The sequence below is a fragment of the Loxodonta africana genome, chromosome 21 (genome assembly GCF_030014295.1).
Source record: "Loxodonta africana isolate mLoxAfr1 chromosome 21, mLoxAfr1.hap2, whole genome shotgun sequence".
NCBI classification, from domain to species: Eukaryota; Metazoa; Chordata; class Mammalia; order Proboscidea; family Elephantidae; genus Loxodonta; species Loxodonta africana.
In genome coordinates this window covers 74,392,892-74,464,659 of record NC_087362.1, presented here as the reverse complement: position 1 = coordinate 74,464,659, position 71,768 = coordinate 74,392,892, and the positions used below count along the sequence as shown (strand labels likewise).

The 71,768-nt window shown below is 41.3% G+C and overlaps 1 protein-coding gene across 1 annotated transcript; it reads left to right on the top strand.

Annotated features, from left to right (window-relative positions):
* Positions 1-13,694: 13,694 nt before the first annotated feature.
* Positions 13,695-54,642, top strand: SHCBP1 (SHC binding and spindle associated 1). Its single transcript, XM_003416339.4, has 14 exons — positions 13,695-14,666; positions 21,629-21,792; positions 26,079-26,246; positions 26,427-26,542; positions 27,851-28,059; positions 31,806-31,898; positions 42,043-42,276; positions 42,382-42,550; positions 42,857-42,977; positions 45,385-45,516; positions 46,154-46,272; positions 51,204-51,290; positions 51,655-51,796; positions 53,528-54,642. The coding sequence occupies exons 2-14, from the start codon at positions 21,684-21,686 to the stop codon at positions 53,851-53,853; spliced, it is 2,025 nt and encodes a 674-aa protein (XP_003416387.1). The 5' UTR covers positions 13,695-14,666; positions 21,629-21,683; the 3' UTR covers positions 53,854-54,642.
* Positions 54,643-71,768: the final 17,126 nt, after the last annotated feature.

The following is a 71,768-nucleotide window of genomic DNA, read 5'->3' as shown; positions in this document are numbered from 1 at the left end:
GGCGCTCACATCTGCCACAGACAGGACCCTTTGGCGGTCGGATTATACACAGGGCCCTTCCAGGAAGTACTTCCCAGGGGTGGGCGGGAGGAAGCAAGGGGAAGAGCGTCTTCTGCATCAGCCTGGTCAGTCCAAGCCTGGGCAGCAGGACGCTGTAACCGGGAGGCCCTCTGGGAGGCCTCGCTTAGTTGGGCTGATAGGTGGGCCAAGCAGGACTGTTTAGGGCGGAGACGGTTTACCTCCTCTGTGCCATGGGCCCTTAGGGGCAAAGCCTATGGGCTGATTCTCAGAATAATGTTTTTAGGGACAGAAAATAAAATACATAGGATTACAAGGAAACCAATTATATTGAAAAGCAGTAATCAAAATGTTGAAAAATGTTTGCGATATAATAATATATGTGTGTATATTTTATATATGTTTTCTTGTGAGAAAGTTATAGGTAATGCAATCAGCCATTTCCACAACCTTCATATGGACAATTGAGGGACATTAATTATGTCCATTATGTTGTCTAACCATCACCCATCATAGAAGCTCAGTGTCCCCTAAGCAGTGTGTCTTCTTTTCCGCTCCCTCCTGCCCACCCCTGGTAACCACTAGTAAGCTTTGATCTGTATACACTTACCTATTCCAGATATTTCATATAAGTGGGATCATAAAATATTTGTCCTTTTGTGACTGGCTCATTTCACTCACTATATATGCTATATTCTCAACTCATCAAATAACAACATCTAGAGGTAGGTTTAATGACTACAAAAAGTTCAGAGGTGAGCATACAAGGAAGGCTCCCTGGAGGAGGTGGTTTTGTCCTGAGCCTTAAAGGGTGGGTAAGATTTGCAAAGACAAAGAGAAAGGCTCATAAACACTGAGTAGGAGCCCGTGTCAGAGAGGTGGCTCTCAGCTCAGCAGGAGACAGACACCTGGGGCATGTTAGTCATTTTAATTGGGGCCACAGGTAAATTCCAATCTTGTAATCACTTGCTTTAATTTACTATCCGGGTTCATCCGTTCCAAGCACCTAACGTGACGAAGTGACATTCCATTACAAAGACACTTGTCTCCAAATCATTTGCTTCATAAGAGTCTGCTCTTCCTTGCAGTTACCGCATTGCACATGATGCCTACAGCTTCTCTGGTTGGGCCGGTGCAGTGGGATTTCCTGGGACTAACTTAAAGGCAGGTGAATTAAAGACAGGTGAGTTAAAGGCAGATGAGCTACAGGCAGGTGAGCTAAAGGCAGGTGATCTAAAGACAGGCGAGTTAAAGGCAGGTGAGCTACAGACAGGTGAGTTAACGGCAGGTGAGCTAAAGGCAGGTGACTTAAAGGCAGATGAGTTAAAGGCAGGGGACTTTAAGGCAGGTGAGCCAAAGGCAGGTGAGTTAAAGGCAGGTGAGCTAAAGTCAGGTGAACTAAAGGCAAATGAGCTGAAGGCAGTTGAGTTAAATACAGGTGAGCTAAAGGCAGATGAGTTAAAGAGAGGTGAGTTAAAGAGAGGTGAGCTAAAGGCAGGTGAGTTAAGGAGAGGTGAGTTAAAGAGAGGTGAGCTAAAGGCAGATGAGTTAAGGACTGACTCCACAGCATCTAATAATAATAATTCTTGTGTTGCATTCTATGATTCTCCTTTCTGTGACAAGCCCATAAAAGGGGACCACAATCTTTTGTGGAACCACTATTGGTGTTAGGTGCTGACGAGTCGGTTCTGACTCATAGTGACCCTATGCATAACAGAAAGAAACACTGCCCAGTCCTGTGCCGTATTCACAAGACTTGTTATGCTTGAGCCCACTGTTGCAGCCACTGTGTATGGAATGATTAAAACCTACCCACTGCCGCTGAGTCTATTCCGGCTCATAGCGACCCCATAGGGCAGAGTAGAACTGCCCCACAGAGTTTCCAAGAAACGCCTGGTGGGTTCAAATTGCCGACGTTTTGGTTTGCAGCTGTAGCACTTAACCACTACACCACCAGGATTTCCTGGTAAAGTAGAAGGTCAGTGAAAAAGAGGAAGACACTCAGCGAGATGGATTGGCACAGTGGCTGCAACAATGGGCTCAAGCATAACAACGACTGTGAGGATGGCGCGGGACCGAGCAGTGTTTCGTTCTGTCGTACACGGGGTTGCTATGAGTCGGAGCCGACTTGACGGCACCTAACAACACCAACAACATCTTGAGGATGCTTCCTCCTCTTCCCTGCCCACTCCCCCATCACTGGTAACCTCAATGAGCATTGGTCTCTGTATCCATACATCTGTTCTTGTTTTCTTACAAAAGTACAATCATACAATATTTGTCCTTTTGTGACTGAGTTATTTCACTCAGCTTAGTGTCTTCCAGATTCATCCTCATTATGTTTCGAGGACTCATCATTATTCTTTATGGCTTCATAGGATGCCATTGTGTGCATGTACCACACTTTGTTTATCCATTCATCCACTGATGGACACTGAGGCTGTTTCCATTTTTTTGCTATTGTGAATAATGCTGCAATGAACATAGGTGTGCATATCGTCGCCTAGAGTGAAATTGCTGAATCATAAGGTATTCCTATTTTTAGCTTTTTGAGGAAGCACCGTCCTGTTTTTTTGTAGTGGTTGTACTGTTTTACAATCTCAGCAGCAGTGGGTAGGTGTTAAAATCTCCTTACGTTCTCACCAGTATTTGTTGTTTTCTGTTTTTTTTTTTATTATCAGTGCCATTTTTGCAGGAGTGAGATGGTACCTCATTGTAGCTTTGATTTGCATCTCTCTAATGGCTAAAGAAAGGGTCCTGGTGGCGCAGTGGTTAAGCGCTCAGCTGCTAACCAAAAGGGCTGCGGTTCGAACCCACCAGGAAAAAGATGTGCCAGTCTGCTTCTGTGAAGATCCCAGCCTTGGAAACTCTATGGGGCAGTTCTACCCTGTCCCACAGGGTCACTCTGAGTTGAAATCAACTCTATGGATATGGCTTTGGATTTATTTATCTTGGTTTTGGAATGACTAATGATCATGAGCTTCTTTTCATGTGTTTGTTGGCTGCTTGACGGCCCTTTTTGGTGAAGTGTCTGTTCATGTCCTTTGCTCATTTTTTAATTGGATTGTTTGTCTTTTGGTTGTTGAGTTGTTAAAATTTTCTATATTTTAGAGATTAGACCCTTATTGAATATATCATTCCCAAATAATTTTTTTCCAGTCTGTAGGCTGTCTTTTTACCCTTTTGATAAAGTCTTTTGATGAACCTAAGTATTTAATTTTCAGGAGGTCCCACTTATCTAATTTGTCTTCTGTTGTTTGCGCATTTGTGGTTGTGTTTGATAATCTTTTTTTTTTTTTAATTAGTTCACACAGTTTGGTTCCTGTATTATCTCCCAGGAGCTGTATAGTTTTAGCTTTAACGTTTAGGTCTTTGATCCATTTTGAGTTAGTTTTTGTGTATGGGAGATTGCTACATTCTAGGTTGATAATCCAGTCTGGGCTATCCCTTAAAACCAGAGGGGGAAGGTCTGATTGAGAGTGTGGTGGGGTGTGGGTTGGTGGGACAGGCCCCTTTGCAGCATGAGCCAGCCGGCCCCTCTGTGTTGTGTGAGAATTACTGCTGGCATAGCCAAAATTCTTGACAGACATTCCAAGAAACCAGCACATTTCTGGGCAGCTTAGTGAGAACTGGAGCACAAAAATCACATTTCTTCCAATTTCTGAGAAAGTTCCTAGGCTTTGGAAATGGTTCCTTACTGAGGTCGAGGTACTCAAAGGGAAGAATCTGAATACAGAACCTCTTCCCGTACATCTTTTCATTCACTCCAGAAATATCTATGGGCTTGCAACCAGGTTCCAGGCACTGCACGAGGCACTACAGAGATACGTGAATAAGACATAGTCCTTGCCTCCTGGGGGAGACAGAGAACAGAGAAGTAAACAAGGAAATGTGTGAATACAAACTGTGAAAATGCTCTGAAGGAAACAAATGGGGTGTAATGATGGAGAATGGTAGGGTGGAGTCTAGCTCAGACTAGGTGATCAGCAAAGGCCTTTTTGAGAGGGAGCATTGCGATGGTTACCACCAAGTGTCAACTAGGCTGGGCCATGACTCTCAGTGGTTTGGCAGTTATGTAACGAGGTAATTGCTCCGTAAAGAGACCTGATAAAACGTGATCACCTCGATAATGAAACCTGTTATGAGCAGCTAATCAGTTGAAAGTGAGCTTCCTTGGGGGTGTGACCTCCAATATAAGTGGACTTTCTGGCAAGGCCAACGGGCTTTTACTCACTCTTGGTCCTCACCTGACCTCCAGTTCTTGGGACTTGAGCTAGCAGCTTACAGGCCAATTTTGGGTTCACTAGCCCCTGCAGCTATGTGAGTTAGGAGAAGCCTCTGGCCTGACCACAGACTTGGAACTTTGTAGCCTCTACAACCACATGAGCCATTTCCTTGATATAAATCTGTCTCTGTATATATATATATATATATATATATATATCTGTATATGTATATGTATATGTATATATGTGTAAATATATATATATGTGTATGTGTGTGTGTGTATATATATAAAAAAAATTTATATATATATATATATGAAGAAGTACAACCAGAATGTTCCTTGGAAGCAAGGATAGCAAGACCGTGTCTTACATACTTTGGACATGTTATCAGGAGGGATCAGTCCCTGCAGAAGGACATCATGCTTGGTAGAGTACAGGGTCAGCAAAAAAGAGGAAGCTCTCAACGAGATGGATTGACATTGTGGCTGCAACAAAGGACTTAAGCATAACAATGATTGTGAGCATGATGAAGGACGGGACAGTGTTTCGCTCTGTGGTACATAGTGTCTCTATGAGTCGGTACCAACTCAACAGCACCTAACAATAACAATGACAACATTTATATATATACATATATGTATGTGTGTGTAAATATATAAATATGAATATATATGCGTGTGCATATATATGTATATGTATACATACACATATATGCTTCACTGACTTTCCTTCTCTAGAGAACCCAGCCAGCTTAAGACAGGCATTAATCGAGGGCTAACTAGGACTCAGCTGTACTTGGAGCCATATCTGTGACTCTGAGAAAAGGATGTTGGTAAACTAAACATGTATAAATTAAAGAACATGGAAAATATAAGACTGCGAGGCCCCTGTTTAAAGGAACCTGCTGCAAAGGCACAGTTAAGGGAACCGTCCTTGGTGGTCTTTACTGATGAATGCCACAAGCATTTGCTGATCACTGGCTGTGTGTCAGGCACTGTGCTAGGCATGGGGACATAGTGACAAGAATGCAGACACACTCTTGCCCTCATGGAGTTCTCTGTTTAGAGAGGAGGCAAGAGTAACGAAGTATAAATTGTGATAAGTGCTATCTCAGAAAATGCAGGTTGCTATGATGCTGAACAAGTTTCGGTGGAACTTCCAAACTAGGACCAGGAAGAAAGGTCTTGGCAATCTACTTCTGAAAATCAGCCAATGAAAACCCTATGGATCACAAGGTGCAATCCACAATTGTTCTAGTTTGGGTTCTCTAGAAGAGCAAAACCAGTGAGATTACATATATATATATATATATATATATATATATATACACACAAACACATATACATACATACATAGAGAGATATTTACTTCAAAGTCTTGGCTCATGGCAGATCCAAAGTCTATAGTTCAGGTATCAGGCCAGAGACTTCTGCAGGCTTATGTCCCAAGATCTGTAGGTCAGGCCATGAGAAGAGTGCAAGGTCAAAAGAGAGACAGTGAGCTCTGCCAGAATATCCATTTCCGTTCTGGAGACGGGCCACACGTGTTACAGGACAGACAAAAGAGGTGCCTGAGTTTTTAAAAGTTCCTGGGGCGGGGGGCAGGAAAGATTCATGTTTATTCATAGGCACAGGCGGGGATATGTTAACTGCGGTGTGCACACAGCAGCTTTCCAAGATGGCTCCTGTCCCGGAGGCCTCTGGGGTTCGTAGCAGGACTTATTATGGGGTGTTGCGCCTGCACAGTCTCCCGCTTTGTAGCCCCTCACTGCCCCTGGTGGAAGGTCACACAGTGGCCATAGGTGGATGTTCTGCCCATGTCCCGGCCTGGTTTTCTCCAGCTGCTTCTGAAAGGCAACTTTAAAGCAGTTTGTGGGCTATTTTTAGATACCCTGCCCCACTATTCTGGGGAATGGCTTTGTTTCTGTGCTCTGGCCCATTTCTTGATATTTTGTTTGCAGATTTGGGGGCCTCTCTGTTCCTTGTCTTACTAAGTCTCTAGGTTCCACACTCAACCCCCTATTACCTCCCTGACAGTATAATCTATGTCTCTTTTACTTTCTTTTCCTCTAACCACAGCCGCCTGTTTCCTATTTCTCAAACGGGCACCCTCCGATTTCAGGGCCTTTGTTCCCTGTCTTACACCCACGAGGAAACTCCCTTTTCAGCTGATTAGTTGATTACATCAGACCACATTGCAGTAGGTGATTATACTGCACGATATTAGATTATATTACATCAACCAGTCCAGTATCTGGCCCAACCACTGAGAATCATAGCATATCCAAGCTGACACGTAAAATTAACCGTCACAGCAACTGATCACGGGGATGGTGCAGTGCAGAACTGGGCGATGTTTTGTGCCACTGTATATGGGGTCGCCATGAGTTGGGGGTAATTCGATGACAGCTAACAACAACGACAACATGAGATAAGAATAGCAGACCACCAACTTTAGACTGGGGAGGCTTCACTGTGAGCTGAAGGAGGTGAGACTGCTCAGAAAAGTTTGCTGGAAAGGGCATATTAGGCCCAGAGAACAGCATGTGTGAAGATCCTGAGGGTTGGGAATTTTGCACAACAGAGGGACAGAGAAAGGCCAGTGTGGCTTGAGAGAAATGAGCAAGGGGTAATGAAGGGTCTGGGACAGTGGAGGTCAGCTGAGGCCAGATGGAGTCCAGGATCGCACCTAAATGCACTGCACATTCTTGGAAAGTGATTGTTTCAAAAGAATGAATTGGCGAGGGGGACAGAAGTAGAAGTGATTACAGTTGCCTAGGTGAGAGATGATGGTGGCTTGGGTAGGGTGATGGCTGTGGGAGAGGGTGAGAGGTGGCTGGATTTGGTATATACTTTGGAGGGCGGGTTTATAAAACTTTCTGATAATTTGGGTGTGGAGAGATGACTTCCATGTTTTTCTGGATAGATAGTTGTACCACTTATTCAAATGGAGAACCCTGGATAAAGGTCAAGTTTAGGAGGATGGATAAAGATTTCAGATTTGGACCCCCACATGTTGAGATATGGAGTAGGCAGGGCTAGTGCTCAGAATAATAGTCCATTCATTCTGGAGTTGTAGTGAGGGTGGATGAAATTGTCCAGGAAAAAACAGAGACAAAAAGAAGTGGGACCAGGTAAGAGCCCCCAAGAACTCCAACATTTAGAGGTCTGGTAGGCCCTGATCTTTCTTTTAAGTTTTAATCAATGTTATTATGATATAATTGACAGACAATAAAATGTACCCATTTAAAGTGCAGTGAGTTCTGACAATGTAAACACCCCTGAGACCACTGCCACAGCCAAGATGTAGAACTTTTTCAACATCCCGAAAGATCCCTCATGCACATTTGTGGCCCTTGCAATAAAAAGGAACAAATTACTGATACATGGGACAGCATGACATACCACGATTTGTTTATCCATTCCTCTGTTGATGGGCATTTGAGTTCATTCCAGTTTTCGATTATCGTGAATAAAGCTGGTGTGAAAATTCGTGTCCATGTCTTTGTATGGACATGTGTTTTTATCTCTCTTGGGTACACACCTAGGAGTGGAATTTCAGGGTTCTAGGGAAGGTGTCACCTCGACATAAAGAAAGCAAAAATCCTCACAACTGGGTCAATAAGCAGCATCATGATAAATGGAGGAAATATTGTAGTTGTCAAGGATTTAATTTTACTTGGATCCATAATCAACGCCCATGGAAATAGCAGTCAAAAAATCAAACGTATTGCACTAGGAAAATCTGCAAAGACCTCTTTAAAGTGTTAAAATGCAAAGATATCACTTTGAGGACTAAGGTGGGCCTGACCCAACCCATGGTGTTTCCAGTCACCTCATACGCATGTGAAAGCTGGACAATGAGTAAGGAAGACTGAAGAAGAATTGAAGCCTTTGAATTACGGTGCCAGCAAAGAATATTGAATACACCATGGGCTACAAGAAGAACAAACAAATCTGTCTTGGAATAAGTACAGCCAGGATGCTCCTTGGAAGTGAGGATGGTGAGACTTCATCTCATGTACTTAGGACATGTTATTAGGAGGGACCAGTCCTTGGAGAAGGACATCACGCTTGGTAAAGCAAAGGGCCAGTGAAAAAGAAGAAGACCCTCAATGAGATGGATTAACACAGTGGTTAAAACAGTGGGCTCTAACATAACAAGGATTGTGAGGGTGGCACAGGACCTGGTGGTGTTTCATTCTGTTGTATGTAAGGTTGCTATGAGCCAGAAGCAAATCAATGGCGTCTAACAACAACAACAGGGAAGGTGTGTTTTTAACACTATAAGAAACTACCAAACTCTTTTCCAAAGTGGCTGTACCATCCGAATTCCCACCAGCACTGTATGAGAGTTCAGGTGTCCCCTCTGTACTGCCTAAAAATACACTTTTGTCTCTACACATATGCCTATTCTAGATATTTCATATAAGTGGAATTGTACATTATTTGTCCTTTTGTGCCTGACTTATTTCACTTAGCATGATGTTTTCATGGTTAATCCATGTTGTAGTATGCATCAGAACTTTATTTCTCTTTATGGTTGAACTCTATGTCATTGTATGGACATGCCACATTTTGTTTATCCATATCTCTGTTGATGGACACTTGTGTTGTTTCCACCTTTTGGCTGTTGTGAGTAATGTAGAAATGAACACTAGAGGACAAATATCTGTGTGAATGCCTGTTTTTGAGTGTCTTGGTATATAACTAGGAGTGGAATTGCTGGGTCATATGGTAATTCTATATTTAACTTTTTGAGGAATCACTAAACCATTTTCCCCAGCGGCTGCACCATTTTACAATCCCATCAGCAATACACAAGGGTTCCAGTTTGTCTACATCCTTGCCGATGCTTTTTATCTTCTGATAAATAGCCATCCTAGTGGTGTGACAATGTTCTATTGTTATCTATAACATTTAAACTAAAACTTCATCTTGCTTACTTTGGACATGTCATCAGGAAAGACCAATCAATCACTAGAAAAGGACATCATGTTTGATAAAGTAGAGGGTCAGTGAAAATGAGGGAAAGCCTCAATGAGATTGATTGACACAATAGCCATAAAATGGGCTCACACATACCAAAGATCATAAAGATGGCACAGGACCAGGCAATGTTTCATTCTGTTATACACGGGGTCACCATGAGCCTGAGCCAACTGGGCTGGCAACTAATGACTAGAATAACAACAAGCATGTATGAAGTGATATCTTATCAGGTATATGATTTACAAATATTTTCTTCCATTCTGCAGGATGTTTTTTCACTTTCTTGATAATGTCCTTTGATACACAAAAGGTTTTAATTTTGATGACGTTCAATTTGCCTATTTTTTTCTTTTGTTGCTTGTGCTTTTGAGTTCATTGACTTCATTGCCAAATACAAGGTCATGATTTACCCATATGTTTTCTTCGAAGAGTTTTATGGTTTTCAGCTGTTGATCCATGCATATATTTTTAAAGTGTTTAATTTGGAGAGTTTTGGAACATGCATATATTCTTGAAGCCATTGCTACAATCAGGAAAATGAACATAGCCATCACCCTCAAAATTTTCCTCATGCATTTTGTAATTCCTTTCTATCATCCCTTCCTGTCTACCCTAACCCTGTCCTTGGTCAACCACTGATCTGTTTTATGGAACCACACTGTATGTACTCATTTTTTCTGGCTTCTTTGACTCAGTGTGATTACTATCAGATTCTGTTGCCTGTATCAATAGTTAATTTCTCTTTACTGTTCAGTAGTATTTCATCGTATGGATACACCAGTTTTCTTTTTTATCCGTTGACAACCTGACTAAACTAGGCCCAAAATGAAGTCACTTGTGCTGAGCCCCACCTCAGCAAACTGAGACCAAAGTTTCTATTTCATGTTAATACCTCACTTTCCCAGGATCCGAAATCTAGGTCAATCAATTGACTCTTCCAGAAACAGAAACCTGAGCTAGCCAATTGGGACTTGACTGATCAGTTTAAGCTGGTTCAAAATTTCCCCTCGATTCCAAATAAGGAGAGAAAATGCCCACCAGCTTATCTTAAAATCGCCCTGTCTATCTTCCTTGTTTCCTATTTGTCTGCCATTACAAAAGTCTTTCTGCCTGTACCACATTTTGAAATACTTATCAGACGCTCCCCTGTTCAAGAACTGAAAAATAAAGTAAATGAGGTCATACCCAAATCTAATATTGTGAAAATTTTATTTTTAACATCATTCACCTGTTGATGGACATTTAGGTTGCTTCCAGTTTGGGGCTATTCTGAATAAGGGCGCAACGAACATTCGTGTTCAAGTCTTTGTGTGAACATATGCTTCATTTCTGTTTGGGTAAAGGCCTAGGAGTGGAGTTCACATTCATTTTCCAGGGATATATAAAGGATGTTTTCATTGGTTATAGAATTCGAGGTCGACAAGTTTTCTTTCAGCACTTTACAAATGTTGTTCTGTTACCTTCAAGCTTTCATGGTTTCTGACAAGAAGCCTGAGGACCTTCTTTGTTTCTCTGTACATATGTGTCTTTTTCTTGACCGGTGTTCCACCGTTGGATTATGATGTATGTTGGTGTAGTTTTATTTGCATTTATCTTGCTTGGGGGTTTACTAAAATTCTCTCTCTATTTTTTTTTTATTAACTTTTATTGAGCTTCAAGTGAACGTTTACAAATCAAGTAAGTCTGTCACATATAAGTTTATATACATCTTACTCCTTACTCCCACTTGCTCTCCCCCTAATGAGTCAGCCCTTCAGTCTCTCCTTTCGTGACAATTTTGCCAGCTTCCAACTCTCTCTATCCTCCCATCCCCCCTCCAGACAGGAGATGCCAACACAGTCTCAAGTGTCCACCTGATATAATTAGCTCACTCTTCTTCAGCATCTCTCTCCTACCCACTGTCCAGTCCCTTTCATGTCTGATGAGTTGTCTTCGGGAATGGTTCCTGTCCTGTGCCAACAGAAGGTTTGGGGACCATGCCCACCGGGATTCCTCTAGTCACAGTCAGACCATTAAGTATGGTATTTTTATGAGAATTTGGGGTCTGCATCCCACTGTAAAATTCTATATTCTATAAAAAAAAAATTCTATAAGTTTATAGTTTTTTTTAAATCAAATTTGGAAATTCTTTCTTCAAGTATTTTCAAAAATGATAAAACTACACGTATTAGCTTCCTAGAGCTGCCATATCAAAAAACCACAAACTGGGTGTTACCTAACTGTAGGCTAATAATATGAATTGAGGTGTCGGCAGGGCCCTGTTCTTTCCAATGCCTGTATGAGAAGACCCCTTCATGTTTCTTATGATGTCAAAGGATGTCCCCAGACATCCTTTGCAATGCAGAACCACCTTCATATGGCTGTCTTTCTTCTGTATGGGCATTGGTTAAACCCAAAACCCAATGCCGTTGAGTCGATTTAGAGATCCCTAAAAAGAAGTAACAGGCTTCCTAGCCCTGGAATCAAGGCTGCTCTCAGCTCATCCTAGCAAAGCTTCTCTTTTATAGGACACCACTCAGATTGGATTAGGACCTACCCTACTCCTAGGACTTCATGTGAACCTAACTGATAGCAACTTCAAAGACCTTATTTCCAAAGAAGGTCATGTTCACAGATACCAAAGTTTAGAACTTCAACCTATCTTTTTGGGGGGGACAAAATTCAATCCATAGCACTACAGAAGGTAGAATCTCAGCAAACCCCAACTACGCCAAGGCATGGTCAAGTCAGGAGTACCTTCTGGGACTCCACTTTCATGTGTGTTAGACCTCTTTGATATTGTATCACATGTCACTGAGGTCTTAACTTTTTTTTTCAACCTTTTTTTCCCCTCTATAGGCTTCAGTTTGGATAATTTATACTGCTATATCTTGAAGTTCACTGATCTTTTCTCCTGGAATGTCTAATCTACCAATGAGCCAATTTCATCCAGTGAATTCTTCATTTCAGATATTGTGTTTTTTATCTCTAGAAGTACATTTTTTAAAAATACCTTTCATGTCTCTCCTCATTTTGTTCATAAATACCTGAACATATTTATAATGGTTGCTTTAATGCTCTTGTCTGCTAATTCCATCAACTGTTATTTCTGAGTCTGCTTCTATGGACTAGTTTTTTTAACTGGTTATGGGCCACATTTTCCTGTCTTTTGGAATGTCTAGTAATTTTTGAATGATGCTGGGCATAGGGAATTTTATGTAAGTGAGTGCTATATTGTCTTCCTTTAAAGCATGTTGAACTGTGTTCTTGAAAGTAAAGTCAGTATACAGATGAGTTTGCACCTTCAGAAGCTTTGCTTGGGTGGGTGAGCTGAGCGCAGCCTTGATTTCAGGGCCAGGAAGTCTATTACTAGACCTTCTGGGGATCTCTAACCAATGCCCATGTGTTCACTGAGGAGTCTGGTTGGAACTCAAACGTTTCCCAGCCATGTGTGAGCTGGGTTCATTGTTTAACTCCCAGCTTCTTTGCCCAGCCTTGTGGAGTTTCTCCATGCATGTGTGTATCAGTATTCAGGAAGAGACTAACAGGTAACCCTGTGCAGATGTCTGGAGCTCTTTTAGTCATCAGCTCTTTGTCCTGGTATTCCTCCATGAAAATTCCAGCCACCTCTGTCTCTCCAAGCTCTGACCTCCGTTTCCCCAACTCAGTGACATGCCGTGCTCTGCTTGAATTCCTCTTCCCTGTACCACGGTCTGGTGTCTCCAGACAGAAAGCCAGGATACTCAGAGGACTCACATCATGTGTTTCCCTCGTTTAAGGGATCAACCACAGTCCTGCAATGTCTACTGTCCATTGTTTGAAAACTGTTGGTTCATTTATTTTATCCAGTTTTCTAGTTGTTTATGTTGGGAATGTAAATAAATTCAGTCCCAGTTACTCGTCATAGAAAGAAGCAGAAGTATTGACCTGTAGTCTTACAATAACCAAAAAAAAAAAAAAAACCTGCTGTAATCGAGGCAATTCCAACTCATAGTGATCCTATAGGACAGAGTAGAACTGCCCTGTAGGGTGTCTTACAATAGGTCTTATATAAGCCATAGATGCTGGGCTTGTAGGTCTGGGAGTGTCCAAGGATTGGAGTGAGAAGGCGGATCAGCAGGCATTGACTCCTTTCTCCTTTTCTTAACATTTTTAAGAATTTTTATCTCCATCCTAGACTATTCTCTAGGCTGCACATGTCCGTACACCCCTACATATGGACTTATGTGTCCAACCTGCTCTCTGCAAGGGTTGGGAGTCCATAGTGCATGCAAACAGATACACAGGCAGTCCCCCAGTTATCAATGTCCGACTTAGGTACAGCCCGTAGTTACGAACCAACCCTTATAAAGCCTGTTACATTAAAAATTCGAGGTACATGCAGTGGTGTGTAATAACAAAAGGTATTTCTTTGCGACGGTCATCAAAACATTATCATTACTGTATTATTATGTTAAAGATGTTCTAGTGTATCTGGAAGGGTTTCTTTAATGTTTTTTATGCATAGAAATGTACACTATATAATATATACTAAGACAAACATTTGACTAACTGATATTAGATACGGGCTGTACCTAACTGTTCCTACTTACCTACAGATTTGACTTGAAGACAGACTTAGGAATGGAACTCGTTCGTAATCCAGAGACTGGCTGTATATGTGTGGGTCATATGGCTGAAGTCAAAGTTAAAAGATCCCTGAAGAGGAAATCAGCAGACCTTGATTCAAACCTAGATTCCAGCACTTACTGACCACTCTGACTCTGGGCAACTCGTGAGACCTGGTGGACAAATCTCCTCTAGTATAAAATAGCATTAAAAGCATCTCACAATAACGCTGGGGACAGGGAAGAAGGGGGGGTGGAGGGCTGGGGAGCAAATGAAATCACTGCTGTCAACTAGAAAGCATCGTGCAAATGTAGGGTGTTTTTTAATCTACAAGGCCAGAGGTAGGTGTACCAAATGCCCCAGTCCCTGTGCCCCGCATTCTCCACACAGCAGCCAGCACACTCGTTCCTTCAACTTGTCGTCTGTCGGTGGCACCCCAGTACACACAGAATACAATCTGAACGTTTTACAATGGCCCTCAGGACCTTGTTACCCCAGCAACCTCAACTCCAGACAACCCCCCTCCCCCCATGTTCATGCCTCAAGGCCTCTTTCCTGTTTCTGGAACAACCCAAATTCTTTCCTGCCTCTGGGTTTCTAGACTTATGGCTCCCCTCTTCCTGAATCCACACCTCCCACTGCTGACATCTCCTTCCGACGGCTCCCTCCATCTCACTGGGAACTGAACTGTTAGCCCAATGTCCTCTGTCAGAGAGGTCTTCCCAAGGCCTACAGTCCAAACAGGCTGTTGGTGTTAATTGCTGTCAAGTTGTCTCTGACTCACAGGCGACCCCATGTGCAGCAGAAGGAAACACTGCCCAGCCCTGCACCATCTTCACAGGTATTGGCACGCTCAGGTCCACTGTTGCAGCCACTGTGTATTCTGAGTGCCTTCCAACCTGGGGGGCTCATTGTCCAGCACTATATCAGACCATATTCTGTTGTGATCCATAGGGTATGTGTGTGTGTGTGTGTGTGTGTGTGTGTGTGTGTGCATTAGGTGAAAGTTTTCAGAGCAACTTAGTTTCTCATTTGATAGTTTGTACAAAAAGTATTTCATGACCGTGGTTTCATTCCTCACAATGAGTCAGCACTCTTCCTGTTTCCACCCTGGGTTCCCCATTTCCTTTAGTCCTGATTTCCTACCCATTCCTGCCTTCTCATCTTTGCTTTTGATCTCCTATAATTAATTGTCCTAAGCAGTAGTCTCCTGTAGAGTGTTACTGTCTTATGAGCTTGTCTATTGCTTGGCTGGGAGGTGGTTTATGGGGATGGCTTCAGCTCCAGATCAGAAGGTTGTCTGAGGGCCATAGTCTTGGAGAGACTCATAGGGTTTTCACTGGCTAGTTTTCAGGAGTAGGTCACCAGCCCCTTCTTCCTAGTCTGTCTCAGTCTGGAAGCTCCACTGATACCTGTCCACCATGGGTGACCCTGCTGGTATTTGAAATACTGGTGGCATAGCTTCAGCATCATAGAAACACACAAGCCCCACTATACAACAAACCAACGGATGGGGGATCCAAAGAGGACCCTGCTGGTATTCTCCCTCCTGACAGCCAGCTCTGTCTGTGATGGTGGCTATCCCAGGCTCTGGTTACGTAGTCCTTGGGCGTTCTGTTGTGTAATATGCAGCTCCTGCACCCAGCTCTATGAGGCGGTTAGCTTTGTTCCCTTCTCACCTTCAGGGCCTTGCAGAGGGCCAGGAGGCTCAAACAGAAGCTGGTTGAGAGGCTCCTCAGTGCGTCACGAAAGTTGCAGATTTGTTTTCTTTGGAAGGTTTAAGCTGCCCTCTCGTGGGTGATATAAGCCAAAACTCTGACCTGGTCTTTGTTTTTTGTTTTTGTCCCTGAGAGCTCCAGACTCTCAAATCAGAGCAGCAGGAACCTAGTGTTTCTTCTCTCCCTGCCGCTGGCTGGACATGGTGGGCTACCTTCCCTCCCCTCAGAAGATGCTCAGGCCCACCCTGGGCCCACGTGGCGCTCCACAACTGAACGCGGAGGGACCAGCCTCACCCCAACAGGAAGGCCTTCCTTACCCTGCTCTGCTGCCCAGATCCCCTCACAGAGTCACTCACACAAATGTCTAGTAAGAGCCTGTTTTGGCCTTGTTGCCCCTGGGATCAAAGTCCCTAGCTGTACAGTCAATCACACCCTAGAGGATGTATCTGTCCTTGGGGAAGCTAGTGGGCTGGTTTGGTGGCTAAAAAAGCCTACTGCCGACGAGTTGATTCCAACTCATAGCGACCCGATAGGACACAGTAGAACTGCCCATAGGGTTTCCAAGCAGCAGCTGGTGGATTTGAACTGCTGACGTATTGGTTAGCAGCTGAGGTCTTAACCACTGTGCCATCAGGGCTCCAAAACCAAACCCAAACCAAACCCACTGCCGTCGAGTCGATTCCAACTCATAGCGACCCTATAGGACAGAGTAGAACTGCCCCGTAGAGGTTCCAAGGAGCGCCTGGTGAATTCGAACTGCCAACATTTTGGTGAGCAGCTGTAGCACTTAACTACTACACCACCAGGGTAGGAGACCAAATACAGGCAGCCATTACTGCCTGACTCGGATTATGACACCAGTGACTAATCTGTGGCTCCTGGAGGCTTCTGGACAGCAGCAGCAGAAATGGCCCAGGCTCCCAGCTGCGTGACGCCAAGCCTGAGGCATTAGCCTAATGACATTGTAATATTCCATCACATAGAAAGGGAACAGTATTAATTTAGTTTATCCCTTTAGTAAGCCAAATTTATTGTTTGGAGTAAAGTCCCTGGGTGGCAAAAATGACTGACATTCTTGGCTGCTAACCGGAAGGCTGGAGGTTCAAATTCATCCAGAGACACCTTGGAAGAAAGGCCTGGTGACCTACTTCCAAAAAATCAGCTATTGAAAACTCCATGCTGTGCAGTTCTACTCTGACACACACAGGGTTGCCATGAGTTGGAATCGACTCCATGGCGACTGATTTGGGTTTTAATTAATTAATTTATTTTTTGGTTATTTGTAGGTGCCAACAATACAAAGAGGGTAGACATGGTGCTTGCCTTCAAACAATGCACAGCCTCCGGCACAATGCACAGGCCAGCTAGGTCTCAGGAGTCTCAAGCTGGTGGGCTGTAAGTAGGTGTCATTTGGCTAAAAACAGTGTTTAATTTTTTAAAATTAGTTGCAAACATTTTAAAATAGAGATTACTCACAAAAATCTGGATTTCTGGCTTCTCTTGAAAAACCAACATGGCGACATGGTGCCCACATCCCCAACACCCCCGCCAGGCTGACACCAGTGCCCACCTGATCCTTTCTGTTCCTGCCTGCCCTTCCTGGGCACTGAAGCTTGAGGCGCCTGTACGAGAAGCAAGAGGGGAGCAGTAATTATGGAGGCAGGTGTTGGGGTGGGCACAGGCTTTGCAGAGAAGGTGGCTGCCCAGATGCTGTCTTGTCTGCCTGAGAGAGAGCTGAGGGTGGTGCCAGCGGGGCTGTGGTGGGAGAGCGGGATGAAATGAGTGCCATAAAAGCTGGAGAATGGGGTGGGCTGAGGTATGGCTTTGTAGCATAGTGAGTTTGAATCATAGGCAAGAATTCCATGCCTGGCTTGCCAGCAGGTAGATAAAAACTGAAATGGCCTCAGGAGAGAGGTCAGGTTGAAAGGCCTTCGGCCTTCTTATCGAGCCTGAGTGAAGTCACCCTGGGGGTGTTGTGAAAATGCAGCTTCTGATCCAGCAGGTGTGGAGGGGCACTATGCATTTCTGACAAGCTCTGCACTCCGAGTAGTCAGGGCTCAGAGATGAGGCTGAAATCTGGGGGGCCGTGGGCCACACTTGGCCTGAGAAATGAGGTTCGTCTGGCTTGTGTGGTGTTTAAGATTTCTTTTTAAAATAGATGCTAACATTTTTTAAATCAGGATTTTTTCACACAAAAATCTGAATTTGTTTTGTGTTGAAGAGCAAAGATGTCACCTTGAACACTAGAGTGCGCCTGACCCAAGCCATGGTATTTTCAATCGTATCATATGCATGCTGGACAATGAACAAGGAAGGCCGAAGAAGAATTGACGCCTTTGAATTGTGGTGTTGGTGAAGAATATTGAATATACCATGGACTGCCAAAAGAATGAACAAATCTGTCTTAGGAGAAGTACAACCAGAATGCTCCTTAGAAGCAAGGATGGCGAGACTGTGTCTTACATACTTTGGACACATTGTCAGGAGAAATCAGTCCCTGGAGAAGGACATCATGCTTGGCAAAGTACAAGGTCAGAGGAAAAGAGGAAGATCCTCAACGAGGTGGATTGACACAGTGGCTGCAAAAATGAGTTCAAGCAAACGATGATTGTGGGGATGGCACAGGACAGGGCAGTGTTTTGTTCTGGTGTGCATAGGGTCACTATGAATTGGAACTGACTCGACGGCACCTAACAAAAACAACAAACCCGTCATTCTGTCTCACATTGCTGTATTTTCTTTTCCTTTTAGTATTTTCATCATCTGAAATGAGCTTGTTCATTTTTTTACTTGCTTACTGTGTATCCCTGCTAGGCTGAGGACTCTGACAGCAGCGACCTCACCTGTCCTGCTCGCTTCTGCCTCCCTTGAACAGTGTCCGGCACACAGTCTACACTCAATAATATCATTCGTCAAGTGAATCAGCAAATCCTCGGTCCTGCACAGTCAGTGACGGCCGAAATCTCACCTGGCCTCTCTCACGCTCTGGCGTTACTACGGGAGGCGGGCTTTGGATAGGACCCGGGCAACCACCTAGGTTTAGGGAATCTGAGGGGGAAGCAGAGGAGTCATCAGAGAAGTAGAAGAAGCAGGAGCGTGGGGACGGGGGGGCGGGGGGCGGGGGGGTGGGGGGGCAGAAAGACTTTGCAGAGCTGGGGTGGGCATGAATGTTGTCACGGGATGAGATGGTGAAGACAGAAGAAGGCCTCTGGAGGGTGCTGCTAGCCTCAAGAAAGCAGGAGTGGGAAGGCCCTGCTCCCCAGAAGTTTGGTGCTACAGAGAGAGGACGAGCCAGGAAGTGTCTCAAGGTCGCTCTTGGATTTTGGGAAGTTTTCTGGGGAGAGCAGTTTTGATACACTTGTAGATAGAGTGTAAGGACCCGATGGTGAGAGAGTAAAGATTAAAAAAAAAAAAAAAATCAACCCATAAAATAGTGGATAACACCCCACCTTAGGGCAGGCAGAAGGTTGCCATGGTGGAGGGATGGGAACAGAGGAAGGAGAAACCCTTTCCTTAGGATGGGAACAGGGGGCAGTGGGAGCAAGTCTGTAAGAGATGTGTGCTCCTGAAACATGTCCACTTAGGGGAAAACTCTGAAAACCCTTGATAACATCTGAGCAAATAATGAACACACGCTGACATAGGTTTGGAAACGAGGGGGGTGGTGATAGCAAATATATCCAGTTTAATAGTTTGTCCTTAATGTGGTTTGCAACAGCATAGGTATTTTGTCTCTGCCCTTGTGGCTTCCTGCACCTTTTCCAGACTTCTCCAGAACCAATGGCTTGAGTTATATCTCGAAAGTTGATGAAATAATTAGTAATTGAACAAGAAGAGGGCTACATGGTCTCCAGTGCTGAGGGAAAGAAAAAGATAACAAAATCCATTGCCGTTGAGTTGATTCCGACTCATAGCGACCATATAGGACAGAGTAGAACTGCCCCATAGGGTTTCCAAGGAGCGGCTGGTGGATTCAGACTGCCGACATTTTGCTGAGGAAAATAAAAAATTTGCTGAGGAAAATAGGGGAGGAGAAATCCTGCCACTGTGGGGTTTGTAAGGAGGTCTGGCAGTGCCGTGGTTAAGCGCTTGTGTGCTAACCAAAAGTCAGCAGTTCAAATTCACCAGCTGCTCTTTGGGAGAAAGATGTGGCAGTCTGTCCCAGTAAACCCTATGGGGCAGTTCTACTCTGTCCTACAGGGTCGCTGTGAGTCGGAATCAACTCTATGGCAGTGGGTTTGGATTGGCTCTGGAGTCTGACTGGTCTCAAATCCCAGCTTTGCTGTGTTAAGTTAAAGGCAAGTTACTTGACTTTTTAGTGACTCCATTTCCTTATCTGTAAACGGGGAATAATAATATTTCGTGACTCACAGGATGGTTTGTGAAAATTAAATAAGATAATGCAGGTAGAGCCTGCAGCAGGTCGTCTTGCATATGGTAAAACTGGCGGAGGAGGGGAAGGAGAGAGGCATCATATCTCCTTCAACATCACCAGGGGGAAGGAGAATCAAGATCAACAGCCCAAGGCTGATGAGGTGGAGGTCACACATACCTCCTCCCTCCTGTCTTTACCAATTCTGATACCAGCTGTCCCTCCCACAGCACTCTCTACTTCCCTTCTGGGTTTGATAATTCATTGCAATGGCCACACAGAACTCACAGACCATACTTACAGTTATGGGGTTTATTAGGGAAGTAACAGGTTACAACTTAGGTTCAGGAATGCTCAGGATACAGCTCTTCCATCAGGACAGCCCCTTTTCAGGCATGCCAGCAGGCACGCCTCTTTCTGGCCCTCAGCCTCTGCCCCCTCTGGCAAGTGTTACAAAGCTCTTTTAGTTCTGCTGATAAGTACCCCCCAGGCACCCCACTCTGCTAGTAAGCTTCAGCCCAAAGGCACTCAGCTTTCTCACTCCATCTCCTGGTTCTGCTGCCTCCGTTTCTTGCTGTCTTTGGTGTCACGGCTCTCTCTCTCTCTCCCCCCAGCTCTCTCTCTCTCCCTGTCTCTCTCTCTCTGTCTTTGGACTCCTAGTTCCAGGAGCTTCTCAGCGCAAGGATGGCAAGTCCAAAGAAGTGCTCCGCTCCTGGCCCTTCTTTCTTGGTAGTGGTGAGATCCTCTCCTCCTGCCTCTGAAATGGCTCGTTTTAAGCCTAGTGGGATGGCAAAACTGACCAGTACCCTTGTTAGGGTTACATACACCTTATTAGCATGGTCCCACCCAATCATTTGGTGGAAGTTACAAAGACTATGGCTCGAAGGGCTGAATTAATAAGTAATTCATTGCACCACAACATAATACGTTTTAGTTATTGAGGAGTCCCCGGGTAGTGCAAATGTTTAATGAGCTTGGCTGCTAACTGACAGGTTGGAGGTTCAAGTCCACCCAGAGGCACCTCAGAACGAATGCCTGGCGATCTACTTCCAAACAATCAGCCATTGCAAACCTACGGAGCACAGCTCTACTCTGACACACATGGGGTTGCCATGAGTTGGACTCGACTCAACGGCAAATGGTTATTATTATTGGAGGTTACAGTTGCTCTTGATGAATAAAAATGAGAAAATATACTTTCACTTAATAAATTTAATTTGACATTGTTTGAAAAGGTCGGGCCCATTTTGTGTGTGTCTGTGTGTCTGTGTTTGTGCGTGCGTGTGTGTGTGTGTGTGTGTGTGTGTGTTAGTGAACGAGAGAGGAGAGAGACTGATTCTTAGTGGTGAAAGGATTAGGCCCACCCAGACCAAGGTCCTATTACAGAACCAAGTCTAAACAGTATGTTTTTAACACTCAATCCAGTGCCTTTTCCGCTCTGTCCTACTGTCAGGCATGGCATTGTCAGTTTTTCGGAAATCATCCCAAATTATGCCCCAATTCAACGTTTCCAAATTTTTCCCAGTTATTTTTTAAGAGGACCAGGTGGCTGGACGAGCAGAGTGGTCCGCCGGTCGGTAGATGGCGCAAAAGCGTTGTTGCCAGGGTTAGTGGAGCCGGGAGGTGGTGAAGGGGGGCGCACAGAGTGCGGAAACCAGGGACAAAAAACCTTCTTTTGATTGGTCCAAGCGCTTCTCCCTCGTACCCAATCAGAAGTGGCAGCGTCATCACGTTACGGGACTGAAGCGGCAGCCCGCGGAAATTTGAAATGGCGAACGGCTTGGTGACTGGTGGTGGTCTGGAGCCGGAGGCGATGGCGCCAGCGCCGGAGCGCACGGGCTGGACGGCCGAGGAGGAGACGGCCAGCCTGGAAAAAGGTGAGCACCGCCTTGCCCGGTCTGCGGAGCCTCCTGCTAGCGGTGGCCCGGGCGTGGGGACCTGGTGCCCGCAGCCCGGGGTGCGGTGGCGGGTGTGCGAGGCCGGGAGGCTCTCAGGACATCGGGTCGGGGGTTCCCGGGCTGCTGCCCATGTCTCGTCCTCTCCTGCCTCAGCTTCCCTCGGACTGGAAGGAGCGCCACTGAGTCGGGAAGCCCCAGCCCCCCATGCCGGGTGGGCGCAGGGACCTCTGCGCGCATTCATCTGTGTCAACAGGCTCTTCACTTTACTCCACATCTCAAAGATGGGAGCCACGCTTCTTTCCGCAAAAAGGAGGAAGCTTGAACCCTGGACACCGAGGGCCGTTAATATTCCCAGCGTTTGGGGAGCTAGTTTGGAAAAGTCTAGAGCCAGAAGCCAGGTTTCCTAATTCCCAGACATTTCTACCTCAAGTGCTCGGAGCCCTGATGGCACAGTGGTTAAGAGCTTGGCTGCTAACCAAAAGGTTGGCAGTTCAAATTCACCAGCCACTCCTTGGAGTGGGGCAGTTCTACTCTGTCCTGTAGGGTTGCTATGAGTCGGGACTGACTTGACAGCACCTAACAACAACAACAGCTGTAAGTGCTCAATAAATATTAGCTATTATGGAAACACTTGGTTATGGAAACACTTGGTGGTGTAGTGGTTAAGTGCTAAGGCTGCTAACCATAGCGTCGGCAGTTCGAATCTGCCGGGCGCTCCTTGGAAACTATGGGGCAGTTCTACTCTGTCCTATAGCGTGGCTATGAGTCGGAATCGACTTGATGGCAGTGGGTTTGGTTTGGCTTTGGTGCAGAGGTCACTGTTTCTTTTTTCCTGACATTTTGTCTTAGCTATCTAATGCTGCTCTAACAGAAATATCACAAGTAGGTGGCTTTAACAAACAAAAATTTGTTTTCTCACAGCCTAGGAGGCTAGAAGTCCTAATTCAGGGTGCCGGCTCTAGGGGAAGGCTTGCTTTCTCTGTTAGCTCTCGAGGAAAGTCCTTGTCTCTTCAGCTTCTACTTCCTGGTTCCTTGGAGATCTCCAAGTGTTTTGGCATCGGTTTTGCCCCATCTCTGCTTCTTTCACTTGCTTGTTTAATCTCCTTTATGTTTCAAAAGAGATTGATTCAAGACACCAACCCTGTCTTATTAACCTAACAGTGACAACCCATTCCCAAAGGGGATTGTAACCACAGGCATAGAGGTTAGGATTTACAACCCATTTTTAGGAGACGCGGTTCAATCCATAACACCTTTTTAAGCTGGTGCAGGTTTTTATTCTAGCATTTTAAGTAGTGTTGTGTAGTGGGAGGAATCCTGGCAAAGTAAGAAAGCTCAGTGCGACTTAATTCCACCACTGACTAAACTCATGAATGGGCAGAAGTCACTTGGCTTCAGTTTTCCCACTAGGAAATCAGAGGCAGTGGTCTTCCAGAATCGAAGATGAAATAATGTGTCAATAGTAATTACTTTCAAAATGGCCATAAGGATTTCTGCTGATGTACAACTGTTATTTATCTAACATACATTTATATGTACTAAGTGATGTTTTTTCTTAAGCGATGTTAGTTGCCCTGAAGTCACTTCTGACTCCTGGTGGCCCCATGATTTACAGAGTAGAGCTGCTCCATAGGGTTTTCTTGGTTCTAAATCTTAAGGGAAATACATTGTTGTTGTTGTGTGCTGTTGAGTTGATTCTGACTCATAGCCATCCTGTAGGACAGACTAGAACTGCCCCATAGCGTTTCCAAGGGTGTGATTGTTATCGAAGCAGACTACCACATCTTTCTCTCCTGGAGCAGCTGGTGGGTTTGAACTGCCAGGCTTTTGGTTAGAAGCCTTGTTTTTAACCACTGCGCCACCAGGGAAGCAGACAGCCAGGCCTTTTCTTCCATGGAGCCACTGAAGTTTCCAACTGCCAACCTTTAGGTTAGCAGTCAAACGCAAACCATTTGCACCACATAGGGACCTTACCAAGTAATGGGGACAGTTATTTAATCCTCTTAATTTAATTGACGTGGGGAGCAGTTCTACTCTGTCCTATAGGGTTGTTATGAGTTGGAGTCAACTCACTGGCAGTGGTTTTGTATAGCCAAGGAAACTGAGGCAATGAGATTTTCACACAGTGATAAAGTATTGAGGCTCTGTACGGCTCCAGTGCCTCAGCATTTATCTGTCAGCTGTAGACACTTGAGTTCACTTGGGTCGTCTGTGTTGTTGTTGCTGTTAGGTGCTGTTAAGTCTGTTCTGACTCATACTGACCCTGTGTACCACAGAACTAAACACTGCCTGGTCCTGCACCATCCTTACAGTCATTGTTATGCTTGAGCCCATTGTTGCAGCCACTGTGCCAGTCTATCTCGTTGAGGGTCTTCCTCTTTTCTGCTGACCCTGTACTTTGCCAAGCATGATATCCTTCTCCAGGGACTGATCCCTCCTGACAACATGTCCAAAGTGTGTAAGACGCAGTCTTGCCATCCTTGCTTCTAAGGAGCACTCTGGTTGTACTTCCTCCAAGACAGATTTGTTCATTCTTTTAGCAGTCCATTGTATATTCAATATTCTTCCCCAACACCACAATTCAAAGGTGTCAATTCTTCAGTCTTCCTTATTCATTGTCCAGCTTTCACATGCATATGATGCAACTGAAAACACCGTGGCTTGGGTCAGGTGCACCATAGTCTTCAAGGTGACATCTTTGCTTTTCAGTACCTTAAAGAGGTCCTTTCCGGCAGATTTGCCCAATGCAACGTGTCTTTTGATTTCTCAACTGCTGCTTCCATGGCTGTTGATTGTGGATCCAAGTAAAATCTGTGAGGTCAAGTAATTCTGGTGGCCTGAACAGGGGCAAAGAAATTGGAGGAAAGAGAAAATAAAAGTGGGGTGTGTGTGTGTGCGTGTATGACAAAGCAGTGCTCCTAACAGTCTCAGATACTCTCTTCAGAAACCACCACTGGAAACTACTTTGCAAGTCTAAATGCTACCCTCAGCATTTGTTTATTTAGTAATCAGTTCATCTATTTAAAACATCTTCTTACACAGAATTAGAAATGCCACTGACTGAAGCATGCCTTATGAAACATAATTACGTACAGTCCAGACCTAATGTGTTTAGCATTTTCTAATCTTTTCCTCAGACATGGCCACTGAATTCACAAGGAGGAACCTAGCAGCCTTCGCAAAGGAAACAGTATGCATTATTAAGACTCATCTCTGTTTACCGAGGGGCCGTTGACAGGCCGATACTGCAGAAAGTGAAGGCAGGCTTCAGCTCGTCTGAGAGGGATTATCGAAAATCAGCTATGTTCCCTATTTCTAATGCGGTTTTATAGAATTGTTTTGGAAGAAACAAAGTGACTACGAGATCCTTGGCCATTATAAGCTGCTAACCATAGTAAAGATCATGTTGTTGTTGTTAGCTGCCATTGGGAACTGGGATGGCTGTCCCCACGACTGGTTGGGGATCAGATCATTGTGAACTACAGTTTTCATTGGCTGATTTTCCAAAGTATGTCTCCAGGCCTTTCTTCCTAGTCCAAGCCTTTCTTCCTAGTTTGTGTTAGTCTGAAAGCTCCTCTGAAACCTGTTCACTGTCATAGCAGCACGCAGGCCTCCACTGACAGGTGGGTGGTGGCTGTGCATGACGGACCCGGGTCTCCGGCAAGGAAGATGAGAATTCTACCCTTCAAACCAACACTGCACCCTAGTAAAGATCATGTTGTGTGCCATCGAGTCAATTCTAACTCAGTGGCCCTACAGGACAGAGTAGAACTGTCAGTAGGGTTTCCTATCCTGTAATCTTTACAGGAACAGATCACCAGGTCTTTTCTTCCGCGGAGCTGCTGATGGGTTCAAACCACAGACCATTCTGTTAGCAGCCAAGCTCTTAATGATTGCATCACCAGGGCTCCTTAATAAAGATCATAGCTGTATCCGTTTAAGGAGATCTTGGGTGGTTGCCACTGAATTAAAAAACAGATAAACCAACCGTTTCCTTTGCCTTTCCCCAAACCTCACAGAACAACAAAACCTAACCTGTGAAGGGTCTTAAGCTCTTACTGTTTTGAAGTAGAACTTGGATTTTGAGATGTTTTTAAGTTTCGAACTAGTTTTTTCTGACAATGATAGAAGTAAGTAAAGCAGCATCCTCAAATCCTAGCTTGTACTTTGCTTGGAATTTCTAAGCAAGGAAGTGAACATAGCAGCACTCTGTAAACACTGGAAGTGTCTGGGACAGTGAGACTGCTTATTTTTTGTTCTTTTAGGTTTGTTCCAAGATGAAGACTCCTGCAGTGATTGTAGCGATCATGAGAAGGCAGGTACTAGTTTACGGAGTTTTGTGCTAGAAGGTAAAACACTTTTCCCAGAAATTTTCCAAACAAGTCAACTTTTGTTCTATGAGCGATTCAGAGCCTATCAAGATTACATTTTAGGTGAGTAAGTTCTCTTTTTTGTTGCTTAGTATTATTATTACCTCTTTGTTTAAAGTAGATGTCTGTTTCAGTGCCCCAGACTGCCAGTTGTTGGTACTGATGGAGGTGGGCTTGGTGGATTTAGTCACTTCTCTCTGCCTCATGTGGTTGCAATTCTTACTGTGTCTCATTTGTTTGTAGCTGACTGCAAGGCTTCTGAGGTAAGAGAATTCACAGCTGAGTTCTTGGAGAAGGTTCTGGAACCATCTGGATGGCGGGCAGTCTGGCACACCAACGTGTTCGAGGTGCTGGTAGAGGTAAATTTAATTCTGTTGTTCAGACATTTGTCTCTAGCTAAAAGCACTTTATTTCAGACTGTTATAGCCAAAGTGCTTATTTTTAATTAAAGTTTATGAGCTGATTGAAAATAGCCTGTTTTTCACATCTGATTGCCACGGTGTGTAAAGTCTTCTGCAAATCCTAAAAACAGCCGAGGAGGAGCTGCCAGGGAACCGAAGTGTCTGAAGTTTCAGCAGCCTTTGACAAGGAGAAATGGCTTATAAACCTATGAAGTGGAGGAGAGACCTAATTATGGAGTTAGCAGCGTTGCCATTAATTTTTTTACCTTTTTAGTTGTAGCCCATTAAGTCGCTCAAACCAAATAGGCAGTTTAAAACTAGCCCATTTATTGCCTAGCAGATCTGCAGACGGGTGGTTAATCTCTGGGTAATACGTCCCACTGCAGAAAGTAAGAAACAATCTTATTTTTCAACTGGCTGAACCTTTTACATTAAATCCGCAGTCTAATTACAGCTGTGAGTTTTTTTCAGCGTCTGCTAACTGGACCACAAAAAGCCCTGTTAAACTAAAATGTTAAACCAAGGAGTGTGACTACAAGTTGTTGCTGCCGCTCCTGCAGGAGATGACACCGCACTCGCAGTGATTGTGCTCCAGGCACTGGGTTCAGCTGTTCCTTGGGAATTTGGAAATTCTGGATTGTGCTGATACCTTCGATTGTTCAGACCTATTAGTTTGGTTACAACAGCGTGCACCGCCCCCCCCCCATCATTTTCTGTAAAGCAGAGTCATTGTTTTCAAAGAAAAACGTGCTAAAAACACTTCATTCATTTGTTTACCAAGGGCCCAGCATTGGCCTTACAGCTTCTCATTCCATGAGCGAACGTGTAAGATCCCCACCCTTGAGAGGCCTTCACCTCCTGGTCTCTTTGTCTCTATCCTGCCTCATCCCTGCTGCTCCCTCCCAGCTGCCTATTCCCGCTCCTCTTCTGCCAAGCTTGCCTCTGCCACAGGGCCTTTGCACCTTCCCTGGCTCTTCAGGTGGCTACATGCTTTTCATCCTTCTCATCTCAGCTAACAAGTGACTTCCCTGACCATCTGAGCAAACAAGGCACTCTGCTGGTTATTCTCTGCCACATACTCATCATCTTGTTTACAGTGTAAGCTCTGTGAGAGGAAGAGCCAGGCCTGCCTTGTCTGTCCTTTACATTACAGAAGAAGGTTCCCATTCCTGCTTTTTAAAAAGTCAGGCTGTTACTAGTGTTTTATATGTGTCTTAGTTTCGATTTTCCATGCGTTAAGTCAGGCCACATTGTTTTAAATCCCAGGTCACGGACGTGGACTTCTCAGGGTTGAAGGCTGTGGTGAGGCTTACCAAGCCGTACCTCTGTGAGTCTCGCGTGAGCTCTTTCACCTGGGAGTGCATGAGTGAGCTCCTGGAGCTGAAGGAGCACCGGCTGCCCCTGCAGGAGCTCTGGGTGGTGTTTGATGACTCTGGAGCGTTTGACCAGACGGCCCTCGCCATGGAGCATGTCAGGTGGGAAGAGAAGTTGACAAAAATTACCTGCATCCAGAAACACTGGACAAACAGAAGAAAATCTGGTCCGTATCAGGCCCAGATTTAAAATTCAAACTGTGAGCTTGGTCATTCCATCTTAGCCACGTTTTAAAATATTCAAAAATAGGGGAATCTCTTAAATTAAAATTTTTCATATGTTTAAAATTTTCTTTTTGGAATAATTCCAGACTTATAAAATTTTGAAAAAATAGTACAAAGAATTCTGAATACCCTTTACCGAGTTACTCCAAATGTTAACAAAAGGTAGGGGATTTTTATTTGGATTTATATATGTTTAGAAGTGGGCTTCAGAGTTCTAGGATCTAAGGCTTATGGTCGGCATATCTGAATACATGAGGAAAGAAAGATAAAGTGAAGAAGGTGGTATATCGTGGCCTATGCACTGGTTAGACTGAACCAAACCAAACCCACTGCCATTGAGTTGCTTCCGACTCATAGTGTCCCTGTAGGACAGAGTAGAACTAACTGCCCCACAGGGTTTCCAAGACTGTAAATCTTTATGGAAGCAGACTGCCATATCTTTTTCCTTTGGAGTGGCTGGTGGGTCTGAACCACTGATCTTTCGGTTAGCAACCAAGTTCTTTAAACTGATGAGACTGATACACATTATCTGGTCAAAGAAAGTGTCTTCTCAGACCACTTCCAGGACACTTGAGGGACATACTTGCATCTTTCAACTTTTTCGGCATGGTTGGTTTCCACTCACAGGAGTGTGCCCCAGGCCCCTTAGGGAAGGAAGGTGCATACCTGGATTAATAGGTACGTTTTTCAGGTATGTATTTTATCAGATAATTTTGATTTTTTGGCTCTTCCATATATATTTAGTAAAGAAGGCTAAATTTTAGCTATTTAGAAATGGACTTGTATTCCTCCAGGAGGTGGAAGACTGGATAATATAATGATTGTGATGTTAATAACTGTGCTTTGTGTTTTGAAATTTAACAAGTATTTACTGGTTTCTCTGTAATGAGCCTGGTTCTGCCGGGCCCAGTTTGAATAACTTATAAAAAAGCAGTGTCTCAGGCCCAGCTTCTGACATCACGTGGAAAATTTCTAATTGTATGCAGGGACGTTTAGGCCTAGATGTTCAGTTTTAAGCCAAGCAGTATAAATCCAAAGAACTGGTTTCTGTACAGAACCAAACTAACTCCCTTATGTTTTGATCATTTTTTGTAAAATCCAGCAATTAAAGCATGTGAAGGTAAAGCAGCAATTGATGATTTTGGGAAGTTAAGAATGAAGGAGTTAATCTCTCTCGCTGGGTGCAGACGCAATGGAAAGACAAGTATCTGGGGCTGGTGATGGGGTTATTGGAAGCCCAGCTGGGCCAGATGCAGTCTTCATTTTGAGGGGTCAGAATCTGGTCAGTGCCATGAGAAGGTCAAATTGTGAGAGTTTCCGTCTGTTTTTATTCAGTAAATACTTGAGTGCAGGTCCTGAGTTGAGGGTAGGGGGCGCCTGTTGCAGAAAACAGATAATCTCACCATCAGGGAGCTGTCAGTAACGGTGGCGGAATAACCCTGACGCAGTAATCACACAAAGACGTATATGTGATTGTGAACTGGAGTTAGTGCTGTGATGAATTACAGCATCTGAGGACTAAGTTAAAAAAAAAAAAAAAAAAGGCCAAACCAATGGCTATCCAGTGGATACCAACTCATGGCGACCCCATGTGTGTCAGAGTAGAACTGTGCTCCATAGGGTTTTCAATGGCTCATTTTTCATAAGTAATTGCCAGGCCTTTCTTTTGAGGTGCCTCTGGGTGGACTCAAACCTCTAACCTTTTTCCGTTAGCAGCTGTGTTACCCATTGCACCACCCAGGGACTCCAAGACTAGGTCAGGCCACTGTTATATAGTTAAGGGGTCAAGAAAGGTCTCCTGAGGAAATGACATTTGGGTCTCAAGGACTAGCTAGGTGAAAGGGGTTGTGGCGGAGTGAGTAGGCGGAGCTTGGTGAGCTTAAGGAACTGAAAGGCCAGTGTGGCTGGAGCACAGGCAGAACTGGAGAAGCCTGGGAAATGAGCTTGGAGTCTGAAGCAGGGGTCAAAAGGTATAAGGCTTTGTAAGCCAGTTAGTTGTTCTTATCTTCCAAGAGCAATGGGAAGCCATTCAAGGGCTTTTTCTCAAGGGTGAATATGATAGCTTTGTTTTAAAAGACTGCTATGTCTAATGCCAATGAGTTGTACATGTAAAATAGTGGAAATGTTTTGTAAAGTGTATTTCACCACAATGAAAAAAAAAGCTGCTGCGTAGAGAACAAATGGAGGGAGGGACGCTAGGGAGGCCGGTTAAAAGACACGTGTGAACTAGCGTGGGACGTGGAGAAATGGAGTAGACTAGGGAGACCAGTTAAAAGGCATGCGTGGACTAGCGTGGGCAGTGGGGAAATGGAGTAGACTAGGGAGACCAGTTAAAAGGCACATGTGGACTAGCGTGGGCTGTGGGGAAATGGAGGGAGGCTAGGGAGACCAGTTAAAAGGCACACATGGACTAGCGTGGGAGGTGGAGAAGACTGTTGAGGCTTGTTGAGCAAGTAGAATGTCTGGGACATGGTGGTGGAATGGATCCTGGCTGATGAGGGTGATGGAGTTGGCACCCAGGTTTCTGGCTTGAAGGAATTTGAATACTGACTGGATATTTGGTAATATTAAGAGATTAAATTTTTTGGGGGGGGTAAAAATTTTTTTTTTAGAGACACATTCCAAAATTTTGTGAATGATATATATGTCTAAGGTTTGCTTCAAAAGTGTCAGGGTAGTAGGGGAGGGGGCAGCCGCGGGTGGGATAGAGATGGAACCAAATTGACCCGAGTTGATAATTGTTGAAGCTGGGTGATGGATACATGGCGTACTGTTTTCTCTCTGCCTTTGTATATGTTTGAAATTTTCCATAATAAAAATATGATTAAAAAATCACTTGAGGAGCTTTAAAAAAACACTGATGCTTTTACAGCTTCCCAAGGATTCCAATGCGCAGCCCAGGCTGAGAACTGCAGCTCTGTGTTGTGTCCCTAGGTGGTATCGCTGCTTCAATGCCATCGATGTGCTGACAACTCCCAGATTTATCTCCCTAGCCCTGGCCTTTCCCTTGAGTTCTGGACTTGCATATTCGTCTGCCTGCTTGACATCATCTTTGTGGAGTTCAAGTAGACATCTCAGCCTGTTTTCATGGGGAAACAAAACTCTATTTTCCACCCCAAACTTGTTTTCCTCCTGGTCTTCTTATCTCAGTAAATGGCACTCCCGTGGAGCCCTGGTGGTGCGGTGCTTAAGAGCTACGGCTGCTAACCAGAAGGTCGGCAGTTGGATGTACAATAATTGAAAAAACCAAACAAAAGACTGGCAGTTCGAATCCACCAGCTGCTCCTTGGAAACCCTATGGGGCAGTTCTACCCTGTCCTATAAGGTCACTTTGAGCTGAAATTGACTTGAGTTACAGATAATTGATAAATAGTTCTTCTGGGGAAAAAAAAAAGTCCTAACAGAACCACTGTTGTGGAGAAAGTTTCTCTAGCTGCTCAGAAGGTCTCTGTCTGATGTGACTCTGAGTTGTTAGTAACGGTAAGACACCGGAATGCTGGGTAATATTTGCTAGAGTCGATAGAATGTCTTAACTGACTCCAAACAATTTCGCTTTTGCCCCTCTGAAACCCTGGCGTTTTGAACCAGGGATTGAGTTTTGACGATACAAATTCCTCCTTCAGGTTTTTCTACCAAAACATTTGGAGGAGTTGGGATGAAGAAGAGGAGGATGAGTATGATTATTTTGTCAGGTGTGTTGAGCCTCGACTGAGATTGTAAGTATTTTTTGCTGACCTTGATACATCTTGGGAAAAACAGATATTCTCAGTTTGATTTTACCTGTGTAGTGCGTGTGCGTACGGCAGGGGCCTAGACAGAAATGGAACCATGTGCAAACAATACAACCCGTTGACAAGTTATTAAGTGAAACTTGTACAAGTGCAGAGACGGCTGCTTTTAGTGTTTATAAACTGAATCTAAAAGCAGAGAGTTCAAGAATCTGTTGCTAGCTCATTGTTTTGTAAAACTAAGTAAAATCCAATTGAGCTAGTACGTTAAAAGCCGTGTTTAATTAAAAGATAATTGTTTGAAAAGCAGTGAGATTGTTTGAATTATAGAATACTTTTGGCTTTACGTTTTTAAAGGATATTTTTAAAGATACAGAACTTGAAGTTCCTACAGCAAAACATGCCAGACTAAACTCACAGACTTACCTAGCATGCTTTGCCAAGCTCATTTTCCTTAAATCTTTATTTGACAAATAGATGAAAATATGAAATAGTTAATACTGGTGATGAATAAAAATTTCCAGAATACCTGAACACCTTCTTCTAACTTATCGTTTTGATGGGGAAACCTTTCCACGCAACAATACCCAAATTATTGTTCTGTCCTGACCTGGTTAACGTGGCTTTAGGCCTTCCACTAGGTGGTGGTCTGAGACCAGGTAATTTCTCCTTGCAGTCATGAGGTAATTCAGTAGGCAGTGCTGCAATAGAATAAAATTAGAACTTGCATTAAAAATAAATAAATAGAATTGCAGAAGAGAATTTTTTTTTCCCTGTGTGAAAGATGATTTGGTTACATAAGAAGGTGGTAACCCTTCATGTTTCTGGGAAACCCGCTTTGATTTAGTAAGCTTTTCTTGTCTTAAACAGTAAATAATAATAAATGAAAATATTTGAGGAGGCTGGTTAATGGTTCACCTGGTTTAGAATCATGTATACCTTAGCTCCTCATAGACTGGCGGTGATTTCTCTTGAAACATTTCCCAGGTTTTCTGTTCTCTATTTCCTATATTCCCATAGCATGTTTAATGAAATGCCAGGCTTTCCACATTAGGTTTGCCTAGGTTTTGTACATTTGCTCTTAAAGTAATGATTGGTTTTGACTGTAGTACAGTGTAATGATGGGTGAATATCACGTACATCTGGCCCTTGGGAAAACTGTATTCCCCTCTGACAGACTTAAACATGTGTTAACAACGAGAAGTGACCCCATGAGCACCTTGTACAACACTGGCAGATGGGGTACAGTAAGGGAAGGGTTGTTTTCTGTTATGGAGAAGAAGCCATGGCATCTGATGGAGAACCTGGAATGTTATCAGATGTAAGCGAACCCAGAAGGACTCTGGGCTAAGATAGGAGCGAGCTGTCGACAGGCAAGGTTCAAAGGGAATTTTTTGTTTTGATTTTGCACTGCGAGGTCAATATTTTTCCTTTCTAATTCAAAACACTCAGCTTCAGAGCTATTGGGTCTGAGACGCACAGCTGTTGCTTCATTGCTTCCAGACTATGAAGTATCAATAGAATGAGAAGAAATGAGCCGATTGGCATGGATATTGGAAAGGCTGAGACACTTACTTTAAAATTTGGGTCTTAATCTTTACAACTTAATTGACCTGATCAAGCCGTCAGTGGTTTGGTCCCCTGTTTCTCGTTTGCAAAGTGGATTTTCAGAATAGCTTTAAATGAGTACGGATTAACCAAAGCAGACAAAATTCTTGCTTTTCTTGCTTTTCAAGCTTCACCTAATTCATTTATTTGAGAATCAGAAAAAACTTTTTTGTTTATTTTATTTTGTTTATTTTTTGTCTATTTGAGTGTTCACCATAATTTGATGTAAAGGATATGGTTCTGTTTTCTTTTCCTCCTGTCTTATTTGGAGCATGACTAAGTTAAAAAAAAAAAAAAATCACCTAAGACAGTACTTTTCAACCTTGATTGTATATTAGAATCCCCAGAGAACTTTAAAAAATACCTCCATACCCCCGGAGGCGGATTTAGTTGTTCGGGGAGGGGCCTGAGCACTTGTGTTTCTTAAAAGCTACCTGGTGGTGTCTAATACGCAGCCAGAGCTGAGATTCCCCTGGCCTGGGGGTAGCTGACAATAATATTGTGCTTTTATTTTTAAATGCATCTATTTCAAATCCATTAGCTTGATTGTCTATAAGTTATTTTATTATTACATCTAGAAGTAATTTCATTCTGAATTTATATTCGAGAAGGTATCTAAATTAATAATAATTTTTTTAAATTAATTTTTATTAAGCTTCAAGTGAACATTTACCATTCCAATCAGTCTGTCACATGTAAGTTTACATACATCTTACTCCCTTCTCCCACTTGCTCTCCCCCTATTGAGTCAGCCCTTTCAGTCTCTCGTTTCGTGCCAATTTTGCCATCTTCCCTCTTTCTCTATCTTCCCATCCCCCCTCCAGTCAAGAGTTGCCAACACACTCTCCAGTGTCCACCTGATTTAATTAGCTAACTCTTCATCAGCATCTCTCTCCCCCTCACGGACCAGTTCTTTTCATGCCTGATGAGTTGTCTTCGGGGATGGTTCCTGTCCTGTGCCATAGGAAGGTCTGGGGAGCATTGTCTCCGGGATTCCTCTAGTCGCAGTCATACCATTAAGTATGGTCTTTTTATGAGAATTTGGGGTCTGTATCCCATTGGTCTCCTGTTCCCTCAGGAGTTGTCTGTTGTGCTCCCTGACAGGGCAGACATCGATTGTGGCCGGGCACCAACTAGTTCTTCTGGTCTCAGGATAATGTAGGTCTCTGGTTCATGTGGCCCTTTCTGTCTCTTGGGTTCTTGGTTGTCGAGTGACCTTGGTGTTCTTCATTCTCCTTTGCTCCAGGTGGGTTGAGACCAATTGATGTATCTTAGATGGCCGCTTGTTGGCATTTAGGACCCCAGGCGCCACATTTCAAAGTGGGATGCAGAATGTTTTCATAATAGAATTATTTTGCCCACTGACTTAGAAGTCCCCTCAAACCATGTTCCCCAGACCCCTGCCCCTGCTCCGCTGACCTTTGAAGCTTTCATTTTATTCTGGAAACCTCTTTGCTTTTATTCCAGTCCAATTAGACTGACCTTCCTTGTATTGAGTGTTGTCTTTCCCTTCACCCAAAGCAGTTCTTATCTACTGATTGATCAATAAAAAACCCTCTCCCTCCCTTCCTCCCTCCCGCCTTTGTAACCACAAAAGTATGTGTTCTTCTCCATTTTTTCTATTTCTCAAGATATTATAATAGAGGTCTTATACGATATTTGTCCTTTTGCCTCTGACTCATTTCGCTCAGCATAATGCCTTCCAGGTTCCTCCATGTTATCAAATGTTTCAGAGATTTGTCACTGTTCTTTATCGATGGGTAGTATTCCATTGTGTGAATATACCACAATTTATTTACCCATTCATCCGTTGACGGACACCTTGGTTGCTTCCAGCTTTTTGCTATTGTAAACAGAGCTGCAATAAACATGGGTGTGCATATATCTGTTTGTGTGAAGGCTCTTGTATCCCTAGGGTATATTCCGAGGAGTGGGATTTCTGGGTTGTATGGTAGTTCTATTTCTAACTGTTTAAGATAACGCCAGATAGATTTCCAAAGTGGTTGTACCATTTTACATTCCCACCAGCAGTGTATAAGAGTTCCAATCTCTCCGCAGCCTCTCCAACATTTATTATTTTGTGTTTTTTGGATTAATGCCAGCCTTGTTGGTGTGAGATGGAATCTCATCGTAGTTTTAATTTGCATTTCTCTAATGGCTAATGATCGAGAGCATTTTCTCATGTATCTGTTGGCTGCCTGAATATCTTCTTTAGTGAAATGTGTGTTCATATCCTTTGCCCACTTCTTGATTGGGTTGTTTGTCTTTTTGTGGTTGAGTTTTGACAGAATCACGTAGATTTTAGAGATCAGGCGCTGGTCTGAGATGTCATAGCTGAAAATTCTTTCCCAGTCTGTAGGTGGTCTTTTTACTCTTTAGATGAGCATAGATGTTTGATTTTTAGGAGCTCCCAGTTATCAGGTTTCTCTTCATCATTTTTGGTAATGTTTTGTATTCTGTTTATGCCTTGTATTAGGGCTCCTAGGGTGGTCCCTATTTTTTCTTCCATGATCTTTATCGTTTTAGTCCTTATGTTTAGGTCTTTGATCCACTTGGAGTTAGTTTTTGTGCATGGTGTGAGGTATGGGTCCTGTTTCATTCTTTTGCAAATGGATATCCAGTTATGCCAGCACCATTTGTTAAAAAGACTATCATTTCCCCAATTGACTGACACTGGTCCTTTGTCAAATATCAGCTGCTCATATGTGGATGGATTTATATCTGGGTTCTCAATTCTGTTCCATTGGTCTATGTGCCTGTTGTTGTACCAGTACCAGGCTGTTTTGACTACTGTAGCTGTATAATAGGTTCTGAAATCAGGTAGAGTGAGGCCTCCCACTTTCTTCTTCTTTTTCAGTAATGCTTTACTTATCCGGGGGTTCTTTCCCTTCCATATGAAATTGGTGATTTGTTTCTCTATCCCCTTAAAATATGACATTGGTATTTGGATTGGAAGTGCATTATATGTATAGATGGCTTTTGGTAGAATAGACATTTTTACTATGTTAAGTCTTCCTATCCATGAGCAGGGTATGTTTTTCCACTTAAGTATGTCCTTTTGAATTTCTTGTAGCAGAGTTTTATAGTTTTCTTTGTATAGGTCTTTTACATCCTTGGTAAGATTTATTCCTAAGTATTTTATCTTCTTGGGGGCTACTATGAATGGTATTGATTTGGTTATTTCCTCTTCGGTGTTCTTTTTGTTGATGTAGAGGAATCCAAGTGATTTTTGTATGTTTATTTTATAACCAGAGACTCTTCCAAACTCTTCTATTAGTTTCAGTAGTTTTCTGGAGGATTCCTTAGGGTTTTCCATGTATATGATCATGTCATCTGCAAATAGTGATAGCTTTACTTCCTCCTTGCCAATCTGGATACCCTTTATTTCTTTGTCTAGCCTAATTGCCCTGGCTAGGACTTCAAGTACGATGTTGAATAAGAGTGGTGATAAAGGGCATCCTTGTCTGGTTCCCGTTCTCAAGGGAAATGCTTTCAGGTTCTCTCCATTTAGAGTGATATTGGCCGTTGGCTTTGCATAGATGCCCTTTATTATGTTGAGGAATTTTCCTTCAATTCCTATTTTGGTAAGAGTTTTTATCATAAATGGGTGTTGAACTTTGTCAAATGCCTTTTCTGCATCTATTGATAAGATCATGTGGTTTTTATCTTTTGTTTTATTTATGTGATGGATTACATTAATGGTTTTTCTGATATTAAACCAGCCTTGCATACCTGGTATAAATCCCACTTGATCAGGGTGAATTATTTTTTTGATGTGTTGTTGGATTCTATTGGCTAGAATTTTGTTGAGGATTTTTGCATCTATGTTCATGAGGGATATAGGTCTATAATTTTCTTTTTTTGTAATGTCTTTAGCTGGTTTTGGTATCAGGGAGATGGTAGCTTCATAAAATGAGTTGGGTAGTATTCCTTCTTTTTCTATGCTTTGAAATACCTTCAGTAGTAGTGGTGTTAAGTCTTCTCTGAAGGTTTGGTAGAACTCTGCAGTGAAGCCATCCGGGCCAGGACTTTTTTTTGTTGGAAGGTTTTTGATTACCATTTCAATCTCTTTTTTTGTTATGGGTCTATTTAGTTGTTCTACTTCTGAATGTGTTAGTTTAGGTAGGTAGTATTTTTCGAAGAATTTATCCATTTCTTCTAGGTTTTCAAATTTGTTAGAGTACAGTTTTTCATAGTAATCTGAAATGATTCTTTTAATTTCATTTGGCTCTGTTGTGATGTGGTCCTTCTCGTTTCTTATTCGGGTTATTTGTTTCCTTTCCTGTTTTTCTTTAGTCAGTCTAGCCAATGGTTTATCAATGTTGTTAATTTTTTCAAAGAACCAGCTTTTGGCTTTGTTAATTCTTTCAATTGTTTTTCTGTTCTCTAATCCATTTAGTTAAGCTCTAATTTTTATTATTTGTTTTCTTCGGGGGCCTGATGGGTTCTTTTGTTGCTCACTTTCTATTTGTTCAAGTTGTCGGGACAGTTCTCTGATTTTGGCTCTTTCTTCTTTTTGTATGTGTGCATTTATCGATATAAATTGGCCTTTGAGCACTGCTTTTGCTGTGTCCCAGAGGTTTTGATAGGAAGTATTTTCATTCTCGTTGCTTTCTAAGAATTTCCTTATTCCCTCCTTGATGTCTTCTATAACCCAGTCTTTTTTCAGGAGGGTATTGTTCATTTTCCAAGTATTTGATTTCTTTTCCCTAGTTTTTCTGTTATTGATTTCTAGCTTCATTGCCTTGTGGTCTGAGAAGATGCTTTGTAATATTTTGATGTTTTGAATTCTGCAAAGATTTGTTTTATGACCTAATATGTGGTCTATTCTAGAGAATGTTCCATGTGCACTAGAAAAAAATATATTTTGCAGCAGTTGGGTGGAGAGTTCTGTATAAGTCAATGAGCTCAAGTTGGTTGATTGTTGTAAGTAGGTCTTCCGTGTCTCTATTGAGCTTCTTACTGGATGTCCTGTCCTTCTCTTAAAGTGGTGTGTTGAAGTCTCCTACTATAAATGTGGAGGTGTCTATCTCACTTTTCAATTCTGTTAAAATTTGATTTATGTATCTTGCAGCCCTGTCATTGGGTGCATAAATATTTAATATGGTTATGTCTTCCTGATCAATTGTCCCTTTTATCATTATATAGTGTCCTTCTTTATCCTTTGTGGTGGATTTAAGTCTAAAGTCTATTTTGTCAGAAATTAATATTGCTACTCCTCTTCTTTTTTGCTTATTATTTGCTTGATATATTTTTTTCCATCCTTTGAGTTTTAGTTTGTGTCTCTAAGTCTAAGGTGTGTCTCTTGTAGGCAGCATATAGATGGATCGTGTTTCTTTATCCAGTCTGTGACTCTCTGTCTCTTTATTGGTGCGTTTAGTCCATTTACATTCAGCGTAATTATAGATAAATAAGTTTTTAGTGCTGTCATTTTGATGCCTTTTCATGTGTGTTGTTGGCCATTTCATTTTTCCGCATACTTTTTTGTGCTGAGACGTTTTTCTCAGTAGATTGTGAGATCCTCATTTTCATAATGTTTAACTTTATGTTAGTTGAGTCGTTACGTTTTTCTTGGCTTTTTTCTTGAGTTATGGAATTGATATTCGTTTTTGTGGTTACCTTATTATTTACCCCTATTTTTCTAAGTAAAAACCTAACTTGTATCGTTCTGTATCGCCTTGTATCACTCTCCATCTAGCAGTTCAATGCCTCCTATATTTAGTCCCTCTTTTTGATTATTGTGATCGTTTATCTATTGGTTTCCATGATTCCCTGTTATGTGTATTATTTTGTTTATTTATTTATTTTTTAGAATTAATCTTAATTTGTTTGTTTTTGTGCTTTCCCTATTTGAGTTGTGTTGATATCAGGACGTTCTGTTTTGTGACCTTGTATTGTGCTGGAACCTGATATTATTGGTCATCAGGCCGAACAATCTCCTTTAGCATTTCTTGCAGTCTTGGTTTAGTTTTTGCAAATTCTCTAAACTTGTGTTTATCTGTAAATATCTTAATTTCTCCTTCATATTTCAGAGAGAGTTTTGCTGGATATATGATCCTTGGTTGGGAGTTTTTCTCCTTCAGTGCTCTGTATACGTCGTCCCATTCCCTTCTTGCCTGCATGGTTTCTGCTGAGTAGTCTGAACTTATTCTTATTGATTCTCCCTTGAAGGAAACCTTTCTTTTCTCCCTGGCTGCTTTTAAAATTTTCTGTTTATCTTTGGTTTTGGTGAGTTTGATGACAATATGCCTTGGTGTTTTTGGATCAATCATAAATGGGGTTCGATGAGCATCTTGGATAGATATCCTTTCGTCTTTCATGATGTCAGGGAAGTTTTGTGTCAGGAGTTCTTCAACTATTTTCTCTGTGTTTTCTGTCCCCCCTCCCTGTTCTGGGACTCCAATCACTCTCAAGTTATCCTTCTTGATAGAGTCCCACATGATTCTTAGGGTTTCTTCATTTTTTTAAATTCTTTTATCTGATTTTTTTTCAGCTATGTTGGTGTTGATTCCCTGGTCCTCCAGAAGTCCCAGTCTACATTCTAATTGCTTGAGTCTGCTCCTCTGACTTCCTATTGCGTTGTCTAATTCTGTAATTTTATTGTTAATCTTTTGGATTTCTACATGCTGTCTCTCTGTGGATTCTTGCAACTTATTAATTTTTCCGGTATGTTCTTGAATAATCTTTTTGAGTTCTTCAACAGTTTTATCAGTGTGTTCCTTGGCTTTTTCTGCAGTTAGCCTAATTTCATTTGTGATGTCTTTAAGCATTCTGTAAATTAGTTTTTTATATTCTGTATCTGATAATTCCAGGAGTGTATCTTCATTTGGGAAAGATTTTGATTCTTTTGTTTGGGGGGTTGGAGAAGCTGTCATGGTCTGTTTCTTTATGTGGTTTGATATGGACTGCTGTCTCCGAGCCATCACTGGGAAACTAGTTTTTCCAGGTAATCAGCTAAAAAAAATGCAGTCAGATCCCTACCTGAATTCTCCCTCTGGCTCAGGCTATTTGGATGTTAACGCAGCCGCCTGGGGAGGGTGGGGGAGCGATCAGAGAGCTAGGAGTGTAGCACCTCAGAATATAGAGCTGATCCCCGAGTTCACGCTCCGCCCGCGTCCGCCAAAATCCCAGCAGGATGGCTCCCTGGCTGGGATGCTGCTCTCCCCGCTCCAAGACCAGTCACTTCCTCTCGGGGACTTCTGCCTCCTGTGCGCCGCTCCGTTCGCGTGGACTGGGTGGGCGTCGCCCTCACGAACAGCTGGGCCCGCCCCTGGGGTCTATTCAGGGGAACGCGCTCACGCCCCGCCCGTGCTCGCCAAAATCCCAGCGGGACGGCTCCCCGGCTGGGACGCTGCTCTCCCTGCTCCGAGACCAGTCACTTCCTCCCGGAGACTTCTCCGTCCGGTGCGCCGCACCGCTCTCGCGAACTGGGTGGGCGTCACCCTCACGAACGGCTGGGCCCGTCCCTGGGGTCGCTTTAGGGAAATATAGCTGATCCCCACACTCGCGCCATGCCCGCTTCCTGCCAAACTCCCGGCGGGAGGGCTCCCCGGCTGGGACGCTGCTCTCCCTGCCCCAAGATCAGTCACTGCCTCCCGGGTGCTTCTCCCACCGGCTGCGCCGCTACGCCGCCCGCACCAACCGGCTAGGCTCTCTCCCGGGATGAGTTCGGGGGGTAGGGCTGGGCCCCTTGTCTGTGCCGTCTGCCTCCCTGGGCTCTGCCCCAGATCGGGCTCCAAAGGTCACCTGCCTGATACGCTGGCTCCTGGTTCTGAAAACGATCGCTGTCTGCCCGTATTTGTTCGTTCTCCGTCTCTAAGTCTGTGTTTGTTGTTCAGAGTTCGTGGATTGTTATGTATGTTATCGATTCACTTGTTTTTCCAAGTCTTTGTTGCAAGAGGGATCTGCGGTAGCGTCCACCTAGTCCGCCATCTTGGCCCCGCCTCTAAATTAATAATAATTTTTAAGTGCTAATAAGGTTGTCCAATAATCTTCCTGGGGGAAATTGCAGATAATTTGGGCAACAGTGCTTTAAACATGAGGAAGGACCAGATGGTTTGAATCGCTCCAGTTTCTGATCCCAGAAACATGGTCATCTTAAACGTTGTTCTGAAACAGTTTTGGGATGCTTGCCCTCCCTACACCTCACCACCATGTCTCTCCTGCCTTCCCGCTTGTATTAGGTTTTAAATGTAATAAATGAGAAGAAGGTAATTCCTTGCTAAATAGTGATGACAAACTGTACAGGATGAACATTCAGTGTTTTTAAAGCACAAATGTTTGGATCTAAAAAAAACCCAACTCTTCAAAAGAGGAAAAATTAGTGACTAGAATGAAGTGGTGCTTAAAACTCCCAACATGTTCCCCATACAGTTGAGTGCTATTCAGAAAGGCTTAACGTGCACCTGGGCTGCGTCCTGTGAGCCCTTTTCTCACTGGCTCTCTGAGGACTAAACGGGCTGTCTCACTGAGAGAAAGATGTGTCTGAATGGCCATGAACTTTGACTTGCTTTTAAACTTTCAGGCATTATGATATTCTTGAAGACCGAGTTCCATCAGGACTGATTGTTGACTACCGCAATCTGCTGTCTCAGTGTGAGGAGAGTTACAGGAGGTTTTTAAACCTGAGAAGCAGTTTGTCAAATTGTAGCTCTGATTCTGAGCAGGAAAACATCTCCATGGTGGAAGGGTTAAAATTGTACTCGGAGATGGAACAGTTGAAACAAAAGCTAAAGCTCATTGAGAATCCTTTGTTGAGGTTTGTATATCTTTGTTATTCTTAGTTGGTTGACACCTCCCTCCCCCCCTCCCCCCGCCCCCAGCTATCTTTTGAAAACTGATATGTCTGTTTGGTTTCTTTAAGATATGTGTTTGGCTACCAAAAGAATTCTAATATCCAAGCAAAGGGCATCCGTGTGAGTGGTCAGAAGGTCACCCATGTGGTCTCCTCCACCATGATGTCTGGTCTACTGCAGGCCCTGCTGAAGGACAAGCTTTGTCAGGAGCCTTGTAAGGAAGAAATAGAAATCCAGGTAAAAGGAGACTTTCTCACTCTGGGTGGCTTTTCCCTCTGACTCACCCAAGGTTTTCATGAATTCTACAAAGTGTTTATGGGAACTTCCCACAGCTGGTTTTCTGTGAAATGGAAGTAGCAAGAACTTGTTTTCAGTCAGTAATAGTCACTTACCAAGCATGCACTGGGCTTAGTGCACGATCAAAGCTGATAATTAAATACTCAGGTTTGACTCCATTTTCAAAGTGAGACGTGAAGGCGCCTAAAGTAATACTTGGGTTGCTTTTGGGACGTATATTTGCAAAATGTTATTGTTGTTTTCTAGTTCCATAATGATCCGTTGTCTGCTATAAATGCCTGCTATGAAGGTGACAGTGTAATTGTTTGTCCTGGCCATTACGTGGTACACGGCACATTCTCCATTGCTGACTCCATCGAGTTGGAAGGTGAGTGTGGACAATCACACAACCAGGCCCTCCTGCGTGATGTGCTTCGCAGACAATAAATTACTCACCTTGTGGCAGCTTCAAGAATGTAATTTTAACTTATTTGATTTTGAATGAATTGCCACGATTAACGGTATTTAAGGCTTACAGGGAATCAACCCACTGTTTGAGCAACTTGACTAATAGCTCTTTATAACACGTATGTGTTGGGAAGACGTTCACAGTCAACATACAGAAAAAAGACCGTTAGGAAGAAGTGTACTTTCCAGATTGTGGATGGTTTTAGAAAGTCTCATTTCTGAAATAAAAAAATATTCCCAGCAATATTTTTTTAGTTTAGTATTTTTTTGGACTTGTTGCTTGCCCTTATTTCGTGTACATTGTGGGTATGCGGTGTGTGGTTTTTTGTTTTAAATTTAGCTTATTTTTGTTGGAGTATAGTGAAGTACATTTAAATTGAAATTGATAAAAAATAAACGTCGCTTACCTTAATTCTTTAAAAGCTTGCCGAAATGTTAGAAATTCTACACTTTGTTTCTTGGCCAAACTGTACTTTTGAGAAAATTAATGTTGAAAGATTCTATTAGAGATAACTTTTTAGTAGTTATACTCTTACTGTACATTTAGAGCAGTTCCTGAATGTAGGCTACTTTACAGTCATTCCTTTTGTAGATTTCAATAACATGTCAAATTCAGACGCACCTGCTCAACGGTTTACCAAAACAGCTTCAAGTTAGCAATAAAGCTTGTAATGCAAAAAATCGTGTATCATTTTGGGACTCGTGCAGCTGTTCAGAAACTGCTTAAGCTATGTCCTTTATCTTGTCAAAACTTCTTAATGCAAGCAAGCCTGGGAGTTTAATTTCCTGCTGTTCACTAGGGCATCATCTCACCCCCTTTTTTGTTTTATGTGTATAACTTTTGTTCTTTCTCCTCTCCAATGTTTGATTTATATAGATGTGTGTGTATAAATAACACATCTGCAGGATAAAGCACTGCAGTAAAAACACTTTATTTCTGGCATCGTGAAAATCACATTGATATTACCGATCGTGCGGTAGGTAGAAGTTCTTCCGAGATGGGTGAGGAGATTATAACATGATTGTTGGAGTGTCATAAATAATCTCCCAGAATCCTGAGGCTCAGGTGTCAAAATGACTGCACACTTACCAACGGGGGATTTTTGAGAATTTGGGGCAGCAGATGGGAATACATGGAGTACTTGTTCAGGAGTAAGATTTAAGCTTATCTGACAGTGAGCTGTAGCTAACAGTCATGATGAGAGATATATACTGAGTACCTACTGTGTGCAGGCATTGCCACTGTATAGTAGGGGTTTTCTTCTTTAGAACTTCCATTTACTTAGTTGATGGTTTCATGTTTTAAACTGCTGACAATACATAATTTGCTTATGTAATAATCTCATTTTTCTCTCATGGCAATTTTTAAAATATTTTTTATTTTTCTGTTGATAAAAAACCGCTTATTGTAGAAAACGTGCAAAGTACATGCAAACACATATAAAGAATTGAAAAAAAAAAAAAAAAGACTCGTAATCCCGTCATCCAGAGTCCACCACTGGGAGCATTTTGGTGTGAGAAGTGCTCTTGTGTTCTCCATGGTCCCCCAGGCTTGTCTGTACTGGTCACCTGTAGATATCCTAAGTGGCTTTGCCTGTTTAACACAGTCACTGGTTCTGTTTATTCAAGCCGAGACTTAAACAGTGAGCGTTATTTCTTATTTACAGTTTGGTCTGTGTGGTTCTGTTTCATGACAAAAATCAGGCAGTCCTCTAGTTTTCTCATCCTCCATTTTTTTTTTTCTGGTAAGCCCACTCAGTGGCCCTGCCGGCATTTTCAGTTTGATTTAGATTTATAGAGATTCAGTGATTTCTATTGGTTAACAAGGTAGGCTGCTTTTTCCAGGAGGTGAACTATTTTAAGTCAAGTTGTCAGATTTTAGGGCAGTCAGTTGAAGAGAATATTAAAATTAGATAACCTTGAGAATTGCTTAGGTTTTTTCAAAGCTGATTTATATTATAATCATAGAATTTTGGAGTTGGAAAAAAAATTTAAAAGGATCGAATGCTTAAACCTCTTTGACTCAGCTGTGAGCACTTGGATTATTTATTGTTTCATAGTAGTTCTGTAAGTGAATTTAATGCTGAGCTGGTCCGAAGTGGTTCATAGGGCAGCCTTCCTCACATGGGGCAAACTGAGGAGTTGGTACTGTTAAAAATTGAATATCATAGCTTAAATCAATCAAGATATACCGGGAGATAATTAGATGTTACCTAAATGCAACTGGTTGATTGCTCTCAAGTATCATGTGGAGTCATGTGAACTAAAGAAATGTGTTTTTCTGTTTAGGCCTTTCCCCTCACCCATCTTCTTGTTCCCTTCCCTAGGATATGGTCTACCAGATGATATTGTGATAGAAAAGAGGGGCAAAGGAGACACTTTTGTGGATTGTACAGGTGCGGATATCAAAATCTCAAGCATAAAGTTTGTTCAGCATGGTGCTGTAGAAGGAATCTTAAGTAAGTACCTGAATATTTGGTGTGTCATTCGTTCCAGGCTTTGAAGAAAAACTTTGCTTTTCATGAAAGATACACTTTAATAAAATACTATGCTTGAGTATATGGAAGGTTGATTAATTATTTATGTACATCATGTGACAATTTAGGGAGCTTATTCTTCAAGATTTGTGAGTTTAATATTTTCTTCTCTTCTGTGTCATCAGTTTTTCCCTTTTAAAACATTCCAGTATTGTTGTCTCTTCTCTCTGTGTTGGTTTTAGTGCTTGCTTCGACCCCACTGTCTTCAGGCTGCTCCAGGCTCTGTTTCCTGGGCGCTGTCCCCTCCCTTGAATTAGGGCTCTCTTCTCCCTCCAGTGTACTCAACGAAGTTACTCTCCGATGCTTTTTTCTCATCAAAAGTGCTTTTTAACTCAATCTTGCACTTCTGAAGTCAACTCATTCTTTTTTAAGCACGTGCCTCTTAGACTTCAAAAAATAACTCAAAATAGTCAACATCTTAGGAATTTATAATTCAGATGACAAAGTTTGAAAGCTATTGAAAACATTTAGACCATGTCTAATGTTAGCTCAAGCCTGTTCCTAACATTGGAAAAGGCACAGTACTTGTGAAAGCAGTTGGCTCTATGTTTTGTCATAGGCATTCACAGTGGCAAGACTACGTTGGAAAACTGTGTGCTGCAGTGTGAGACTACGGGGGTCACAGTACGGACGTCTGCAGAGCTCTTAATGAAGAACTCCGATTTATATGGTGCCAAGGTATGCTGGTCTCCTATGCCTTCCGTGAGGTAGTTTGGGTTTTCATTCTAAATAAAATGACAAAATATGGGGCCAATATGTGAAAACATATTCCCGTTCTCTTTCTTCAACGAAGTCCACACACTTACATGTACTCAGCCAGCCAGACTCAGGTGTACAACGTTATTCTTACTTTTTAGCATTTTTCACTGCAGGTTAGGAAGAAAAAGAATAAACCCCACAGTTGCTCTCTGGTAACTTTAAGAGAGGCGTAGGCCCTTGAAGTCATAACTTTATAGCCAAGTTTGTAGTAATTGAAACTCTGTTACTTTTTTAGAAAAAATTGAACTACTTCCTTAGAGATAATTCTAGACTCACGTGCAGTTATAAGAAATAATATACAGACATCCATGTGTGTACCCTTTACCAGTTTTCCCCAATGGTTATCTTGCAAAGCCATAGTACGATATCCCCACAGGAGTCTGACATGGATACAGGCAAGGCGTGGGACCCTCTGTCACCACAGGGACTCCTCATGCTGCCCTTTCGTAGTCACACCCACTTGCCCGTCTCCCCCAGCCCCCCCCGAGCCACCGGCAAACACTAGACTGTTCTCTCTTTATCATTTTGCCATGTCAAGAATGCTATATAAATGGAATCATACAGCATGTAACTTTGGGATTAGTTTTTTTCACACAGCATAATTCTCTGGAGACTCACCGAGCTGTTGTGTGCCTCAGTCGCTTATTCTTTTATTGCTGAGTAGAAGTCCCTGTATGGATGGGTTGCCGTTCAGCTCTTCACCTATCGAAGGACAGCTGGCTGGTGTCCAGTTTTTGGCTGTTAAGAATAAAGCTGCTGCTGACATTTGTGTACAGGTTTTTGTGTGAAGAGAAGTTTCATTCCTCTGAGATAAACGCCCAGGAGTGCAGTTGTTGGATTGTATGGTAGTTGCATGTTTAATTTTTTAAGAAACTGCTACACTCTTCTCCTGAGTGGCTGTATCATTTTATCTTCCTGTCGGCAATGTATGAGAGATCCAGTTTCTTTGTATCCTTGCCAGCATTTAGTGTTTTCAGTGTTTTTTTTTTTTAATCTTAGCTATTTGTATTTCCCCTTTTGTATAGTGTCTATTCAAGTCTTTTGCTCATTTTTTAATTGGGTTGTTTGTTTTTTTGTTGTAGTTCTTTATATACGCTGGATATTAGACTCTTGTCAGTTATATGGTTCCCAAAAATTTTCTCCCACTCTGTAGGTTGTCTCTTTACTTTGTAGATAAGGTCCTTTGATGAATAAAAGTTTTAATTTTGATGAAGATCAATTATCTATTTTGTCTTTCGTTGCTTGTGCTTAAGTCCCCAAAGCATAACCCGTATTTTCTTCTAAGAATTTTATGGTTTTAGTTTTCACATTTAGGTCCTTCATCCATTCTGAGTTGATTTTTATATGTGGTATAATGTATAAGTCATGTTTATTCTTTTGCTTGTGAAAATCCAGTTTTCCCAGCACCATTTATTAAAGAGACTATTGATTCCTTGTTGGATGGACTTTATACCCTTGTCAAAAATCAATTGTTTATAGATGTATGGGTTTATTTCTGAGCTCTCAATTCTGTTACATTGGTCTGTACGTCTATCATTATACCAGTACCCAACTGTTTTGATTACTGTAGCTTTATAATATGTTTTGCAATCGGGAAGTGTGAGTCCTCAAACTGTGTTACTTTTCACGATTGCTTTGGCTATTCAAGGCCCCTTGTAGTTCCATGACTCGGAATCAACTCAATGGCAGTGGGTTTGGTTTTTTGGGTTTTTGTAGCTCCGTATAAATTTGAGGATTGACTCTTCTGTTTCTGCAGAGAGGAATTTTTGATGGGGGCTGTGTAGAATCTATAGATTTCTTTGAGTAGTATTGACATCTTAATATTATTAAGTTTTCTGATCCGTGAACACAGCATGTCTTTCCATTTATTTAGGTCTTCATTAATAATGTTTCAGTAACATTGTATAGTTTTTAGTATACAAGTCTTTTACTTTTTTGGTTAAATTTATTCCTAGGTATTTTATTCCTTTTACCTGCTATTTGTAAATAGAATTGTTTTCTTAATTTCCTTTTCTGATTGCTCATTGCTAGTATAGTATATGGAAACCTAACTGATTTTTGTGTGTTGACCTTGTACTTTGCCACTTTGCTGAATTCATTTATTAACTCTAGTAGCTTTCTTGTGGAATCTTTGGGGTCTTTTACATAAAGGATCATGTCATCAGTGAAAAGGGATAGTTTTACTTCTTTTTTCCTGATTCGTATACTTTTTTTTTCATGTCTAACTGTTCTGGCTAGGACTTCCAGTACAATGCTGAATAGCAGTGTTGGGATTGGGCATCCTTGTCTAGTTCACGATTTAAGGGGAAACCTCTAAGCTTCTCCATTGAGTATGATGTTAGCTGTGGGTTTTCCATAAATGCCTTTTATCAGATGGAGGAATTTCCCTTCTATTCCTAGCTTGTTGGGTGTTTTTGTCATGAAAGTATGTTGAATTTTGTCAGGTGCCTTCTCTGTGTTGATTGTGATGATCATGTGGTTTTTTTCTTTTGATTTTACACTGATTGATTTTCTAATGTTGAACCACCCTTTGCATTTTGGGGATAAATCCCACTTGATCACGGTATATAATCCTTTTAATATGCTTTGGATTCAGTTTGCTAGTATTTTTTTTTTGAGGGTTTTTTCCATCAATATTAATAGGGAATATAGGTCTGTAGTTTTCTTGTGTCTTTGTCTGGCTTTGGCTTCATAGAATGAGTTAGGTGTGTTCTCTTCTGTGTTTGGTAAAAGTTTGAAAAGGATTGGAGCCACTTCTATAAATATTTGGCAGAATTCCACAGTGAAGCCATATGGTCCAGGACTTTTATTTTTGGGGAAGTTTTTGATTAGTGATTCGGTCTCTTTACTTGTTATGGGTTTGTTGATATCTTCTATTTTTTCTTGAGTCAGCACAGGAAGTTTATGTGTTTCTAGGAATTTGCTCATTTCAGCTACATTATCTAATTTGTTGGCATACAATTGTTCATAGTCTTATGATCCTTTTTATTGGTAGTGTCCCTGCTTTCATTCCTGATTTTAGATATTTGCACCTCCTCTCTTTTTTGCTTTGTCAGTCTAGCAATTGTTTTGTCGATTTCATTGATCTTTTCACAAAGCCCACTTCTTGTTTCGTGATTCTATTGTTTTTCTATTCTCTGTTTTACTTATCTCTGCTGATTTTTGTTATCTCCTTCCTTCAGTTGCTGCTTTTGGTTTGGTTTGCTCTTTTTCTGGCTCCTCAATTTTTTTGATTAGGTGTTGATTTGTGTTCTTTCTTCATAATGTAGGCAGTTATAGGTATAAATTTCCCTCTGAGCACTGCTTTCGCTCATCCCATAAGTTTTGAAAGGTTGTACTTTCATTTTCATTTGACTTTAAGTATTTCCTGATTTCTTTCTTGACCCATTGACTTTTTAATAGTGTTTTGTTTAATTTTTATATTTTTGTGTATTTTCCAATTTTTTTCCTGTTTTAACTGAACTCCATTGTCGTGAGAGAAAACAGTATAATTTCAGTGGGCTATCCTGGAGAATGTTCGTGCGCACTGGAGAAGAATGGATGTTGTGCTGTTGTTGGCTGGAGTGTTCTATGTCTGTTAGGTCTGCTTGGTTTGTAGTGTCATTCAGGTCTTCCATTTCCTTGTTGATCTTCTTTCTAGGTGTTCTGTCCTTTATTGAAAGTGGTGCAATGAAGTCTCCAACTATTATGTAGAGCTTTTCTATTACTCCCTTCAGTTCTATCAGCTTTTGCTTTGTATGTTTTGGGGCTCTGTTATTGGGTGCATCTTCTTGATGGGTTAACCCTTTTTATTGTTATATAATGTCCTTTTTTGTCTCTTATAACAGATTTTGACTTAAAGTCCCTTTGGTCTGATATTAAAATCTTCACCTCAGGTCTCTTTTGTTGCTATTTGCTAGGTGGCTGCTGGCTTAAATTGTTTTCCTTTTTAAATTTTAAATGATTTCTGGTGGCTTTGTATTTCATTTTATTCCGTTGTGTATGTGTTTTCTCATGAAATACTCCCGCTTCTAGAAAAACAACTCTACATGCATATGGTGGATGGTGTCATGAATGGTTAATAGCGACTCTTCATCTGTGAAATTGTATATCATTCGCCAAATGGTTTCATAAAAATAGAAGTTTAGTTGAGTCATTTTCACTTCCCAGCGTGCCTAGTGTAGCATCAGGGAATACAGTATTCCTATTACTGTCGCTTTTTTGTTGGTACCATGTGGTGCTGAGGGACAGTGTCAGAACTGTGCCAGCATAGTTCTTTCTGGTTACTTTGTATAAATAAGACACTTGAATTGGCTGCTGATTTTAAGCGTGGAGTAGTGGAGGCCGTTAATTGTCTAGCTCTTAGATGGGATTTTCAGGTTAGATTGGGTATTTTAAAACTGGTGTGTGTGTTTAAAAACATAGGGTCTTATTTCTATCCTCAAATTACAGTATCTTACTAGACTCAAATGCTGTTCTCCAACTAATTGAGCATCTCTGAGAGAATGGTTATTTTGCATCCAAATGCATTTTAAACAAAATTGTTAAATGATTTTTTTTTTTTTTTTGTAGAATCAGAAAACCGATTTGTCCAGAATAAGCAAATGGGACAGGAATTAAGTGTTGACACTCTTAGCCAGTGGTGTGTGTGTCTTGTATTGTTTTTGAAAGTGATAAATGGTAGATAGCTAGCTGGAAATGGGGCAAATGGAAATGTTGATAAGAAGCACCTAATAAAACTTAGCCTCAAGACATTTTATGTTTTCATGTTACATTTGCGCTGTACTAAATGTAAGAAGTGATAGTAATAAACCTGTTATGGTTCTGCCTTTTAAAAGCTGTTTATCACTACCTCACATTATACCTTGTAGGGAGCTGGTATAGAGATATACCCCGGGAGTAAATGCACCCTGAGTGACAATGGGATCCATCACTGCAAAGAAGGGATACTCATTAAGGTGAGGACCTGCTGAAACACCCTCTTTCCAAAGAATAGGATGGTTCCTTCTGTGAAAAATTATGCTTTATTAAATTCCCATGTTGGGTTCTGCTGTTTTCTGACTTTGAAATGCATAAGTAGCTCATAAATTTTAGCACTATCACTAGTCGATGACTGAAAGTCCCTTGTGAGGCTGCCTTCCTGCCTCCTGTAGATCCTAGAGATGACAGGAAGGCTCTAACACCCAGTGCTCAGGCTGGGTGAGAACATATTAATAAGTGGAGCTTTTCTGCTTATTTTTAGAGAAGAAAAATGAGAGGATTTGTAAAGCAGGCAGTGCTGAGTGTGACAGTTCCTTAAAGCCTTTGTTTCTCACGTCCCAGGACTTCTTGGATGAGCACTATGACATTCCCAGAATAGCCATGATGAACAACGTCATCCATAATAACGACGGTTACGGCGTCGTCTTGGTGAAACCTACAATTTTCTCTGATCTGCAAGAAAATGCCCAAGATGAAAGTGAAGGTGCACTACATTTAGTGATCTTTTATATGGAAAAACAGACTTCATCTACTGTTTCTGCACTAAACTCTGATTAAAGCTCTGGGCTTTCCTCCCCTCAAGAAAGGATTACTGTCACCTGCTTGGGCGTGGAGACAAAGAGGCTTGGTAAAGCCACAACATGGAATCTCAGGGTGGTGGAAACTTTCAAGGTCAACTAGTTCAACTATTCATTAAAAACCTTAATGTTGTAGTTTTTCTGGTCCTGCTGTTCCCTCCTTATGCTTGCTTTCTAAAAATTTGTAGACTAAGAATGGGTGTCTGATAGCAGTGGTATCTCCTGCTGGCATTTGATAAGGGTGTTGTTGTGTGCTGTTGAGTCGATTCTGACTCATAGTGAGCCTATATGACAGAACCATCCCCTAAAGTAGACTATAATGGTTACAGGAGCAGATCGCCAGGTCTTTTCTCCTGTGAAGTGGCTGGTGGGTTCGAATCGCTGACCTTTCGTTTAGTAGCTGAGTGCTTACCCATTGTACCATCAGGAGAGAAGTGAATGTGCCAGGTTGAAGCAGGGGATAGTGGAGTTTGCTCTGCTTTTTATTGGTAGAAGCAAATGCCTCTGTGTGATCTGCCTTTCTTGGCAGAAAAGTTGTAGTAACACCGTGGGAAAATCATGAATTTCAAGCCATGATTCAGATCACCGTAAGTCTCAGATGTGAAGAAGGATTAGACATTCAAGTGGGTGGGCAACGTTTAAAGGATGGCGAGTAGTCCGCATCATACCACAGCATCCACCCCAGTTATTTCTCTGTGAGTTTTCCATTATTTCACAGTTCTGTAGTCAGAAGTCCAGGCGGGCTTGACTGGGTTCAATGCTCAGGGTCTTACAAGGGGGAAATCACGTGTCATTTGGACAGGGCTCTTGTCTGGAAGCTCTGGGGAAGAATTCACATCGAGCTCATTCGTGTTGTTGGCAGAATCCAGTTGTTGGCAGTTGTAGGTGTGAGGTCTCTGTTTTCTTGCTGGCTATTGGCCAGGAACCTCTCTCAGCAACTAGAGGCCACTCTCAAGTCCTTGCCCCGTGGCCCCCTCCATCTCAGCAGTAGAAATCTTCCCTCATGCAAAATCCCCCTTATCCTTCACGCCTCTCTGGCTTCCTCTTCTGCAACTAGTTGAGAAAGCTGTGCTTTTGAGGGGCTCATGTGAACAGGTCAGGCCCACCCGAATAATCCCCGTCTTAAGGTCAACTGATGAGTAAGCTTAACTACATCTGTAAATTTCTTTTGTCATGTAACAATCATGGGGGTAACACCATGGGGTGAGGATCATGGGGGTCATCTGGAATTCTGTCCATTACAAACACTCATTTATAATGCTGATAAGTAGCTGCTAGACTGAGAGTTCCTTTAGAAAAAGTAGTACTATCTTTGAATCTTTGCATCCTAACACAGCACTTAAAAAAAGTAAATACCCAGGAAATATCTGTTGAGTCAACTAGGGTCTAGGCTAAAGAGGAAAAAAAGGAGTTGGAAATTGGTGATCCTCCATGAGAGTAAGGAAACCTAGGCACACAGAGCAAGACACCTGATCATTGAGATTCTTACGGTTAAGTGTGTGTAAAATTCAGTCAGATGCCAGCAGCGATCTTTGGCAGAAAAAACTTGAAATCTCTAACAGATTGTGTAAAAACATGTATATTTTAGTCCTTGTTATGTTTACCTTTATTTGTTTTTACTTTTTTTGTTTGTCCAGAAAATAAAGCGCTTAAAATTCAGACCAGCGGAGAGGTAGGTGCAGCTGAGAAGGTGGACTTGGAAGAGCTGATTCAGTGTGCAGCTGGTCAAATGGAGCTGTATGCAGGCCCTGACCTTTCTGAGCAAGTCGAAGGCAATTGTGAAATCATAAATGAACTAGTTGCTGCCTCCACAAAGAAAGGCCAGATGAAGAAGAAAAGGCTGAGTGAACTGGGGATCACGCAAGCCGATGACAACTTGATGTCCCAGGAGATGTTTGTTTCTATCGTCGGGAACCAGTTCAGGTGGAACGGGAAGGGGAGCTTCGGCACCTTTCTTTTCTGAGCGCCATGATGTGAACAGACACCAAGTGCTGGATTTGCACGTGCTGCCTGAGGGCCACTGCTGCTGTTTGCTTCATGCCTGCGTTTTATATTCAGTATACTCCGTTGTGTTTGAGTGTGATGTAGATTTATTTCTATCTGCAGGTATTGCACAGAAAACACTCCGCCTTTACAAAGGTCATAGAAACATAAAATAGAAAATATTTGGAGATTTTTTTTTTTTTATGCAGAAAGCCTTGCTTTTCTTGACAGAGTTCTCCCAGTTGAAGCCTGCTTGTAACTTTCTACTGTAGATACACTTTCATCTAGCACTTCCAAGACAATGAGTGCTCAAAACTGAGCAGTGTCAAAGGTGTGCTGTTCTCCTCAGCCTTGTCTTTTTATCTCAATTACAGCGAGTCTGATTTCCACCAGTATTTGCATAGTACCTGTCTTAAAATAAAAGCCTTTATGATTGGGAAGTTATCTGCCTAATCAGACTTATTATTGAGAATCCGAGTGGGTTGCATTTTTATGTTAAACTGTACAATCGTTAAAACGGTAAGAGAGAACACAGAAGGTTTGAAACAGAAATGGAATGTTGTTCAGAGCTAGCATTTCCATTATTGCCAAACATGAATGATTGAGAAGGTGCTTTTCTTTCACCCTAGCAGTATTCTGATCAAATCTCTTTTCCAGAGTCTGTGTTAGCTACATAGTCTTGGTATCATATTGTAAAACACAGCTTCTAAAAGTATTTATATTTAAAAAAGTATATGTGACATTAATATGCCTACTGATTAAAATTATACTGATGAAATAACGAGTCTGAATCTTGTCATCTCTTTCTAAACCGATTTAGGGGCATGGTGTCAACGTAACATATGCGATCCTTTGAAGTACACTATTTTGATATGTTTTCTAGTGTTTCAGAAAGTCTATTCAGTTCTTTTTCAAAATGTATGTTTGCTTCTTAAATTTGGGTGGATTTTTCAGATGTTACTAAGTGTGGAAAGATTTATGTAAAATTTAATGTTTGGCCATTTATCGCCAGGTGTTTTTATTCCCCTCCCTTTTTAAAAAAAATTTTATTGTGTTTTGGGTGAAAGTTTACAGCGCAAATATTAGTTTCTCATTCAAAAACTTATACACAAATTGTTTTGTGACATTGGTTCTCCATGTCCATATGTCCAGTTTTCCAGTCCCTTCCTGCTTTCTCATCTTTGCTTTTGGGCAGGTATCCTCCATTTGGTCTCATGCACTTGATTGAACTAAGAAGCACATTCCTCACACGTGTTATTATTTGTTTTATAGGCCTGTCTAATCTTTGGCTGAAAGGTGGAGTTTGGAGTGGTTTCAGTTCTGAGTTAGCTAGTTGTCGGAGGGCCATAGTCTTGGGACCTCCTCCAGTCTCTGTCAGACCAGCAAGTCTGATCTTTTTTGTGAATTTGAATTTTGTTGAGCATTTTTCTCCCATTGTGTCTGGGACCCTCTGTGGTGATTCCTGTCAGCATTTGGTGGTGGTTGCCAGGCACCATCTAGCTCTTCTAGGCTCAGGCTGGTGGAGGCTCTGGTTCATGTGGTTTTTTTAGTCCTTTGGACTGATATTTTCCTTGTGTCTTTGGTTTTCTTCATTCTCCTTTGCTCTGGACTAGATGGGACCGATAGATGTATCTTAGATGGCTGCTTACAAGCTTTTAAGACCCCGGGCGCTTCTCACCAAAGTTAGATGTAGAACATTTTCTTTATGAACTATGTTATGCCAATTGACCTAGATGTCCCTCAAGATAATAGTCCCTAGCCCTCAGCCCCAGTAACCTGGTCCTTCAAGGTGTTTGGATGTGTCTAGGAAGCTTTTATGACTTTGCCTTGGTCAAGTTGTGCTGACTTCTCATATATTGTGTGTTGCCTTTCCCGTCATCAAAGTTAACACTTGTCTACTGTCTAGTCAGTGATCTCCCTTCCCCATCTCTCCCCTCCCTTGTAACCATCGAAGATCGTTTTTTTCTGTGTGTAAAGCTTTTCTTGGTTTTTTATAATAGTGGTCTCATACAATAGTCGTCTTTCGTGATTGACTTATTTCAGCCAGCATAATGCCCTCCAGATTCATCCATGTTGTGAGATGTTTTGTAGATTCATCATTGTTCTTTATTGTTGCATAGTATTCCTTTGTGTTGAAGTATCGTAATTTGTGTATCCATTCATCTGTTGATGGGCATTTGGGTTGTTTCCATCTTTTTACTATTGTGAATAATGCTACAGTGAACATGGGTGTGCATATGTCTATTTGTGTGACGGCTCTTATTTCTCTAGGATGTATTCCTAGTAGTGGGATTGCTGGATTGTATTTCTAGCTTTTTAAAGAGGTGCCACATCATTTTCCATAGTGGTTGTACCATTTTACACTCCCACCAGCAGTGCAAAAGAGTTCCAATCTCTCCAACATTTGTTATTTTCTGATTTTTTTGGATTAGTGCCAGTAATGTTAGGGTGCATTTTTTTTTTTTAATGATCATAAGGTCCCCTGTTGGTATAGTGATTAAGAGCTATGGCTGCTAACCAAAAGCTTGGCAGTTCAAATCCACCAGGTATTCCTTAGAAACTCTGTGGGGCAGTTCTACTCTGTTCTATAGGGTTGCTATGAGCAGGGTTTTTTTTTTTTTAATGATTGTGAGCTTTCCAATTTTTTTTTTTATCCTGCTGCAGAGAGGCTTAAAAAGTAATGTTGATTAATTCTATATCAGCTTCAGCCAAATACTGGTTTGAAAACCATTCAACTTTTTTTTTAATCAAATAGGTTTTTCAGTTTTATTTTCACTTTATCTTGGAGTTTAGAGTTTGTATATTCTCCTGTAACTGCTGGAGTGTTAAAGTGGTGTATACTTAGGTAAATAAAGCTGGTATTTCTCCTTTATATAGCTCAGCAGTGTTTCAGATTTTAGCCCAGTCATTAACTTTTATTCAAGTGATCAGTTAGTGAATAGGATTAATGTATTCTTTTTTTTTTTGTGTGATTTTTATTGTGCTTTAAGTGAAAGTTTACAAATCAAGTCAGTCTCTCACATAAAAACTTCTATACACCTTGCTACATACTCCCAATTACTTCCCCCTAATGAGACAGCCTGCTCTCTCCCTCCACTTTCTCTTTTCGTGCCCATTTCGCCAGCTTCTATCCCCCTGTACCCTCTCATCTCCCCTCCAGGCAGGAGATGCGAACATAATCTCAAGTGTCCACCTGATCCAAGAAGCTCACTCCTCACCAGCCTCCCTCTCCAACACATTGTCCAGTGCAATCCATGTCTGAAGAGTTGGCTTCAGGAATGGTTCCTGTCCTGGGCCAACAGAAGGTCTGGGGGCCATGACCACCAGGGTCCTTCCAGCCTCAGTTGGACCATTAATTCTAGTCTTTTTATGAGAATTTGGGGTCTGCATCCCACAGCTCTCCTGCTCCCTCAGGGGTTCTCTGTTGTGTTCCCTGTCAGGGCAGTCATCAGTTGTAGCTGGGCACCATCTAGTTCTTCTGGTCTCAGGATGATGTAGTCTCTGATTGATGTGGCCCTTTCTGTCTCAGGCTCGTAATTACCTTGTGTCCTTGGTGTTCTTCATTCTCCTTTGATCCAGGTGGGATGAGTCCAATTGATGCATCTTAGATGGCTCCTTGCTAACGTTTAAGACCCCAGACGCCACTCTTCAAAGTGGGATGCAGAATGTTTTCTTAATAGATTTTATTACGCCAGTTGACTTAGATGTCCCCGGAAATCATGGTCCCCAAACCCCTGCCCCTGCTACACTGGCCTTTGAAGCATTCAGTTTATTCAGGAAACTTCTTTGCTTTTGGTCCAGTCCAGTTGTGCTCATCTCCCCTGTATTGTGTGTTGTCTTTCCCTTCACCTAAAGTAGTTCCTATCTACTATCTAATTAGTGAATGCTCCTCTCCCACCCTACCTCCCTCCCCCCTCTCGTAACCACAAAAGAATGTTTTCTTCTCAGTTTAAACTATTTCTCAAGTTCTTGTAAAAGTGGTCTTATACAATATTTGTCCTTTTGCAGCTGATTCATTTCACTCAGCATAATGCCGTCCAGTTTCCTCCATCTTATGAAATGTTTCACAGATTCCTCACTGTTTTTTATCAATGTGTAGTATTCCATTGTGTGAATATACCATAATTTATCCATTCATCCGTTGATGGGCACCTTGGTTGCTTCCATGTTTTTGCTATCGTAAACAGTCCTGCAATAAACATGGGTGTGCATATATCTGTTCACATGAAGGCTCTTATTCCTCTGGGATATATTCTGAGGAGTGGGATTGCTGGATTGTATGGTAGTTCTATTTCTAGCTTTTTAAGGAAGCGCCAAATTGATTTCCAAAGTGATTGTCCATTTGACATTCCCACCAGCAGTGTAGAAGTGTTCCAATCTCTCCACAGCCTTTCCAACATTTATTATTTTGTGTTTTTTGGATTAATGCCAACCTTGTTGGAGTGAGATGGAATCTCATTGTAGTTTTGATCTGCATTTCTCTAATGGCTAATGATCGTGAACATTTCCTGATGTATCTGTTAGCTACCTGAATGTCTTCTTTAGTGAAGTGTCTATTCATATCTTTTGCCCATTTTTTAATAGGGCTATTTGTCTTTTTGTAGTTCAGTTTTTGCAGTATCATGTAGATTTTAGAGATCAGATGCTGATTGGAAATGTCTCAACTAAAAACTTTTTCCCGGTCTGTAGGTATTCTTTTTTGGTGAAGTCTTTGGATGAGGATAGGTGTTTGATTTTTAGGAGCTCCCAGTTATCTAGTTTTTCTTCTGCATTCTTAATAATGTTTTATATACTGTTTATGCCATGTATTAGGGCTCCTAACATTGTCCCTATTTTTCCTTCCATGATCTTTATCGTTTTAGATTTTATATTTAGGTCTTTGATCCATTTTGAGCTTGTTTTTGTGCATGGAGTGAGATATGGGTCTTGTTTCATTTTTTTGCAAATGGATATCCAGTATGGCAGCACCATTTGTTAAAAAGACTGTCTTTTCCCCATTTAACTGTTTTCGGGCCTTTGTCAAATATCAACTGCTCATATGTGGATGGATTTATGTCTGGATTCTTAATTCTGTCCAGTACCAAGGTGTTTTGACTACTGTGGCGGTATAATAGGTTCTAAAATCAGGTAAAGTAAGGCCTCCCACTTTGTTCTTCTTTTTCAGTAATGCCTTATTTATCCGGGGCCTCTTTCCCTTCCATATGAAGTTGGTGATTTGTTTCTCCATCTCATTAAAGAATGTCGTTGGGATTTGGATTGGAATTGCAGTAAATGTATAGATCTCTTTTGGTGGAATAGACATTTTGATAATGTTAAGTCTTCCTATTCATGAGCAAGATATGTTTTTCCACTTATGTAAGTCTCTTTTGGTTTCTTGCAGAAGTCTACTGTAGTTTTCTTTGTATAGGTCTTTTATATCTTTGGTAAGATTTATTCCTAAGTATTTTATCTTCTTGGGGGCTACTGTGAATGGTATTGATTTGGTGATTTCTTCTTTGATGTTCTTTTTGTTGATGTAAAGGTATCCAAGTGATTTTTGTATGTTTATCTTGTAACCTGAAACTCTGCCGAACTCTTCTATTAGTTTCGGTAGTTTTCTGGAGGATTCCTTAGGATTTTCTGTGTATAAGATCATGTCATCTGCAAATAGAGATACTTTTACTTCTCCCTTGCCAATCTGGATGCCCTTAATTTCTTTATCTAGCTTAATTGCTCTAGCTAAGACTTCCAGCACAATGTTGAATAAGAGTGGTTATAAAGGGCATCCTTGTCTGGTTCCCGATCTCAATGGGAATGCTTTTAGGCTCTCTCCATTTATGATGCTGTTGGCTTTTGTATACATGCCCTTTATTATGTTGAGGAATTTTCCTTCTATTCCTATTTTGCTGGGGGTATTTATCATGAATGGGTGTTGAATTTTGTCAAATGCCTTTTCTGCATCAATTGATAAAATCATGTGATTCTTTTGTTTTATTTATGTGGTGGATTACATTAATTGTTTTTCTAATGTTGAACCATCCCTGCATACCTGGTATGAATCCCACTTGGTCATGGTGAATTATTTTTTTGATATGTTGTTGAATACTGTTGGCTAGAATTTTGTTGAGGATTTTTGCATCTACATTCATGACGGATATAGGTCTATAATTTTCTTTTCTTGTGGTGTCTTTACCTGGCTTTGGTATCAGGGATACGGTGGCTTCATAGAATGAGTTTGGTAGTATTCCGTCCTTTTCTATGTTCTGAAATACCTTTAGCAGTAGTGGTGTTAACTCTTCTCTGAAAGTTTGGTAGAACTCTGCAGTGAAGCCATCAGGACCAGGGCGTTTTTTTTGTTGGGAGTTTTTTTGATTACCTTTTCAATCTCTTCTTTTGTTATGGGTCTATTTAGTTGTTCTACCTCTGTTTGTGTTAGTTTAGGTAGGTAGTGTGTTTCTAGGAATTCATCCATTTCTTCTAGGTTCTCAAATTTGTTAGAGTACAATTTTTCATAGTAATCTGATATGATTCTTTTAATTTCAGTTGGGTCTGTTGTAATATCGCCCATCTCGTTTCTTATTCGGGTTATTTGCTTCCTCTCCTGTTTTTCTTTTGTCAGTTTGGCCAATGCTTTAACAATTTTGTTGATTTTTTCAAAAAACCAGTTTTTGGTCTTGTTAATTATTTCAATTGTTTTTCTGTTTCATTTAGTTCAGCTCTAATTTTTATTATTTGTTTTCTTCTGGTGCCTGTGGGTTTCTTTTGTTGCTCTCTTTCTATTTGTTCAAGTTGTAGGCATAATTCTTTGATTTTGGCCCTTTCTTCCTTTTGGATGTGTGCATTTATAGATATAAATTGGCCTCTGAGCACTGCTTTTGATGTGTCCCAAAGGTTTTGATAGGAAGTGTTTTCATTCTCATTGGAATCTCTGAATTTTTTTATTCCATCCTTAATGTCTTCTATAATCCAGTCATTTTTCAGTAGGGTATTGTTCAGTTTCTTAAGTGTTTGATTCCTTTTCCTGTTATTGATTTCTACTTTTATGGCCTTATGGTCAGAGAAGATGCTTTGTAATATTTCAATGTTTTGGATTCTGCTAAGGCTTGCTTTATGACCTAATATGTGGTCTCTTCTAGAGAATGTTCCATGTGCACTAGAAAAGAAAGTATACTTGGTTGCTGTTGGGTGGAGTGTTCTGTGTGTATATGAGGTCAGGCTGGCTGATTGTGGCATTTAGATCTTCCCTGTCTTTATTGAGCTTCTTTCTGGATGTCCTGTCCTGTGCTGAAAGTAGTGTGTCGAAGTCTCCTACTATTATTGTGGAGCTGTCTATCTCACTTTTCAATGCTGTTGGAGTTTGTTTTATATATCTTGCAGCCCTGTCATTGGGTGCATAAATATTTAATATGGTTATATCTTCTTGGTGTATTGTCCCTTTAATTATTATACAGTGTCCTTCCTTGTTCTTTCTGATGGATTTAAATTTAAAGGCTATTTTGTCAGAAATTAATATTGCCACTCCTGCTCTTTTTTGATTGTTGTTTGCTTGATATATTTTTTTCCATCCTTTGAGTTTTAGTTTGTTTGTGTCTCTAAGTCTAAGGTGTGTCTCTTGCAGGCGGCATGTAGACGGATTTTTTTTTTTAATCCATTCTGCCACTCTCTGTCTCTTTATTGGTGTATTTAGTCCATTTACACTCAGGGTAATTGTGGATAGGTATGAATTTAGTGTTATCATTTTGATGTCTTTTTTTGTGTGTTGTTGACAGTTTTTTTCCCACTTAATTTTGTGTGCTGAGTAGATTATATCTTGTCCTTTCCTCATATTTGTTGTTGTTGATTTTGTTTCTACTGAGTCTGTATTTTTTTCTTGTGTTTTTTTTGATGAGTAGGATAGTTTGTCTCCTTTGTGGTTACCTTATTATTTACCTCTATTTTTCTAAATTTAAACCTAACTTTTATTTCTTCATATCTCCATATCTTCCTTCCATATGCAAGGTGTATGATTACATTTCTTAGTCCCTCTTTATTATTCTGATATTGTCTTCTTTCATATAATAAGATTGCTGTTACCCTGTTTTGAGTTTTTTTTTTTTTTTAATATTCTTGCTTTGTTTTTTTGGATTTCCCTGTCTGGGTTGACTTCTGGTTGCTCTGCCTAGTGTTCTAGCCTTGGGTTGATACCTGATATTATCGATTTTCTAACCAAAGACCTGCCTTTAGTATTTCTCGTAATTTTGTTTGGTTTTTACGAATTCCCTCAACTTGTGTTTATCTGGAAATGTCTTAACTTCACCTTCATATTTAAGAGACAGTTTTGCTGGATATATGATTCTTGGCAGGCAATTTTTTTCCTTCAATTTTTTAAATATGTCATCCCACTGCCTTCTTGCCTGCATGGTTTCTGCTGAGTAGTCCGAGTTTATTCTTATTGGCTCTCCTTTGTAGGTGACTTTTCATTTATCCCTCGCTGCTCTTATAATTGTCTATTTATCTTTGGTTTTGGCAAGTTTGATTATAATATGTCTTGGTGACATTCTTTTAAGATCTACCTTATGTGGAGTTCGATGAGCATCTTGGATAGATATCTTGTCATCTTTCACAATATCAGGGAAGTTTTCTGCCAACAAATCTTCGACAATTCTGTCTGTATTTTCTGTTATCCCTCCCTGTTCTGGTACTCCAATCATTCGTCGGTTATTTCTCCTGACAGAGTCCCACATGATTCTTAAGGTTTCTTCATTTTTTAAAATTCTTTTATCTTGACTCTTCTTCAAATATATTAGTGCCAAGTGATTTATCTTCGAGTTCAGAAATTCTAGCTTCTACTTGCTCAATTCTGCTTCTCTGACTTTCTATCGAGTTGTCTACTTCTCTAATTTTATTGTTAATCTTCTGAATTTCTGATTGCTGTCTGTCTATGGATTTTTCCAGCTTATTAAACTTTTCATTGTGTTCATGAATAATCTTTCTCATTTCTTCAATTGCTTTACCCGTGTGTTCCTTGGCTTATTCTACATATTGTCTCATTTCTTTCCTGATGCCTTGAAGGGTTCCGTATATTAAACTTTTGTATTCTGCATCTGGTAATTCCAGGAATGCACTTTCATCTAGAAGATCCCTGGATTCTTTGTTTTGAGAGCTTGTTGATTTGTTGGTCTGTTTCTTTATGTGACTTGATATTGACTGTTGTCTCCGAGCCATCTGTAAGTTATTGTATTAGTTTATGCTTGCTTACTCTGTCGTAGCTGCTTGCTTTGTTTTGTTTTGGTATACCCCTTTGTGTTGCTTGAGTGAGCTAGCTTGATTATTTTCACCTTTGGAGTTCTGACGTTCTGTCCCCAGCAGGCTAGAGCTGTTATCAGGTATATCAGTCTAGGAGTCCATTCAGTTTTCTTGTACGAATTCAGCTCAGGTTTCCAGGTAGCTGATATCAAGTGTGTGGTACAGGCTCTGTCCTACAGTCTTAGAGGGGCAGGGGTGATTGGCATATATACCGATATCTGATTGCGGCAGGGGGTCATGCTCTGAACAAGGCAGGGGGCTGAGAACTGAGCCCTGAGTGTCTCCTAGGAAAATGCGTCCCTCTTCCCTAAAGCGTGCAGGTGGGTGGGCTCTGCAGATGGACCATGGGCACCCAAAGTTTTTGGTTGTAAGGACTGGGAAGTACCAGTTATCTTTGGACCCCTGTCGCGGGTGGCTGGGTGACCCGAGTGGAGCTACCAGTCCTTAGGTCCCTGATGTGCGTAGTTGGGGACCTTGTTTAATAGGCAAAGCAATGTCAAACATTAAACACCCACCTCTCCACCGCACAGCTGAAATGGTTGGAGCCTGCCAACAAGGGCCTATTCTCCCGACATGGGCCCACACAGGTCCATGCAGAAGGGAAAGTTGCTCAACATCCATGGACGGTTTATGCCTGGACAGGAGCTGCTTCTGTCCTGAGCTCCCCCGTTTTGTGGAGCTAGCAAATTATCTTTTCCCCCAAATGCAAATTTTTTCCTTCCCCAAGGCCGGGAGTAGGGCTCTAGGTGCTCAACAGTGCCTGTCTCAGGTCCAGGGAATTCAGCCGCTGAAGCTGGCTTGGGGGTGGGGGGTGGCACGTTAAGATATACGCAAGTGCTTAGCTTTTGCCAAGAGCGCCGTTCTCAGGTTCCGGAGGTGTGAGTGGGCTGTGTGGCTGGCTGCTTCTCCCTGAGGGAACTGCAGCCGAACGCTAGTACCAGCTCGCCGCAGTCACTGCTCCGGAAATGGTGCCTGAGAGCTCCCTGTGATTCAGTTCCAGTAACTCCTCTCCGCTTCTGAACGGCCTCTTCCTCCCTGTGCCCCTCAGTTTGTTTTCTAAGCTTGGCTTTGAAGCTCAGGGCTTCCAGCTTGTCACAAATATACTTGTTTCACTTGTTTTTTTGAGTCTTTTTTGTAAAAAGGGCTCACCAGAAGTGTCTGTCCATTCAGCAATCTTTGCTCCGCCAGATTAATGTGTTCTTATTAAATTACTTAGAATACACTTTGTCTCTATCATGAAGAGTTAAGCATTCTGGACCACCTAGTACAGAGAGAACCCTGGAGGACACGAGTTTGACGTTTGAGAAGAAAACACCGATGTGCAAAAGGGACTGTGTCTCTGTGTTGGCCATGGTACCACGTTGTCCTGTCCTCACGGTGTGCCCTGGCTGTGCCCTTCTTAGTGGAGATTCTTCAGAGGCATCTCCCCTCCTCAGGTCCTTGGTCTGTTATTAATCCACATGTAGAGCCATAAATGTATTTTCAAAAACTGCCTAGAGATCACTTGATCTCAAGTGTATACACCCCACTTTTCTGGACTTGTAACAAGATGATGGAATGTCTACTTTCTGGGTTTGGCTCTTCACAGGGAGGTTGAAGAAGGGAGTTAAAACATTGATGAGCACCTAGCAGTAATCCTACTTAAGGTTTCTTTATAATTCAATTTGCTGTTATTATCTCTATTCCTTTTCTGGGAAAAATATTCCACAGATTCTATGAAGGTTAAGTTGGGATAAAAACTGAGTATTAGGCTTTGATGCAAATGCTATGCAGAAGATTTGATTTTATAGCATTTTATTCTGTGATTTTTTTAGAAGATGTGTATGTATAAAAAATTTTTTAAAAGCCGTATACAATGAAAGCTGTGAGAGCTGGAATTGCCTTGTTTTTCTGTCTCTGCAATTTTTCCGCCTTTGACAGGGTGCAGTCTTAACACTTTTCTGTCACTATTAGTGGAAAATACTTGTTTTCCTTCTCTGACAGGTTTCCGCCTTACACACGTTCTGACTTTCGCAGATTTTACTGTGTATGTGTTAAAGCGAATGTCTCTTTTCATAGTTCAATAATAGAACTGGGAAAAGAGACCTTCAATATATATATATTACTCTATGCCTTTGAAGAGATCTACAATCTATATATTATACTACCCTTTGAAGAGACCTATAATATATACATTACACTAAAAAAAAAAAATTTTTTTATGCCTTTGAAGAGAACTATAATATGCATATTACACTATGCCTTAACAACTGATAAGACTTTTAAAAACAAAGAAACAAAGGTATAGTATAATACTCTAGAAATTGCTTCAGCTACTTCCCTTAGCATATTATGGAAATCTATGGCTGTACAGGCAGTTCCCAGATTACGAACGAGATCCATTCCTAAGTGTGCCTTTAAGAATTTGTAGGTAAGCTGGAACAGGTGCACACGGTTCTTATTTAGCCTTACCTCAGTGCAATGAGTTAACAGCCGCACGTGCAGCAAGTGAAGGTGATTGTGGTGAGAATTTGTTGTGAGTAGGGGTTGGTTCAATCTTTTCAAAGTGAGGACAAATTTACATAACATTAAAGGGCAAGTACGAGTTGTCCCTAAGTCATTCATCTGTAACCCAAGGACTTACTGTGTATATGGATATACTTCAGTATTTTTGATGGTTGCATTGTGCTTCATTGTCAGAATTCTTTCAGTTGTGATAGAAACCAACCCAGACAGTCTGAAGTTCCCCACTTGGAGTGATGCTATTATTATACTAAATTTTCATATGTGCCTAATGTCGACCCTCTGGTTTTAATCTCCAACAAAATGTATGTTCTGCTATAAGGATCCAAATCACTGACACCCTATCAAATCTGTCAAGAACTGTTTCCCAGGCATCCTGTGTATTAAAAAAAACAAACCAAACCCAGTGCCGTTGAGTTGATTCTGACTCATAGTGACCCTATAGGGCAGAGTAGAACTGCCCCATAGAGTTTCCAAGGAGCACCTGGCAGATTTGAACTGCTGACCCTTTGGTTACCAGCCGTAGCACTTAACCACTACGGCACCAGAGTTTCGTCCTACATATAGCAAACTCTTTTTCCCTTGTAATGGCTTGGAGAAAACGTAGCCTCCTTGCCATTTCATTTTTGTTTTTCAGAAGTTTCTTGAGTATTGAGCTTTTAAAAAAATCAGCTATTATCAGATTTACTGGCACAATAAAAAATCAAATATTAAAAATATGCAATTCTCTGAGTTTTGACAAGTATATACAGTTGTGTAACCCCTACCACAATCAAAAGATAGAATGTTTCCATCACCTCCAAAATGCCCTTATTTTCCTTTCCAGGCATTCCTTTCCCCCTACCCTTGGACACTGTCAACCACTGATCTGCTTTCTAGTACCATAGTTTCACCTTTTCTAGAATTACATATAAAAGGGAACCATGCTGGATGTAGTCTTTTGTGTCTACCTTCTTAAGTTAGCATAATGCTCTTAAAATTCACCTATATTGTTTCATGTGCCTGTAGTTTATTTTTTATTGCGGAGTAGGTTTTCATCGTGTGGTTGTACCACATTCTCAATTTGTTCACCAGTTGATGGATCCTGTGGGTTGTTTGTAGTTTTTGGCTATTATGAATAAAGTTGCTAAGAATATTTGGGTGAATGTCTTTGTTTGAACACATCTTCATTTCTTTGGGGGTAAATACCTATAAATGGAATTGCTAGGATGTAAGGTAAATGTACATTTACTTTATTAGAAAGTCCCAAACTGGTTTGCTGTTTTGTATCCCCACGTGCAATGTAGGAGAGTTCTAGTTGCTCCATGTCTTTGTCAACACTTGATATTATCAGTCTTCTAAATTTTAACTATTCCAATGAGTGTGTAGTGATAGCTCATTATGATTTTAATTATTTGCATTTCCTTTGTCACTGATGATGTCTAGCATTTTTATTGTACTTATTTGTCATTCCTATGTTTGCTGATGCATGTGTTCAAATACTCTGCCTACTTTTTTTTTAGTTGTTTGTTTTTTGCAAATTTTTTCTTCCTGTCTATGGCTTTTTTTTTTTATGGCTTGCTTTTTCATTTTCTTAGTGGTGTCTTTTAAGGAGGGAAAGTTTTAAATTTTGATGGAATCAGTTTATCACTATGTTGTTTTATGGTTCGTGCTTTTTATGTCCTACTTGAGAAAGCTTGCTTAACTCAAGATCACAAAGATTTTTCTCCTACGTTTTCTTTTAGAAGGTTTATAGTTTTAGCTTTTATATTTAGATATACAATTTATTTCAAGGTTTGCTTGTGTGTGTATTATATAAAAAAAGAAGCATAAAGGTTCATTCTTTTGAATATGTATATCCATTTGTTCTAGAACTATCTTGCATTGGCTGGGTTCTCTAGAGAAGCAAAACCAGTGAAGCATATAAACATATATATCGAGAGATTTATATCAAGGAAACAGCTCAAGTGATTGTAGAGGCTAGAAAGTCCCAAGTCCATGGGTTAGGCTGGAGGTTTTTCTCGACTCAGGTAGCTGTAGGGGCTGGCAAACACAAAATCGGCAGGTCAGATAGCAGGCCTTTTGCTCACAGGCTGCAAAGTCTGATGAATCTGAAGATCAGCAGGTAAGCTGCTAGCTCAAGTCCCAAGAACTGGAGGTCAGATAAACAGGAGCCAGTTGCAGGATCCAGAGCAAGCAAGAGTCAACAAGCTTTGCCAGAAAGTCCACCTATATTGGATGCAGCCCACACCCCCAAGGAAAATCCCTTTCAGCTTATTGGTTGATCTCATCATGTTGTTGAATTGTTGGAGTTTTCTATGTATTTTAGAGATTAGACTCTTATCAGATATGCCATTGCCAAAGGTTTTCTCCCTGTTTGTAGATTCTCTTTTTACTCTCTTGATAAAGTCTTTTGATGAGCACAAGTATTCAGTTTTTAGGAGGTCCCAGTTATCTAATTTATCTTCTGTCTTTTGTGCATTTTTAGTTTTATTTGATAGACTATGCCAAAAATTAATTCCCCTAGTTTTGACCCTATGTTATCTTGCAGGAACTTTATAGTTTTAGTTTTAACATTTAGGTCTTTGATCCATTTTGAGCTAGTTTTTGTGCGTGGTATGAGCTGTGGATCCTGTTTCATTTTTCTGCATGTGGATATCCAGTTTTGCCAGCACCATTTGTTAAAAAGACTGTTTCTTCTCCATTGAATGGACTTTGACCTTTTGTCGAAGACCAGCTGCCCATATATGGACAGATTTACTTCTGGGTTCTCACTTTTATTCCATTGGTCTATGTGTCTGTCATTGAAATAGTACCAAGCTGTTTTGATTACTGTGGCTGTATAGTAATTTTTGAAATTGGAAAGTGGGAAGCCTCCTACTTTGTTTTTCTTCTTCTTTATTGCTTTAGCTATTCGGGGCCTCCTTCCTTTCTATACAAAGTTAGACATTAGTTTTTCCATTTCATTAAAGTATGTTGTTGGGATTTGGATCGAGATTGCTTTGGGTAATGTTGACATTTTCACAATGTTAAGTCTTCCATTCCACGAGCATGGGATGTTTTTCCCTTTATGTAGGTCCCTTTTAGTTTCTTGCAGTAGTATTTTATAATTTTCCTTTTATAAGTCTTTTACATCCCTGATTAGGTTTATTACTAGGTATTTTATCCTTTTTGGGGCTATTGTAAATGGTATTGATATCTAGATTTCCTTCTCAGAGTCCTTGTCAGTGTAGAAGAACCCAACTGGTTTTTGTGTGTTAATTTAGTACCCTGTCATTATGCTGAATCCTATTAGTTCTGGTAACTTTCTTGTGGAGTCTCTGGGATTTTCTATGTATAGGACATGTTATCTGTGAATAAGGATAGTTTTACTTCTTCTTTTCCAATTTAAATGCCTTTTATTTCCCTTTCTTGCCTTATTGCCCTAGCTAGAACTTCCAGTACAATATTGAATAAGAGTGGTAATAAAGGGTATCCTTGCCTCATTCCCATTCTCAAGGAGAATGCTCTCAATCTTTCTCTGTTGAGCATAATGCTGCCTATTAGTTTTGCACATATACCCTTACTTATGTTAAGGAGTTTCCCTTCTATTGCTATTTTTCTAAGAGTTTTATAAAGAAAGGATGTTGGAGTTTATCAAATGAATTTTCGACGCAGATTGAGATAACCATGTGGTTCTTTTATTTATGTGGTGAATTACATTGATTGGTTTTCTAATGTTGAACCATCCTTGCATCCCTGGTATGAATCCCACTTGATCATGATGCATTATTCTTATTTTTTATATGCTGTTGAATTCTGTTGGCTAGGATTTTGTTGAGGATTTTCGTATCTATATTCATGAGGGATATTGGTCTGCAACTTTTAATGGTGTCTTTGCCAGGCTTTGGTATCAGAGTTATGCTGGCTTCATAGAGTGAATTAGGGAGTATTCCTTTCTTTTCTGTGTTCTGGAATAGTTTGAATAGAGTTGGTGTCAACTTTTCTCTGAATGTTTGGTAAAATTCTCTGGTGAAGTCGCCTGGGCTGGGACTTTTTTTTTTTTTTTTTTTTTAATGATATCTTCAGTTTCTTCTTTTGTTATAAGTCTGTTTAAATTTGCTACCTCTATTCTCGACTGATGGCACTGGGGTTTGGGGGGATTTGTGTTAATTTAGGTAGACAGTGTGTTTCTAGAAATTTTAGAAATTTGTTCATTTCCTCTAGCTTTTCTAATCTGTTGGAGTACAATTTTTCATAATATTCTGTTATGATCCTTTTTATACCAGCTGGTTCTGTTGTAATGTCACCCATCTCATTTCTTACTTTGGTTATTTGCATCTTATCATTTTTTTTGCTTTGTCAGTTTGGCCAGTGGTTTGTCAATTGTATTGATCCTCTCACAGAAGCAACTTCTAGTCTTGTCAATTCTTTCTGTTGCATTTATTCCTGCTCTGATCTTTATTATTTCCTTTTTTTCCTGGTGCCTGTGGGCTTCTTTTGCTGCTGCTTTTCTATTTGTTTAAGTTGTAGGGATAAGCTATTGATTTTGGCCCTTTCTTCTTTTTTGATGTATGCATTTATTGCTTTAAATTCTCTGAGCACTGTTTTTGCTGTGTCCCAAAAGTTTTGGAATGTTGTATTTTCATTCTCATTTGATTCTAAGAATTTTTTAATTGCATTGTAAATTTCTTCTATTACCCAATAGTTTTAAAGTAAGTTGTTATTCAGTTTCCATGTATTTGATTTTTTTTTTTTACCTTGTTCTTTCTGTTATTGATTTCTAGTTTTATACTGTTGTGATCAGAGAGGATGTTTTGTGTTATTTCAATGTTTTTGAATTTATTGAGGCTTGCTTTGCGGCCTGATACGTGGTCTGTTCTGCAGAATGATTCAAGTGTGTTGGAGAAGAACGTGTATTGTGCTGCCGTTGGGTGGTGTGTTCTGTATAAGTCTACTATGTTGAGCTGATTGGTTTTGTTATTTAGATCTAGTGTATCTTTGTTGCATTTCTTTCTGGTTGTTCTGTCCGTCATCAAAAGTGCTGTGTTAAAGTTTCCTACTATTATTGTAGAACCGCCTATTTCTCTTTTCAGTTCCATTAGAGTTTTATGCATTTTGGAGCTCTCATTGTGTTCATGAATATTTATTACGGTTATGTCCTCTTGGTGGGTTGGTCTGTTAATCATTACATAATCCCCTTCCTTGTTTCTAATAATGGGTTTTGACTTAAAGTCTATTTTATCAGAGATTATTATTGCCACTCCTGCTCTCTTGGTACTATTTATGTGATATATTTTTTTCATTCTTTGATTTTTAACCTATTTATGTCTTGTGTCTAAAGTGTGTCTCTTATAGACAGCACATTGGTGGGCCATATTTTTTTTTTTATCCATTCTGCCACTCTCTATCTCTTGAGTGGTGAATTTAAACCACTTACACTTAGTGTGATTATCCATAGGTATGAATTTACTGCTACCATTTTGTTATGCTTTTTATTGTGATGTTAACCATTTCTTTGTTCAGCTTAATTTTCTGTCCTGAGTTCTTTTTGTTTACAGATTTTCTTCTCATTTCCTTCATTGTTGATTTGATGTTTGCTAAGTCTTTTTGATTTTCTTCTTTATTTTGGTGAATTTTTGTTGTTGAGTGCCATCGAGTCAGTTCCGACTCATAGCTACACTATGTAAACAGAACCAAACACTGCCCGGTCCTGTGCCATCCTCACAATTGTTTGTATGCTTGGGCCATTGTTGCAGCTACTGTGTCAGTCCATCTTATTAAGGGTCTTCTTCTGTTACCAAGCATGATGTCTTTTTCCAGGAACTGCTCATTCCTGGAAATGTCCAAAGTATGTGAGACAAAGGATGTTAGTCATTTAGTGCTGTTATTCTTGGAAACCCTGGTGGCATAATGGTTGAGTGCTACAGCTCCTAACCAAGAGGTTGGTAGTTCAAATCCGCCAGGCCCTCCTTGGAAACTCTGTCGGGCAGTTCTTCTCTTCCTGTAGGGTCACTGTGAGTTGGAATTGACTTGACAGCAGTGGGTTTTTATAACAGAAACACCACAGGCAGACGGCTTCAACAAACAAGTTTACTCTCTCACAGTCTAGTAGGCTAGAAGTCCAAATTCGGGTGTCAGCTCCAGGCAAAGGCTTTCTCTGTCAGTTCT

Coding starts and splice junctions, on each gene's coding strand:
- SHCBP1 (XM_003416339.4), top strand. CDS start 21,684: ATGGCGAACGGCTTGGTGACTGGTGGTGGTCTGGAGCCGGAGGCGATG. Junction 21,793..26,078: donor GACGGCCAGCCTGGAAAAAG/GTGAGCACCGCC, acceptor TTGTTCTTTTAG/GTTTGTTCCAAGATGAAGAC. Junction 45,517..46,153: donor TGCTGTAGAAGGAATCTTAA/GTAAGTACCTGA, acceptor GTTTTGTCATAG/GCATTCACAGTGGCAAGACT.